The sequence below is a fragment of the Myxocyprinus asiaticus genome, chromosome 6 (genome assembly GCF_019703515.2).
Source record: "Myxocyprinus asiaticus isolate MX2 ecotype Aquarium Trade chromosome 6, UBuf_Myxa_2, whole genome shotgun sequence".
NCBI classification, from domain to species: Eukaryota; Metazoa; Chordata; class Actinopteri; order Cypriniformes; family Catostomidae; genus Myxocyprinus; species Myxocyprinus asiaticus.
Window position 1 is genome coordinate 15,385,051 of NC_059349.1, and position 72,089 is coordinate 15,457,139.

General features: G+C 36.4%; 2 protein-coding genes and 1 pseudogene across 2 annotated transcripts; 1 reads left to right on the forward strand and 2 right to left on the reverse strand.

Annotated features, from left to right (window-relative positions):
- Window positions 1-3,798: 3,798 nt before the first annotated feature.
- LOC127441897 (ephrin type-B receptor 3-like) lies at window positions 3,799-43,149 on the reverse strand. Its single transcript, XM_051699457.1, has 16 exons — window positions 42,798-43,149; window positions 37,251-37,315; window positions 34,841-35,125; window positions 33,492-33,879; window positions 28,108-28,263; window positions 24,267-24,602; window positions 22,996-23,120; window positions 22,449-22,605; window positions 21,936-22,044; window positions 18,301-18,353; window positions 17,827-17,949; window positions 16,602-16,849; window positions 13,380-13,595; window positions 10,612-10,761; window positions 8,216-8,409; window positions 3,799-5,081 (listed from the first exon to the last, which is right to left on the reverse strand). Exons 1-16 carry the CDS (start codon window positions 42,859-42,861, stop codon window positions 4,973-4,975), a joined length of 2,778 nt encoding a protein of 925 aa, XP_051555417.1. The 5' UTR covers window positions 42,862-43,149; the 3' UTR covers window positions 3,799-4,972.
- Window positions 43,150-53,409: 10,260 nt separating this feature from the next.
- On the forward strand, window positions 53,410-63,735 carry LOC127441905 (procollagen C-endopeptidase enhancer 2-like). The gene is made up of 9 exons (XM_051699467.1): window positions 53,410-53,484; window positions 53,914-54,022; window positions 54,359-54,614; window positions 54,976-55,100; window positions 56,827-56,963; window positions 57,219-57,385; window positions 57,738-57,821; window positions 60,443-60,610; window positions 62,970-63,735. The coding sequence occupies exons 1-9, from the start codon at window positions 53,414-53,416 to the stop codon at window positions 63,098-63,100; spliced, it is 1,248 nt and encodes a 415-aa protein (XP_051555427.1). The 5' UTR covers window positions 53,410-53,413; the 3' UTR covers window positions 63,101-63,735.
- Window positions 63,736-70,739: 7,004 nt separating this feature from the next.
- The window catches only part of LOC127441906 (plastin-1-like), a 16,588-nt pseudogene continuing 15,238 nt past the window's right edge, over window positions 70,740-72,089 (reverse strand).

The following is a 72,089-nucleotide window of genomic DNA, read 5'->3' on the forward strand; positions in this document are numbered from 1 at the left end:
TTAATTGGAAAGTTGGCTATTTTGAACTGAGACAGTGAGCAACTGCACATCAACATGCTAACAACCACTAATTTTAGGGTTATGGATTTGAACCCCTAACTTAGAGTATTGAACTTTGGTGCGCAACTCATCCCACACTCTTTATGCTATGTACCGTACATGAATGATACCTCAAATCGTGCTACTTGTTTATTTTTCTCCCCAGTTTGGAATGCCCAATTCCCACTACTTCGTAGGTCCTCGTGGTGGCGCGGTTACCTCAATCTGGGTGGCAGAGGACAAGTCCCAGTTGCCTACGCTTCTGAGACGTCAATCCGTGCATCTTATCACGTGGCTCATTGTGCATGACACCGTGGAGACTCCCAGCATGTGGAGGCTCATGCTACCCTCCGCAATCCACGCACAACATACCACGCACCCCATTGAGAGCGAGAACCACTAATCGCGACCACGAGGAGGTTACCCCATGTGACTCTACCCTCCCTAGCAACCGGGCCAATTTGGTTGCTTAGGAGACCTGGCTGGAGTCAATCAGCACACCCTGGATTCGAACTCGCGACTCCAGGGGTGGTAGTCAGTGCCAATACTCGCTGAGCTACCCAGGCCCCCAAATCGTGCCACTTGTTGAGAAGAGGTGTGCATTTAAATTTCTACTGTAAGTGATCAGATTATTTTTTGCTTGGCAGATGATAAAATGTGGGGAAAAAGGGTAGATTCCACCTATATCTAGAAACCAAATTATGGTCGAGACTTGGGAGTGGACTCTTTTGACTTGGGCCAGTAAGCAACCACCCAGAAAACCCTAACAAGCACCTAGCAATGTGCTAATAACTAGCAATAAACCAAAATATCGGTCAGGCCAACCGATATTTAGCCATTTTGACACTATCTGCATTGCCCAATAACCATATAACCATGGCGTTAACTCTCCCCAGTGTTAGTTCCAAAATCTTCCAATAACATAGTCAATGGATAATGCACAATATCTGTTTCGCAGTATTTCTAGTAAATTTCAAGTAAATAACTTCAAGAAAATAAAAAAATACTTTATATAATGTTAATATATACAGCTTTTAATTTTAAATACTGTATATATTTGCATATCTTTAACCAAGATTTATAATGCTGTAAAAGTACTGTTCATTGTTTATTCATTTTAACAAATTCAGGTATTGTAAAGAGTTACAAAAATATTTGTTTCATTTTAGCATATAATCTTTTTGTTTTTTAAGTTATATTTATTTTTCACACATTATACATTTGCACATATACAGTGAAATTCTTTTTTCCACATATCCCAGCTAAGCTGGGGTCAGAGTGCAGGATCAGCCATGATACAGCACCCCTGGAGCAGATAGGGTCAAGGGCCTTGCTCAAGGGCCCAACAGTGGTATCTTGGTGGTGCTGGGGCTTGAACTCCTGACCTTCTAATCAGTAACCCAGAGCCTTAACCACTGAGCCACCACTGCCCCAAGTCTATGTTGCATTTAAACTGCATTTGCCTGTATCAAATATATAACTGTATTTATATCAGGGGCCATATCAGTCCATATCAGTCAACTACTACTAACAACTACAAAAACAACTTGGCAACTGTAAGCAACACCCTAGGAGCCATCCAGAACATTCTAGCATTACAATGTCAAGTTTCACACAACAAGAAGCACTCACATTTTCTTGCCAAAATGTACAAATCTAGTGCTTATCATTGTAAATACTATGCAGGCCAGAACATTACCAATATTACCTGCATCTGGAGCAGTACAGTAAGCTGTTTTCCATGCAGTATACACGGTGAATCTGCCATGTCCATCTAATTGGAATTTCAAGTCTGAGCCGACAGTCAACAAGCACGTCTTGACAGCATCCACTTACACAAGTGCCAAGAGTATGTTAGTTATACGTTTGACGCAACTTCTGCAGCACACCGTGCTGTCTTTCTGACAACCCCCCGAGTCTTCGGCGGGCAGTTACACACAATTCATTCTCTTCTGCTGTTTCTCCCTCTTGCACATACAACACAGATGCAAAAACTCTCATTCCTTCTGTCTCTGTTTGTTTTCACTCACACAAATGCACACACTCAGTACATGAACATTAAAAGTTCTAGTCAGACTAAAACAGTAAATTGTCTTTTTAAAATATCATGTTAACACTTTAGTCCAATGGAAATCGTACCAATCCGATTGTTGCAAAGTTGGACTAACAAACCTACGTAGATTATGTGATTGTAGCTTGGCTTTGTCCCACATGTATAAATGTTAATCGGAACACAACTTGCCTCAGCGTTGTGCACATTATTTGAAGTATAATTTAAAACTTCCTCAGCTGACATCTTTCCTTCAAATATTTGACTACACAAAAACCCGCTGCAGCTTGATTATAACTGTGCATGTAAACGTACTGGCTGTGTCCCCACCTCCCACATCAACACCCTCTAATGAGGCTTCACGCTTTGTGATTATTACTGCACTTTTGGCCCAAACAGTCCTGTCTTCTGATGAGGCAGCAGCAAAGGCAGCTACAGTGGATCTCCAACCTCTGGGTGAAAAACTATGCCAATAAAAGAGCCTGATGTGCAACCAATTCTGCTGGCAAGCTGTTCTCTCCGATCTGCAGCCTTGCACAGAGTGGCCAGCATAATTGGAAAGATCAAACGTGCTTTTGTGCAGCGTGGGGAATGCAGGGCTGCGGCGGGTAGGGAGATCTGACTTGGGAAATCAGGGAGATACACAAGAGATTAAGGAGCTCTGATCACACTGACAAACTGCATTCCAAGTTTGCTCGTAAAGAAATAAGCGCTGGTGATTCTGGAGGATTACAGTATATTACTATATACCGGTGAAGTTAAAGATAATTGAATGTTGGACGCAGATGGGTGTCAAATGCAATGTTGGCAGTGTTGGGGAAGTTTGTACTTTTAAACTATAGCTTGCCAAGCTTCAGTCTATTCGTATTTTAAAGTAGTTTGAACAGTCAAGCTACGCCTTTGAAAAAGTAGTTAGCTACACTACAGACTACTAATTAAATGTGCACTCAGTATTTCTGTAACTGCTGATCTCCTGGGATTTTCACACACAACAGTCTCTAAAATTTACTCCGAATGGTGTCAAAAACAAAAAACATTCAGTAAGTGGCAGTTCAGTGGGTGGAAATGCCTTGTTGATGAGAGAGGTCAACAGATAATGGCCAGACTGGTTCGAACTGACAAAGTCTACAGTAACTCAGATAACCACTCTGTACAATTGTAGTGAGAAGAATATCATCATATCAGAATGCTGTTGTGAGATGCAGGTTGGCGCTGTTTTGTCGGCACAAAGGGGGACCTACACAATATTAGGCAGGTGGTTTTAATGTTGTGGCTGATCGGTGTATATTTTATTAGGGTGGCATTCTTTACAAAAATTAACCATAGTTTTACTACCGCAACCAGAGTTTAACCATGGTATTGGTAGTAAACCACTGTAACCACAAAATTAACCAAGGTTACTACTATGGTAAAACCATGGTTTCTGCCAAAATGTTTTCATAAGGATTAAACAAACAGGGTGACTACATTAAATTGAAAATAAATTTATACTTAATATACTAAATTTTATAATAAGAAATATAATAATTAAACTAGAAAATACCATATTTTATACAACTGAATCAAAATGTGGTAAACAGCAACAATTAACAAAATATTTTGCTTCAAAAAAGCGTCGCTACTTTTAGTTTGTTAATCCCCAACACTGTATGCTTGAACATTGTATGATGGTGCCTTGAGTTTCATAAATTACCATTAGAATCATCTTAATGACTCTTTAATTCTTAAGAGGCATATTTATTTACACAGTTATGCATATTTGAACAGATTGAATTCAAATAATTGGAATATTCATCAAACATCTGCTCTTGAGTCAACATGTCATTGTCTCACCTCTCTGATAGTCTTGAGTTTTGAATATAGCATGCATTTAAAGCTGTAGCACTCACTGACTCACTCAAGCACACTAGAGCATAATGTACACACACATACACACACAGAGAGCTGAATTCCCCCTCGAACACAGGAAGGGGAAATGACAATTTTTAAATCACAGTCTGATGTCCTCCACTGAGGAGAAGTCTCTCGACAGGGTTTCATGGAAGACCAAATACAACAGTGGTAAATAAAACAACTTTTGTTGAACTATAATCCCCATTTTAAAGTCAACTCATCCCATTAAAGGATCTTCTGTTCTTTTAAAAATGTTCTCTTCTGAGAGTCACGATTTCAAGTCTCTCTCCACTCTTTTTCTTCCCCTTTCTTCAATATGAAGAAAACATCAGAAGAAACAAGTCTTGGGGGAGAGCGGAAAAAGAGAGCGGTGGAAGTCCTCAAGCCAACATCAAACAGTCCCAGTTTACATTTATTTCATTTTTTAAACATTATTACAGTTAGCTTATAATTCTCGAGTCTGTCTCTTCGTTTGCGGCTTCGGTAAATAAGGACAGCAGAAGGGAAGGATGGAAGGTATTTGAATTATGGAAAAGAGATATTTTTTGGCCATTAGAAAAGCACATGCATACATGCAAACTGAACCTGAGAAGTAGAAATGTTGTCAATGTAATCCATGTAATGAAAATTCAGTGTAAACATGAGAAAGTCATGACAAAGGGGCAAAGAACAAAGACGACTGCCGGAGGCGCCATCGTATAGAATTCCAATTAACATGTGTTGTGTTATCCCAGTTCTCCCCAGGTGCCCGATACGCAGGGTGCCTGTCAAGCGAATACAGTTTTCCATTGGACACGCCATAGTTTCCACAGGCTCCTTGGGAGGGGGTGCGACATAGCTGTCCCAAATTGTACACAGGTTTACCATTGGCTCTTCAAGCAATGGTCGGCTCCAGTAATTTTCCATGGGCTTTCGATGGAATGTCCCAGTAAGGTTTCAAACGGGAATCTGTTGTTAGCCTGGAGGCTCAGCAGGTGTTTTTTTAATCAGTCAAACCCGTATAGGCAGAGTTTGGCTCATTTGTTGTTTCATGTCTTGTGCATCCTCTATACTCTTCCTTTTGTGGCCCTGCAGGGTCCCGCCGATTCGACAGAGATCCCTATAGAGTGGTAAATACAAATGAAAAATCATCAAATGCAGGGAATTATGATAGCATTGAAGGTAAATGAATACTTAACCAAATATGAAAATTCTGTTATTATTTACTCACTTTTATGTCATTTCAAACCTGTATGCTGTTGTTATTGTTTTCTGTGGAACCCAAAATATATTTCTTTAAGAATCTTCACAAAGCTCTTTACATACAACAGCAACACAAAGACCAAGTCTGAAAATTTTGAAAAAGACAAAAAACAACAAAAGGGCACTTATGATGGAAGTGAATGGGACCAATTTTTAGGTTTAAAGGCAGAAATGTGAAATTCATTATGTTATATAAGCACTTACATTAATTCTCCTGTTATAAGTCGTGTTTTATTTGAGCTGTAAAGTTGTTTATATCATCTTTTTTATGGCTGTTTTAGGGTTTATGGTGTTATGTCATCATCAAACTTTACAGAGAAAAGGTTAATAAGCGATTTTATTACACTAAAATTATGTTAACACACATACTGTTTACAGCTTGTAGCTATACCTTTGAAACAGTGAGTATTTTAATGTTTACAGATTGACCAATCACAACAATTGAAAGTGCCTCACTTGCAACACAGATTTTTGCTTTTTTTAAAGAAAAGGTGGGGCAAGTCGGAATAAATTTCTGTGGTAATAAACTTTATGCCACAAATGCTGTTGAATGAGCTTTACTTTGTTTTTAACCTGGAATATTCCTTTACGATTATTCAAACATTTCTACTTTTTGTGTTTCACAGAAAAAATAACAGCATATGGGTTTAGAACAACGTATGGCTGACATAATACACAATAAGATTAAATAATTATTTATTTTTGGGTGAACTACAGTATTCCTTTAACGTACAACAAAAGCAGGCCAGATGTGCACACTCTTATTCTAAGATGGATAGTAATCACACATACACACAGACAGAGATTGGAGATTGGATCACGGCATGTCAACAGCCCAGTCATGGCTGATGGTGCATACAGATGCAAACATAAATGAATCATACATAGGCCATCAGCATGCAGCGCCATACGAAGGCATGACGCACACATACGCGTACATACTCGACTGAGTCCTGCGTTGGGCACGGGGCTCCACTGCCGGCACATTAAAAAGCTCATTATCCAGCTAATTAAAGTCATTGCTCTCTTTTAGCATCTCCTCCATCTCCCTTATTACGTGCTCTCCGTCACCTCGGCAAGCTGTAGTCTGAGCAGAAGCAGCTTCCCCAGTGACCAGACGCAGCAGCCAGCCAAGAGGAAAGGGCACTGCTCTGTGTGTAAGTCAGCCATTACAACGCTCTCAAGATGGTGTGGTTCAAAGAGCTCTAGGCGAACGTTTACAAACGCAAGTCAAACTCAGCAGTGTTATGGACTGCATTTATTTTTGTCTGCTGGTGCTGGATAATTTATTCAGTTGAAACTGCTTTTCGTGAGAGTTGCAGTTGGGGAAAAAAGCCCTAGCCCTACACTGTAAACAATGATTTACATAGCGAGCCACTAAAGAGGGTTTAGCTAGCTGTTTTGTCACATACTTGTAATGTTCAGTTTAAAAATTTAGCAAGAGTTTTACTCGGAAAGTAAAATCACTCTTTAACATCTTAATAAGATTAAATGGAGAGCAAATTGAGACTTTGCTGAATTACTTGCAGTTTAGAGGGCACAGACAAAATGCTCTGACAAACTTGCATGTTAACATTCAGCTTAAGTGTGTTAAACAGTTCTAGGAGGTAACAGTGGCTAATCTTTTTGATGACCGGTTTCAGAACAACCATAGCAACATTTGAGATGCTTTGCGATTATATTGATGATATTATATGAGCAAATTATTCAGTCACATGGTCTGAGGCAAAGTACCATGACTTTCTTGATACACATCTATACTCCTATATAAATGCTATTGGAATATATTCTGTAAACATGTTTCTTTCATAGTTTATGCTCATGCCTTCTCATTGAATAAAAAAATATCCACCTCAAGCGAGCGTATACATTTTTTATGCACATTTCATTCACATCTTGGTGTTTCTATCCAACATTTTTTATGCGATGACCCAAAAAACCCAGATAATGTCACAAACTCCACTCAAATTTGCCAGTATCAATGGAAAATCTAAGATTTCATTATGATTTCAAACATTTCTTCTTAAATTCTTCCAAGAACAAATTATTAGAGCTGTGCTATCCACAGGGTTCCCAAAACTTTTGTGCAGCGAATTTACTTTATTTTTCCATTCATTTGTAAATGCTGGATAGAGATTTTTATAAATAACTTAACAGAGATTGCACCCTAAAAGAGCAATTTCTAGCCAGTTAAATATATTTTTGAGCCAAGTATATCACAATTTAAATATTTCCAAATATTTCCAGATATCCACATTTTATAGCTATGGACTCTTACTGTATGTCAAAAATGACTTTGTGTCTATTGGTTCTGCTCCGCTATGTGTACCAAGTTCATAAAATCAAATGGTAACACTTTACAAGAAGGTTCCATTTGGTAACATTAGTTAAAAACATTAGCTAACATGTACTAACAATGAAGAATACTTTTACGGCATTTAATAATCTTAGTTAATGTTGATTTCAATTTTTTGAGTTTAAAACCAAAAGTTGTGTTTGTTAACATTAGTTAATGCACTGTGAACTTACATGAACTAACAATGAACAATTGTATTTTATTAACTAACATTAACAAAGATTAATAAATGCTGTAAACAATATATTGTTAATTGTTTGTTCATGATACCTAATGCATTAACTAATGTTCACGAATGGACCCTTATTGTAAAGCGTTACCAATTAAATAAAATACAAATTCTCTAGGTAGTTACAGTTCTATTGTAATATTTTTACTATAGGAACTACATTTAAAACATTGCACTTTATAAAACTAACTTTAAGGTAGAGTTTGGCTCAGCATGCTGTCAATAATTACTGTAAATGTGACACAGTTCTGTGCTAAGCAGTGGAAATGGCAGTCATGATTGGGTGTTTTGCTGCATGCTCTGCCACTTGTGATTCCACAAACTATATTTCACTGGAAAGATCCATCATTTCCTACAACTCAAACCTATCATTGACCCGTGTCTTATTTGTCTGTTTTCTGCTCACCCTGAGTGTGTGCTGGTAAGCACTTTCAGGCTGGCGGCATTACGCAGGAGCTTGTCAAGTGTGCTGACGATCTGTCCGAAGCGCGGCCGCATGTTCCGCTCCTTCACCCAGCACTCCAACATGAGCTGGTGCAGCACTGCAGGGCAGTCCATGGGTGGAGGCAGTCTGTAGTCTTGCTCCACTGCGTTCATCACCTACAGAAACAACACACACAGCAATTACACTGTCCTTCTGCATTAGGACTAACTTGATAGTGTATAGAATTTTATTAGGTGTACAGTATACAACCGTAATGCATTTAGAAATATATTCAGTATATGTTACAATACTTAAATTATAATACAGGCTAACAGGGTTGAAATAAGTGGTTTATAAAAGCATCTCAGAGTAAGACATAGAATTGTGCTTGCGGCATGTGTTATAGATATAATTACAGTAGCTATATAGAGTAGATGTAATAACCACATAATACGCTATTTTAAAACTGAACAATGAGATAATAAAGTGGTATTTTAACATAATAATATTAGGTATGAAAGGGTCAATCTCACAAAACTTGTCAAGAAATATGTCAAGAAAAATTCAGATATTTTTTTTTGCATTTTGTGATCATTTCAATGACAACTGAGCACATTTCCACCCAAGTCTCATTATGATTGCCGTAATGCAAAGAGAAATCTCATTATTATTATCATAATGCATAAAAAATCTCATTCTCATTGCCATAATGCAAAAATAAATCTCACTCTTATTACCATACTGCAAAAAAGATTACATTTTCATTACTGTAATGCAAAAAATATCTCATTATCATTACCATAATGCAAAAATTAATCTCATTCTTATTACCATAATGCAAAAAAAATCTCATTCTTATTACCGTAATGCAAAAATATCTCATTCTTATTACCATAATGCAGAAAAATATCTCATTCTTATTACCGTAATGCAAAAAACAAATCTTATTAATATTACCGTAATGCAAAAAATCTCTCATTCTTTTACAATAATGCAAAAAAATATCTCATTCTCATTACTGTAATTCAAAAATAAATCTTAGTAATATTACTGTAATGCAAAAATATCTCATTCTCATTACTGTAATTCAAAAATAAATCTTAGTAATATTACTGTAATGCACAAATATCTCATTCTCATTACTGTAATGCAAAAATAAATCTCATTTATATTACCGTAATGAATAAAAAATCTAATTCTCACTACTGTAATGCAAAAATGAATTTCATTCTTATTACCGTAATGAAAAAAATAACTCATTCTCATTACCGCTATGCAAAAAAAAATCTCATTCTCATTACCTTAAAAATATCGTATCCTCATTACCGAATATGCAAAATTGTCTCATTCTTATTACCTTAATGCAAAAAAATCTTACTCTTATTACCTTAATGCATAAAAAATCTCATTCTCACATCTGTAATGCAAAAAATAATTTCATTCTTATTATCATAATGCAAAAATATCTGATTCTCATTACTGTAATGCAAAAATAAATCTTATTAATATTACCGTAATGCATAAAAAAAATCGAATTCTCACTACTGTAATGCAAATATAAATCTCAATCATATTACCGTAATGCATAAACAAATCTCATTCTCACTACTGTATTGCAAAAATAAATTTCATTCTTATTACTGTAATGCAAACATATCTCATTCTTACTACCTTAATGCAAAAAAAGAATATCTAATTCTCATTACCTTAATGCAAAAAACAAAACAAAACAAAAAAAAAAAATCACATTTGCATTACCTTAATGCAAGAAAAAAAATATCGAATTTTCATTACCATAACGCAAAAAAAAAAGATCATTCTTATTACCCTAATGCAAAAAAAAATAAAAAAAAATCTCATTCTCATTACCATAATGCAAAAAACAAAAAAAAACAAAAAACAAAAAAATTCATTTTCATTACTGTACTGCAAAAAGAAATCACATTCTTATTACCATAATGCATACAAAAATCTCATTCTCATTTCTGTAATGCAAAAAGAAATATTTCTTATTACCATAATGCCAAAAAACAATGATATATTATTTAAGTTGTGAAGTAATTATAAATCACATTAGTATTGGTTGTATTGTCTTTAACATACGCTAATTTAAATAATATTATTATAAAAAATTATACTGTAACAATAATAAAAAATAATTCTATTAGAGTATCTTTTACTGTTCATTACAGTAATGAGAATCATGATTGTGAATAATGGGAGTTATTAAACATCATTAATCATTAATATTAAACATCCAGAGGCAATACAGTAATGAGAAATTTGTCATGAACATTTTTATTTTAGGGTGAAATGTGACCTCAACATGTTTTTGTGAGATTTACACATAAAGTGATGTAAAGCTAAGGCTGACATACATCTTGATTGCTCATGTCCCAATATGGACGCTCTCCAAAGGACATAACCTCCCACATCACAATGCCGTAGCTCCACACATCACTGGCAGAGGTGAATTTTCTGAAGGCGATAGCCTCTGGGGCAGTCCATCGGATTGGGATCTTTCCCCCCTACACAAAAACACACACACATAAAGAGAGAAGCCATTAAACTCAAACACCAACTTTAAATCACCGACAGGGCTTGAGTATTCAGCAGCCTAATTAGAGCGAAGACTCAGCCACTAACTCACAGATTCTCCCCACAGGGTCTGCTCGCTGGCTTCATTAAAGCATGATGAAAAAACTGTAAAAAATAAAATGGCAGAAATCTGACTTTAAAGCCGCCGGTTTGATTTATCTCTGATTCTGACAACAAGAACAGGGTGATCGATACATTAATCCAAGGAAAGTACATCAAAACGAGCTAGCTAGCACTAAATCTTCACTTTCACGAGTATCGATTCTAGTACTAGCATGAACCTAATTTTTTAAAAGGAACAGTTCACCCAAAAATGCTAATTTGTGTGAACTACAGTATATCATTTAAGCAAAAAACAAAACAAACAAAAAAACAAAAACAACAACAACAAAAAAAGAAACAAGATAGGCAATGTAGATAAAGCTGCATAAACTGAGCCAATCCTAAAATCTTGAGAAGTTGAATAAAATGAAAGGAATTATATGGGATACTAGTCATTTAATTCCCTGTCCCGTAGCCCTATCATGTCGGACACACTGAATAAGCCATCACGTACTGACTACATCCATATGTTTCACACAGACAGAGAAAGAGACAGGCTTTTTCCACATATCAAGCATGCCATCTGTACTTCTCAATTCCGATAAGAAAGGCTGCACTTATCAATTCTTAATGCACACTGTAAATGTAATGAGATAACACTAAATTTCTATCTGCTGCCTGGACTTAGATAAACTGTTCTCTTCTCTTATGGTGACTCTTAAAGATCCCATGGTCTTTTTGGTTCTGTTGATGAATTTCCTATTATAACAGGAAGTTTCTTTTTTCTTTATTCTTTAATTATTAAATTCTTTTTCAAATCTTTAAATATTCAATCTTCTAATTCTAGCTTTAGTTTCTGTCACAGTCATGAACCATGATTTGCTACTTACAGTGAATGGGGGTAGTTAACAATAAGAAGCGACACTACTAACTTAACTAAATTTTTCAGTGGTGAGACAGTAGCTCAGCTATTTTCACAATATTGTACATTTTCCAGCGAGTAGCAGTGTAGCATCACAAAATGCTACATTAGCCACATTATTCTGAACGCAGTAATGAAGTCGAAGGAGAAATCAAACACACTCATCTAAACCGTCCTCTCTCTCTTGTATGTAATGCTGGGAAAACTAGATAATTTAAGAGAATCAGTTCTTTCTGACCGTTCATGTAAATGAACCAGTTAAAATAAACAATTTCTTTATATTTAGATGAAGTGTGGCACGTTTGTGCCACTTGTGTCACCAAACGGAATTGCAACATGTTTTTTCAAACAACACAGATGCTCAAACAAACAGCAATGTTGAAAGTGTCACAGAGCCACCATGACTTCATTTACATGGACACCAGAAAGCGGCTTATTGCAAGAAAGAAGCTTATTGAGAGAAAGCAGCATTCCCGTTTACACGCACTGTAAAAGTGGCATACTCTTTACTCCTGTATACATGTGACTCGGTCAGTAAACAGCTTTCTCCACAGCAATGCAATTTCCCCTTGATGCTTGTGTAAATAACAAACATGGTATCAGAGGAAGACTTCACTATTTTATTCTCTGTTGTTTCGCTTTATTTCCAGATATTCCAGAGTTGTTGCTGTGTTTTTTTCCTTAACTTTCTGTTGCAACCAGCAGTGGAATTGCGCTGCAATAGTGGGGTTTCCCTCTTACGTAAAACTCTGGGACTCCCCCAATGTATATACACAAATGTGAGGGACCGTCAATATTTTACAGTGGTGTTTATAAATGGGTATAGTTTGTAGTGTAGGAGCTTTTCCCAATGTACTCGTGTTGACTTGTTGTTAGGCTCCATCCAATGACATTTGTTATTCGGTCTGTTCACGCACATGCACACTCTTCAAAAACCTGTAAGACACATAAGCTGTGTTCTCTGGGAGAAACCTAGGTGTGTTTAACCGCTTTCTCTTAATCCTTTAAACGGTGTAAAGAAAGCTGCGTTCTCGTTTACATGACGTTTAAGAGCACCACTTTCTGCAAAAACCCTGGAATAAACAGTTTTCTTAAGTGCATGTAAACGTGGTCAGTGTTTACACTTTTTGGGGTACTCTATGTACAAATGGCTTACTTTTAAATTTTTTCTCTGATATTAAACTGGAATAGGATAGAACTATTTTAACCAACTGAGGCTCGTCTATACGGACATGTGTCCATATTATTCATCCATTTTAAAACATAGATCCATACTATAAACTGCCAATAATGTAATTTGTTAACCTCTAAATGTGTTCAAATTCTGTATTGTATTTAAAAGCCAGGCAGTGTATTTTTGGCCAGGCAGTGTACATTTCAACCTATAGCACTCAGAGCAAGAATCTACCCCCTCTATATCTGTGGTCATGTGCCGCTACTGATTTTAACATATAAAAAATTACATATATCACCTTTCAGGCATTAATGTCCAACAAATTACAAATAATTCACAATGTGTGCCATAAAACAGCAACATTCATCCTAGCACAATTAGAAAACATGGTAGACCATATCAGAACTCACCAGTGAGCTTGTGTAGGTGGGGTCCGATGAGTTATCGTCTAAAAAGCGAGAGAGGCCAAAATCAGATACTTTGCATACCAGATTGCTGTTGACGAGCACATTACGAGCAGCCAGGTCGCGATGGACATAGTTCATGTCGGACAGATACTTCATGCCGGCTGCGATCCCCCTCAACATGCCCACCAGCTGTGTGACGGTGAACCTGCCATCATTCAACTGAGCGGGAACAGTACAATAGAAATGAGAGTGACATTAACAGATGTAAACACGACACCACTCCCACTCTACTCATTCTAATCAGCCTGACTTTGACAGAGTTTGACTAATTCTACTTTCAGCAGTCTGTAATCTTCTTCAGGATGCCAAAGCTATGAAGAAGTGTCTCCACACAACTCCACAAAAGCTAATCTCCATGTAAGAATTTCCTTTTGCAATAGCACTGTACTTGAAAGCATAATTCAAATACATACTTCACATGTAACATCAAAGCCACGTGTTTTCTTTTTCATACTCTGAATAAAGGAACTAAAGTACAAGCATTAGTAACAGCACTAGGGCTGCACACTCTGGCCCAAGTACTGGTGCTCAAGAATCCTCTGAGGGGAAATTCACAAGTCTAGCGCTCACAAATAGCATGCGATTTATGGTTAAGCCTCTAAGCAAATAGGAACATCAACACATCAGTAGCCGTTCTCTCTTGGTACGTATCCAATGATGATAACCATTCTGGTACAAGATTTTGATGTTGATGCTGTTTTTGTTGTTTTTTAAGGTTTAAAGATGATTCATTCCAAAGACTGTGCTTATAGATATTTTTAGAAGTGTTTATGTGTGGAAATGAGTGTGCTTGTGTCCCTGAGTGAAATTTGTATTATTACAAGCCATGTCGTAGGAAGAAGAGGAGGTAGGGGGTGTGCTCTAGTTTGATTAATCTGTATGATGGTCAGAGAGCGAGACCTCACCACCTCTGGATGTCTAAAGTCTCAGTATTATGCATTCGATTATCTCCTAGTGCATAGATTGGTCAAGGTTCTGTGGTGCACACTGTTTACTGAGTTGCACCACAGAAGCTCAGCCGAGGGATTACACAAGATCTCAAAAGTATTTTCTGAGGATATCCTGGCATTTTAATGTTTTAGAAAAGCCACATGCTGACACGAGTTGAAGGTGAAGCAAGGTCCTCTCTAAACCATGAATAACTGTTTGCTGCCGACGGGTTATCAAGTTCCCCCGGCAGTTTGAGAGTTCTTCCTAGAGGCTTGCCACAGATTTATTCAAAGCAAGGGAAACTGAATTTTGTTAAACATTTAGACAGGTTTTTGCATACACAACAGGGCTCAACAATAAGAATGGCCAATGTGAGAGAGTTTTAGGCCAGTTGATGGATAAGACTAATCATGACGGATCATGGAGTGGGCCGGATTGTGGAGAAGGAGGAGAGAGAAATTTAAGAGCTTTGGGAGTTTTGGGTCTTGACTCTGAGACTTATTGTTATTGATAAAATAATTGTGAAAATGGCTTTTGATAATTTTGTAAGTATCAGTTAGAATGGGTTGATTAAATTATAAACAAATGATTAACAAAAAATATAAACAAATCATGTTTTGCACAGTATGGCAGCAAAATTGTGAATTAAAGGGATAGTTCACCCCAAAATAAAAAGTTTGCCATCCCAGATGTGTATGACTTTCTTTCTTCTGCTGAACACAAACTAAGATTTTTAGAAAAATATCTCAGCTCTGTAGGTCCACACAATGCAAGTGAATGTGTACCAAAATTTTGAAGCTCCAAAAAGCACATAAAGGCAGCATAAAATAATCCATAAGACACCAGTGGTAAAATCTATATCTTCAGAAGTGATATGATAGGTGTGGGTGAGAAAAAGGTCCATTTTTAAGTCCTTTTTTACTTTATATTCTCCTCCCTGCCCAGTACGTAGCGATATGCATGAAGAATGCGAATCGCCAAAAACAAAAGAAGAGGAATGTGAAAGTGGAGATTGATACGTTACACTTCGTGTCAGCTGCTGGCAGGAAGCACATTTTAAAAGTTAATAACATTTTAAGTATTGAGTTATTTTTTACACAAACATATCGATTTGCTTCAGAAGACATTCACTGATCAACTGGAGTCGTGTGGATTATTTTTATGCTGCCTAAATGTGACTTTTGGACCATCAAAGTGCTGTCACCTGTGTACTTTTATTATAAGGACCTGACAGAGCTCTATCTTCTTCTAAAAATCTTCATTTGTGTTCTGCTGAAGATAGACAGTCATACACATCTGATGGCATCAGGGTAAGTGAATAATGAGAGAATTTTCATTTTTGGGTGAACTATTCCTTTAAATATTGATCTTTTTCTCATCCACACCTATCATATCACTTCCGAAGATATAGATCTAGCCAGTGGAGTCTTTTGGATTACTTTTATGCTCCCTTTATGTACTTTTTGGACCTTCAAATTTCTGGTCACCATTCATTTGCATTGTATGGATCTACAGAGCTGAAATATTCTTTTAAAAATCTTTGTTTGTGTTCAGAAGACAGAAAGTCATACACATCTGGGATTGCATGATGGTGAGTAAATGATGAGAAAATTTTCATTTTTGTGTGAACTATTCCTTTAATAGTTATAATGGCGCTAAATTTCCAGCTGTTACTGCAAAATAAACAACTAATTAACTATTTTTTGTATTCTTTTATTGTAAAGAAAACGCTGATGAAAACAATAGATAGATTTTTCAGGAACACATAAAAATGTGTCACTAATTTTATTTACTCATTTATATTAATTAATTAATTTATTGTGATAATGAACTTTATTAATTTTGGAAGCATTAGTTAGAATGGGATGATTAAATTATAAGCAAATTATTAACAAAAATTATAAACAAATCATGCCTTGCTCCGTATGACAGCAAATTATTAATTAATAATAACGATCATGGAGTTGTATTCCAGCTGTCTGATTTTCAGTTGTAATTGCAAATTAAACACCTAATAAATTATTTGTTGTATTTTTTTTAGGTAAATAAAAAAACGATATACATTTTTCTGAAACACATAAAAATGTGTTCCTAAATGTATTTATTTATTTATAAAAAAAATAATAATAATAATCTTGCGGTGAAGCCAGTGAAAACAGTTTTTGTTGTTCAGTCGTGAATTTTTTGCACAATGCAATAAATCTGTATTGTTATCAAAGATGATCTCAATCTTACTCTGAGGAAGGAGTCCAGCGCTCCATTCTCCATAAACTCTGTGACAATAAGGACCGGGCAACTCCTGGTCAGAACTCCCTCCAAGTGAATCACATTGGGATGGTCAAACTGGCCCATGATACTGGCTTCGCTCAGGAAGTCCCGCCTTTGGCGCTCTGTGTAGCCCGCCTTCAGCGTCTTAATTGCCACTGTTACCTCCTTTCTGCCAGGCTGCTTCAGTCTCCCTCGACACACCTCCCCAAACTCTCCTGAATGAACATAACAGAGAGGAATACGGGGAGAGGAAGTGGGGGGTGAGGAAGGAGAGTGAGGTAGAGGGAGGATTATTGGTTTAAGTTTAGGATAAAACAAATCATTTGAGGGGAGAAGAGATGTCCCACAAAGGAATAAGGAAAGTGCTTAAGAATGGATGGTAACCATTTATAGTTTGAAAAGACAGGGTACGGATGGAGAGAGAGGACGAGAGAGGAGTTTAGGGGCGGACTGTGGAGAGGGAGGAGAGAGAAATTTAAGGGCTTTGGGAGTTTGGGGTCTTGACTCTGATGAAGAGGATGTTAATGTTTAAAAAGAGGTGGAGAGAATTGATAGAGATCGTGAAATAAGGGAGTGACCAAGCACAGGGATAAAAGAATAAAAGAAACATAGGTAAAGGCAGCAAGCAGCATGCATATGGTTAGTTATAGGAAGAACTTCTCCCATGAGTGTAGTTTATAATAAACACATTGTTTTGCTATTTATATAAATGCTATGATTATACATATCTTAAAATGTTTCCTTGAAAGGAGGCTGGGAAACACAATTATCCAATTCCAAAGATTCCCTCATGTGTTATAGATTTGTGAAATTAGATATAACGTTTTAGGGTAACACATTACAATAAGGCTGTATTTGTTAACATTAGTAAATGCATTAGATATCATGAACTAACAATTAATAATATATTATAAGAGCATTTAGTCATCTTCGTTAATTGTTTATTATAAGTTCAGGTTAGTTCATAATGCATTGCTAATGTGTGTTGAATGTTGAATGTGTTGAAATTAACATCAACCAAGATTAATAAATGCTGTAAAAGTATTGTTCATTGCTAGTTCATGTTAACTAATGTAGTTAACTAATGTTAATGAATACAACTTTATGGTAAAGTGTTACGGGTTTTAGTACATTGTTCATAAAGTTCAATGATCTGTACTCAACGATCTTAATATTGAATCACATGATTTACCTGCTCCAATAACTTCCTCTATCTTCACACATGAGATGTCAATCTCTCGGGCAAACTCATGAACCGCCTCATTCGGGTCTTCATATGTAAAAGGGTCGATGTAAACTTTTACACCTGGAGACACTTAAAATGAAAAGAAATGTATATGGTTTTCAATGTAGAGAAAATGTATATGGTTAAAAATGTATCATTTTATTTGAATAATTTAATTGTTGCTAATTATTTTATGGGCTTATTTGCCTTTAATGGGATTGTGAAATAACCCCATCTGGATTCAGAATCACCCACACGATTCAACACCTGTACTACTATCCTTAGCTTTATAATTAAATTTGAATAATAATAATAAAAAAAAAGCACAATCAATGTAATAGCTATCATTGCAACATTCGGTTTATAAAGAGAGAAATATCATTCCTGCTGTTCTGATGATGGCTTTATGTATTTTTTAAAATATAATGCAGTTACACTCACCATACTGCTGCAGTTTCTCAGTATACTCCAGCTCTGAGCCACTGTGCTGCCGTCTGTAACCAGATAATACTCATATTGAGAGTCTGGCTTAAGACTGGATTTACACTGAGTGCAGGCAAAAAGCTTGTGTAAGAGAATATAGAACATTTGAGTGGTTGAGGAATTTCATATGCTTCAATCATCAATTATGTCCTTCAAATTGCACAAAACTTTTTTTCATATAAATCTAGAATGTATGATTCACTCCCAAAATGCCTAACATCACACCCTAAGAGCAATTTTTCAGCATTTACTGCTCATTGAAGTATGGTACATGGCACTTTTCATAAATAAGGTATAAAATAGGGCCTAAAACCAGTAGCAGTGTTAACCACCACGCAAACCACACAATTGTGTGGGGCCCCGGATGTCTGGGGGGGCCCCGGAGGAAAAGCTGAGCAAAACGCTTAAGGGGTGACAGGAGACGCGTTGTTTTCAGCAGTCTAGGAGCGATTTACATGCATTGTGAAGGGAAAGTGCTGCAGGTTCACAAAGCAATTCCAAACATTTGAACCCACTTAAAGTTATTATACAAAACGAAAAATGCAACACAGTATCACAGAAATGTAGGAGGTGACAGGGTTTGTAATGAGGAAGATTGTAAACTGTCAAATACAGTTTGACACTGCAGTGCACTATCAACATTCCATCAAAATAAAAGTTCCAGGTGAAGGTGAAGTAAATTCGACAAAACTATATTACTATAGTATAAAAAAAAATCCTTAAATTATAATAATTCAGTATCATATTATAATAAAAACTTGACTGAACATGAATGAATAATATTCATCTGAGGTTCCAAAATATAAGTGAGTGAAGTTGTAGTTTTTGCACACCCTATTAATTTACAGAAAATATTTTCTAAAACATTTGTAGGTAAATATTGCTTTTTTATTACTGTATTGGTGCATATAAATTATATTTATTATATTATAAATTAAATACCATTCTTCCTTGTGTTCATTTAGAGGAAAAACTGTAGAAAACATGGGTTCATTATCTTTATCTACATTCTTATTTCATAAACATTTTGAATGTACTTGGCTACAATGGCTGTTAGAAATTATTTTAAAATTATGATATAAAATCACTTTTATGTAATTTCCCCCAGTTGTATGCCGAAAGGTGGACCCCGACTGGATAATTGCTTGGGGCTTTGGAAATTGTAACCCCGCCCCTGCCTAAAACTCTCAAAAATTATAAATATTTCTCAATAAATGATCAGTGACAGCAGGCGCTTAACCTTGTTGATCACCAACTTGAGATCAAACTTAATATTACATAAGATGCTTAATTTTCTATTTATTTATTTATTTATTTATTTATTTATACGAGGTTTGCAATTTTTGCAAACTTGTTACCAAACTTTGGGTGTCTACATTCAGTTTTTGTGATTTTTGAACAAAAAATGTGAGAAAAAAAAAATTAAGAAAAATATATAAAATGTATAAATTTTTTTTATCAAAATAGGTTCTACTTTTCATGCTGGGTTAATTTCATCTTTGCCTATACTGCTTTAAAACGTCACAAGACACCACAGTGTACTTCATGGAAAGTGCCTCCTAAGTGAAATATGATACATACAGGATTTAAAGGGTCAGTCACCACAACAAGCATGAACGATCAAGTGTCAAGTATGTCTTGTCGTCATCTCTAACCAGAAACACTCCATTATAACTGTCAGTCAAAAAACACCAAATCACAGCTGAATCATTAAGAAGAGAACAACTAACCAGCCACAGAACATACATGCTAATCAGCGCTCGCTTCATGCTAGTATCATGTATCTGGAGACAGTAAACGGTGTATTTAAATCCCAGCCTTCTCATTAATGTCTCTTTGTTTCGCTAACTCTGCATAAGTAGTGCGTTTGAAAGGAAACAGGGGCCAAAGGGGCCTATTGGAATTCACCTTCTATGGATTCCTTTTGTCTCATGACCTGTGCTAACAATGACGCCTGCTGCTAATTAGCATCTCATCTCCAATTTAAATGTCAGAGGGAAAAGAATGAAGCGTCAGCACACACACAATGATCACATTAGTATACTAGCGTAGTGAGCATGAATGAAAGAGAAGAAAGAGGCTGAAGCAGAGGGGAGGGGATGCTTGGCACAACAAGGCAGTCACAGTCAAGAAGAATGTGTCAAATAGACACAGTGGCAGTCTGCCGTCTCTGGAGTGATTGGCAATGTCCCAGTCTCGACTCTGATGTGAGGGCGAACTGGCCTCAAATGAGCATCTTGTGACACTCTCATAAATATCCAGATTTTGAAGTCTTTTTTGCGAGTCCTATTTGATCTAATTTTGTTGTTGTCCCATTGAGCTTGACTGACAATTAAGCGTTAAAATGACAAACTTAAGTACTTAAGTGTTGAAATGACAAACAATACAAATTGCTATTTGCTATTCTAATGTTAAAGGTGCAGTGTTTAATTTCTACAGCACTAGGGCTATATCCATACTAATCCGTTTTCGTTTGAGAACTCCTACATGCTAACTGAAAATGTAATAGTGTGGTCGTAGCCAAAGTCTTTCTAGCAAGTCAGTCCACTCGGTAGCCATCTTTGGAACACTCTCGGGCAGCTATTTTTCTATGTAAACAAGCGGCATACAAGAGCAGCTCCTGTATGCTTGAATGGAGAAAAACCGAAATCTACAAAACGGTTGGTCAAAATTATGATCAAAGAACATATTTCAAATCAGCAGCAAAATCTGACAACACTGGAATCATAAATTGTGATTCTGTATTTCAGATTGCGCTAAAAATGCAATCTTCCCGGCTTGTAAAGCTAATGCGCTTGCACGTTCTCAAGTTGATTGACAGGCGATGTCTGTATCAAAAAGGTGATCTGCTCTTTTACCTGTAAGGCGGGACATCCTTTCAACATCCATTGACCATTCCAATTTCTCCCAATCATTTTAATAGAAGTGGCCCGTCTATGCTAAATAGTCTCTGACATAGCCCAGCAGCACCAAATAGAACTGCACCAAACAGAATTTTTAAACACGTTTCCCGAACATTCCGACAGTGTTCCACTGGTCGACAAACAAATTGTCCCACCCACTCTCATGCATGTATCCTATTTAGTTTCTTAATGTATGTTATTCTGTTATTAGCATGCACCAATATGGAATTTCTTGGCTGATACTGATAACCTATAATTCACAGCTCAATGTCCGCCAGTACTGATAACCAATATTTTACTTTTTGTGATTTAAACCCTTAACTGCTGACAGAAATGTGAATATATATCAAAGATGTACGCTGATGAGACTTAAAAGAGAAATAAATGACCACAATCGGCGCAACACAATATTTGGATTTAGGATTATCTGCCAATAATATATTCTTTTTCAGCTGAAATTACAAATCTCAGTCTTTTTTAACCACTCCCTTCCAACCGCCTGGCTCGATTCTGGTATGTAATGCCCACTTTTCAATCAGTTCCTGATTAATAAAATCAAGTCTCGCCCTACATTTTTTGTTGAATATTCTGTTTCTCTTAAAATATGTTACATTGCAAAAATGGGTAACATATGAGTTGCGAACAGTGTTTTGTCCATGTACGGATACTATGTTCATCGATCATATTTACCTGAGGCAGACGACAGCGATTACCACCATGGCGAGGATGACCACAAATCCAGCTGAGGCTGAACCCACAATGAGAGGCAGCAGATCCTGTACTGACCGCTCTGGATCATCTGTCACACAAAACACATTAATTGCAAACAACAGCATAACAATAAGAAAAAAATATACAAAGCACATATAGAGGGATGTTCCAGAATCAATGCAAGTTAAGCTCTAGCGACAACATTTGAGGTGTGATGTCCATTACCACAGAAAATAAAGTCGACACATCCCTCAAAAATTACGGTTACAGTAAGGCTCTTACAATGGAAGTAAATGAGATCATGCGCTTTAAGGGTTTAAAAAGCAGAAATGTGAAGCCTGTTGTTTTGTTACAGCAATGAACCCAGAGCATTCCTTTTAGATCTGTTAGTTAGGTATACTGTATATATAAAATTTTGCCCTATAAAAATGTGCTTGGCCACGAAGTATCTTTGTAACAGATATAAAAGGAACATAATGTGTATGTCTTTACCATAGAGACTTGTACTGAAGTCCACCGGGCTGCTGTAGCGCCCATAACCAGCTACCGTTCGCGCACGAATTTGCATCACATATACTGTGCCAGCCTTTAAACCCTCCACCTTGGCAGAAGTGTGTTGGGCAGTGACAGTGTGAGAGAACGACTCTCCCTAAGGAAAAACAAGCACGTACACACTTAATTCCCAAGACACTTCCAATGCTTATGCAATGCTTGAAGTGAGTCTTTAGTTTACAGTTTTCACTGCAATTAATGGATCAAAGGCATGTAAAAAAGACAAGCCTGGAATAAAACACGTTAATCCAACACATGGCCGTAAGTAAATCCTATAGGCGAATTAAGCCCAACTCTTTTTAGCATTAGCCATTGGGTTTTGACCAGAAGCCATCTGTTCTGCCATTGTCTTCCACTTTAAGTAGAATCAGGGCTACTTTGAGCTCAAGCCAGTTAAAACCATGCTGGGTGCCTGGTGTAATGTCATCTTGCTCGGGCTCAAGAGTTCTTCTGTCAGTGTTGAATTAGATGCACAGCAGTTCCTCACCCTCTCCTGGTACTTGATCTCATAATCCAGGATCACGCCGTTGGGCCGTTCTGGGGGCAGCCAGGAGAGGCTGAGAGTGCCAGCTGTGGCCCGCATTAAGTGTACGGTGGGGACTGCAGACGGGGCTGGAAGTTTTAAAGAGATAGACAGAGAAAACATTATTAACCTTATTATAATAAGGTTAGATTTTTTAAAGATCCCATTAAATGGCTTGACGAGGACAGTTTCATTTCCTGTGCTAAAATATTACCTGTTGAAACAGGATGTTTGGGCGGGCCATACAAAAATAGCCAATAGCCTTTAGTTTACATCACAAAGTCATAAACCATGATTGGCTAATTGCTTATTTTAATCTGTGACAGGTTAGGTTATTAGGGGGAGGGACATTCTTATTCTAAGGAGCAACTGGTTGGACAGGCCCCTGAGTGTGAGATGAGTCAATCAATATTATTCTTCTGTTGTCCAGGAAGAGAATGTTCATTTTAAATGTGTATATATCTGGTAAAAGTACATTTTGTTAACTTTTAGAAGTATGCTAGCTAATATCCATGGACTGAAAACCACAAAACTCCCATTTTGATTTCATGGGGTCTTTAGGGTTCAGTATCATGTGAGGGTGCAAACAGAAATCAAGAGACCAAAAATCATATGGACATTTCTGTGGGGTCCAGAAAAGTTGGCATGTTATGCAGAGATACTGTATATGCAAATATCAATGATTGAATGATCAACAAACAAGATGATCATGCTATTAAAGAGGTATAGCCAGAAATAAAGAAAATTTATTGATGCTTGCCCATGCAAAACTTACTGCCACTATGCTGTGGTTGCCAGGGCATTGCTATGTGGTTGCTGATTTGTTCTGAGTGGCTCTTAGCACATTGCTATGCAGTTACTAGGGTGTTGCTAGGCTGTTCTGGGTGGTTTCTAGGTGGTAGCTTACTGACCCAAGTCAAAAGAGCCACCTCCGAGTCTCTATGATATTTTGGTCTCTAGATATGGCTGGAGTCCCTCCTTCAATGTAAGTCTATGGGATTTTTCCACCTATTTTATCGTCTGCCAGGCAAAATCATTATTGGATTGCTTAGAAAAGTAATAGCGCACCTCTCCTCAACAAGCCATATGATTTGAGGTAGTATTCATGTTTGTAGCACAAACGAGTTATGCATATAAGTTTAAAATGTAGGGATAGGAGTTTGTTCATTCCTAATCCTATATATGAGCAATAGTAATAGTGATGCTTGCCCTATCAAACACAACTAATCTCTCACCTGCTTGATTGGTGGTGATATTGACTGTGGTGTAGTGTGGCGTGGATGGATTCTTGGAGGAAACTCCATTGACAGCCTGGATCTCAAAGCTGTAATGCGTGTGTGCCTGTAGATTCCTCACCGCCGCCTGCATCTCAGCCAGACCTAGTCGCCTTGGCAACACCTCCACGTTATCGTCACATCGGGCGCAGGACCCACCATCATGCATGCACTTTTTACACACCACATTATACACCACGTCACCTCGCCCGCCCAGATCCCGTGGCTCGGACCACTCAAGTGACACTGAAGTCTCGTTCACGCTGGAGATCACGTTTAAAGGAGCTGAGGGAACAGCTAAGAGGACAATGGTAAAGTGTTACTTATGGACAAACTGAATAGCATATGGGTAGTTAACATGAAATACTTTTGGAAAGTTGGAATATCCTGTGGTATGACATGATATACTCCATCAAAACTGTTTGAAGTAGAATTTAGCTAATTCCTTTATAGTTATTATGCATGCAGCATTTATTATCTCATATTATTTGAGTGACTAAATGGAATACTGTAATTATCTCTTAAAAAATTTATTTGTCACACCATATGCCCATTTAAAATGAACTTGTGAAGGTAAAAAAGGTTTAAAAATTTTAAAAAGCTCAAAAGAAATGGTGAGCAGTTACAGGACTTCAATTATATACTTTCTCTTATACTTTCATAATGTTGATAAAAAATCCATGGACACATCAGCATCAACAATCCAAATAAAATAATTTGGTAATGCTTTACAATAAGACCACATTTATTAACATTAGTAAATGCATTTGGTATCATAAACTAACAATGAAAAATATATCTTTGCAGCATTTATAAATCTTGGTTAATGTTGTTGGGGCTTCATTCAGGAGTGGGTTTGGTTATTAGCAATAATTAATAATTATCAAAGATAATTATTAGTTATTAAAATCAACAGAATATTGATTATAATCAACATTAGCTTATTAATCCTTCAAATCAACAATCATCAAAGATAATTATTAATTATTAAAATCAATAGAACATTGATTAGAATCAACATTAGCTTATTAATCCTTCAAATCAACAACAATCAAAGATAACTATAAATTATCAAAATCAATAGAATATTAATAAGGATTAATATTGCTGGGGCACCACCCTGGAATCAGGGACTAATAACCAGACAGTAAAGCAGTCTCAATATAGGACTGTTCTCTTAGGGAAGTCGACGTCCAGAGAACATCGACATTCAAAAGGTAAACAATGAAGGCTTGAATCCGAGCACTGACAACCCCTGCCAGTCCTTTGCACAGGTGCATGCAGAACAATACCAAAACACTTCTCTTTAAAGTATAACAAAGTTTCTTGATGCAGTAATATAAATTAATAATCAATACAATGCAGTCGATAAACTTCCGACTTCCAACTACAAACTAAACAGTAACATGAGTATATATGGTAACCAATAAGCCTATAATACACGAGAGGAGGGTAGGTGTGTGTGTGTGTGTGTGTGTGTGTGTGTGAGTGTGTGTGTAAGGAGAGAAGGAGTGCACAAAATGGTGGGCATGGCTCTCGTGGAGAGTACGTCATGCGAGGTTTCGGGCCAGAGAATGTGGCCGTGAATGTGGGCGGAGAGTCTGGTTAATGGCGTCTGCCTGTTTAACGCGTGTCTCCTCTGATACGATAACTTAGGGACAAAGCTGTGCTCTATTGCCAAGTTATCTGTTCACCAAATGTGTGTGCTGTATGTTTGTGAGGGGTCATGTGTGTGTGCGGATAGTACGAGAGAGAGAGAACAGGGTGACCGCACTGAAGCTGGTTTAGCGACGGCAACCGTTATTTTCATCATTCAGAGACAAGGTGAACGGCTCGTAATCCGTCCACTGCGGTCATTGGTTCTTTATTAGGTAAACTCAGCGTGCCAGTCTCACCCGCGATGGCGGAAATGCACAAACAGCCCAACATGGTTGGACGACAACACAACAAATCTCATTCGTGGTAACAGTGAGTTACAGTAATACCTTGGGTATTATTAGCAGCAATGAGTGGACTCAGCGATCTGTAAACTGTACAAGCAATAAACTTGATACACAAGAATAACATCCTATAATAATCTATCTCTGCCCAGACGTAAACTTCTTACTTGAGTCATGTGAGGACATGGGTAGAATGTGTGTTCGTCCGTTGTTTGACTCCGACTCGGTTCCTCGAATCTCGGGTGATGATGGGAGGCCGTTTCCTCGCTTTATCGCCGGGTGGTACGGCGGCTGATTCTCGGCGGAATCTTCTTTCTTCACTTCTGCAGGCAAAAGGGTGGGACGCGGATTGCTCGGCGGTCTCCTTCGGATCCGTTAGCGTGCTCGGTGGAACACGGAGAATCTCGGCTCGTCCAGCGAGATGGAGATTGTATGGCCAAAGTTCAGGTACGTACGTTACTTCCTTGGCAAGGAGGCTACACCTGGGAGCAGCAGGGCTGCAACTAGACGTGGTGCATACTGTCGCTGGAAGCAAGGCTTAGAAGGAGTTTTATACTCTCGATGACATCATGGTTGAGGGGTGCGTTCTGTCGTGCGTTTCATCCAATAGGAGTTGAGAGTTCGATCCTTCAGAATCTCACACCTAGGTGTCTGTTTGGACTATCTTTGTTTGATTTTGGCGCTGTTATCATGTTATCAGGCTTGAGTGTTCCTATAGGCCTCAGTCAGGCTTTATGATGGTGTGTAGGCCTGCCTTTGTCTCCTATCTGAGCACATAAGGCCCAACAAAGTTCATTTATAAAAATACATTTATTCATTGTTAGTTCATTAAGAATTAGCTAATGTTAACTTTATACAACTTTTCATTTTAAAAATGTATTAACATATGTTGAAATTGACATTAAGCAAGATTAATAAGTGCTAAAACATTTTTGTTAGTTAACTAATATTACTGAATACAAGCTTATTGTAAAGTGTTACCAAAAATTTAATAGGACAAATAGGATGTCCTGCAGCAAAAAACGTATATTATTCCTAGTGACATGTATTCAAGCATTTATCCTGCAGTATACTGTAATGCATATTTGATCATGAATAATAAATCCACTAGACTCCCTTTCTTTCTTAAACATCACAGTTTTATATATTCCTACACTGTAATCTGACACTAATTAAGAAATCAGGAGGCTTAAAAAATTCAGGCTGTCATTGGTAAATTATCTCATTATTCTTGCATATTTGTTTCAAAAATGTCTCTTGGGGAACGCAAGTACAAAGTGTTAACTTGTCAGGATCATATTTCAAACCAATGAATCTTGTATCAGTGAATCATGATGTAAACTAATTAAAACCAGAGGCTGAAGTTTTAAAGCTCAACTGCCTAAGGAATTGAAAGCTTTGGTTACAATTATTAAAAAGTAAAAAACAAAAAAAGAAAGAAATTTCCTTTTAACCTCCAGCACAATTTACTTTTTTTTTAAATGATGAAAAATATTCAGACTTCTCATAAATTTGTAACAAAAGACCACCATTTCAAAAACACTCTCCAATCAAGGGCTTGTGCAACACATTACATTCATGTGTGAATTCATATGATAGTTCCAATTATACCCATGTACCTAGATTCAAAAGCCCTGAAGCTAACTAGTTGTAATCGTGTGTTCTATGTGTTAGATGCACACAACCCGCAAGCACTGGTGATGATGACCTTTTTATCTACGTGTTTTTCCGTGTTATCAGTCAAGTTCACCAAGGGGTAAATTCACAAAACAGATCTTTTCACCATATAATTAGCACAATGTGGTTCTATAACATACTTCCTGTCCTAATTTAACATGTGTCACTGATGATACATCACTTACTAGTGCAGGCATTGTCAGGCGAGTCACTGTCAGCACGGTAGTAGCCGTTTTGACAAGGGCACACACTGGACGCCCTAGAGCTGGCCCGGCTGTTGGGAGGGCACGGCATACATGAACCATCACCCTGTTTGGATTTGAAGGTCCCCAGGGTGCATGCTAAAGGTTGATGTAGAAAAAAAAAGTTGATGTAAGTATAACAATGGTTCTAAACTGATTTTGCTTCAGGAAAGTTTTTTACATTGGAAATGAAGTGGAGACAACACATTACCAAAATTGTTAATTGGACAAATGTAAACAAAAATGTCCTTAAAATCAAACATTGAAATGTTTTAATATTACCACAAACTACATAGGACCAACGATATGCTAAATTATTAACATGATATGCCTGCTGCTGTATACCGGCAAAAGTGGCACAAAAGCAGTTGTTTAACAGCAAAAGAGGGACTGAAGTGGCTGTCATAATGAAGCAGATGCTCAAATAGTTTTTCACAATATCATTATTTTTATGTTACAAACATACAAACAATCACTAAATAAAAGTTAAGCGATGCGGCCATGTTTTCTGACGTCAAACAAAGAATATACAAACTAGTCAATCCACTCGAGCCTTCTCCCATTCTGTCCAAGTATAGGTCTCTGAAGAACAGTTATGGGTGTCAAATCTGTGGGCGTTTTCAAACCGGGATGGGCGTTTCTAAACTATCCAATGAAAGTAGGGAATCTCAGTGTACAAATCAGTGGGCATTTCCAAACAGGATGGGCGTTTCTAAACTAACCAATGAAAGTAGGGAATCTCAATGGTTTGAAAACGCCCACTGATTGGGAAAAGCCCATTTTTGTTCTGCAGAGATATAAGTCTCATTCCGTCTATCAATCATTCTAACCACCTCCGGTGCTGGAAAAGTGGAAGGGCTGGGCTTTTAGAACCTTATATGCTTCTAATACGAACTCCGAATCCCATGTTGCATTGCATGTAAACAATATGGTGGTGTGCATAGCCAGCAAGCGCGATCGCGATTGCATCTTATCTATCATAAGCAGTCATTATAAACATCTAAACATCACATATGTTTGATAATATATAATCTGATATCCAGTGCACCAGCTGTGATATAATCTGTCCTTCAGTGCATCTGCTGTGAAGTGTATGGTAAGATTTTTTTTTTTTTTAATTACAGCACGCATTAAAGAACTCACGCTGGAGGGTCTGTCCGTCAGTACAGGAGAAACTCACGTGCAAAACGGTTAATGCCTTCGGCAGCCAATAATTTACGCAGAAAAGAAATCTACATGTTTATCTTCACTGCTAGTGAACACGTCCACTACCTTGCATAGTTTTGTTCATGGTTATCGAGATTGAGAGCACGTAACCCGTCCATGTTAGCATCTGCCTATTTTGCTAGCTTCTACTAAGTGACAGATTAATTTGCAGCAAAATACCATAGAGTTTGTTTGGATTCACAGTGTCATCAACAACAAAAGACAGTATGGAAAAACTTTTCTCTTCCCTTAATGTTAGCATTAGCATTTAGCTTGCTTTTCTCTGCTGTCCATGACCACAACAGATTTTTAGGCCACAATCCACAGGCTGAGAATCATAAAAAAACAAGAACGAATCATCGAAGCTCAGATAAAGTTAGCTTGCTAACCACACCAGTGGGGCCAAGCTGTGTTATAATACTGCATTAAAGTGAGTCAGTTTCTGTCTGAAGAAAATGGCTGATGTAACAGTCTGGCTGACAAATCTGCTGCTTTCACAAAGCCCTGCTGTTTTTCTCCCTGTAAACAATCCACCACACCCGTATCTCCACATAAAATGCTGCGAATGGTGGAGCAACTAATGAGGTCCATAGTGATAGACCCCCCCCCCCACCCCCCATATCAATGCTACATATAACACCACAGATAAATTATAACAAGTAGAGAAAAAAAAAATCTTCAATATTCCTCCCATGACACATATTACTTCACAACTAAAATGGAAAGCGAGTGTAATAAGACAGTGGAAAATCCGTGTGAGTGGCCCCTGCTCCCAGACTTAACACCCGTGGCGTTCCACATTGAGACGGAGGGAGAAAAGAGACTGGAAGAACTTCAAAACACAGAGAGAGAAAGTCAGAACATGACCAACCAGACAGATAAATGTTTACTGGAAGGGCTGAAAAATTAGGATGTACGTGATGGTCCGGGACTAGTGTGAGAGAGTTTTGGGCCACTGCTGTGTTTTAAAAAATCTTTTATTTGTTTATCTTGTGCGTGTAATGTATGCCTTGCAAACTTACAAATTTGGTTTCAGGTGATGTATTGAATGTTGTTGTTGCGAATTCTGCTGATTTACATTAAATGGCCACCAAGTAATGTTATCTGGCTAACGTATGTATATTATAGTCTCATATCAACTTGTAATAATTTGTACAGTACAAGATGGTGAAATCGTAAGATATCGTATGACCTGGCTCGTAAAAAATATAAGACTTTTATTCTCGTACAGACCAACCAATCAACAATAACATTTTAGCTAGTGTCCTATCCAATACTGTATTTAAAAAAGGAAATGTCTATGAACAAATTTGGGTACTCATTTCATATTTATTTTTGCAATATCAATAATAGATTCACTCGTCTAGTTTCAAAACCTGCTGTTTTCTTGCTTCCATAGTACACAACAGCAATTTTCATATTAAAATCACGGTTAGGTTTAGGGTTGTTTCATTTATGTATCTCTAAAGGATTAAAAGCCATTATTTTTGGTACAAATTGTTACAACCCACTGCACTAATTATGACTTGTCATGAGCACAGGTTTATATATACATAAAATTTATAATAAACATAAAACATTAAATTAAGGCACATATAAAAATATTGCTAAGAATATATATATATATATATATATATATATATATATTTATTTTTTGGTGGTGGGCCAGCGAAAATGTTGGCCAGGCATGTACAAATATGAACAAGTGGCCCCACAGGGCCAGCAGAAAAAAATCCTTATTTCTGAGCCCTGAAATGGGCTTGGCTGTATCCTGGTGTGTGTGTGTCAGTGGCCTACGGAATACAGCTGGAAGGTGATAAAGGAAATTAGACGCTCTCTCCATTGGCCACGGTGCATCTTGCGGCTGTAGTGCCGCCCGGGAGAGTCGTTTATCAGTCCTTTAAGGCAGACTCTTAACCTTGAACAACCAGATGGAAACAAATGAGCCGCCACATACTGGTACTCTCAAAGGAAGTTTCCACTCTGTCCACTAGTTCCTTCACAGTGAACAGTCCAGGAGGCCTGTCCAATTCACATTTTATTACTGTGAGTCCACCTCATCATTTGTTCACACTCCCTTCCCTCCTCCCCCGTTCTCTGTAGTATGTCTTTTAATTTTCCCCATTACTCTCCCCTCCGTGTTTGTGAATTCGTCTCGCCTTCCGCAGCACCATCCATCTCTGGTATATCGCTCTGTTAGGACCCTATCAGATGTGTCAGTGAAAGCTGTGGGCTTCCGCTGTTGGCAGCTTTGTTCTCTGACACCACTGCAGTCCTCCACCCATTACTAAGGCTCTCTCGCTCCTCTGTGCTGAGCCAAGATAAGGTCGGCGGGGAGACTGTGGATCAGCACGGGTGAATCCGCACATTGTTCAGACTGTATAATGCTCAAGACTCCAGATTCTGCAAACTGTTTAGCAATACTAGTCTTGCTGAGCCCGAAATCAGGGCCTTTTTATATTCACCTAAAAAAGTGTTTATCCTCTTAGGCATTTTAACCCCAAAACTCATTGCTAACTTCAACCCTAGAATACATATGGACTACAGTTAGATGCATATTCTTTATAACACTGCTTATTTGGTCAATTAAAATTCATTTTAATCATAATTTAGTGTGTGCATGAACCAACCAAATATCCTCACAAGGATAGTAAAACCTGAAAGCTCTGACATTGGAAAACAGCTAAATAAACATACTAAATAATGTTTTAATGACAATATAAAAATGCAAAAAGGTTCTGTGAGGGATAGTTTTGGGGGTTGAGGTAGGGTTAAGGGATAGAAAATATCATCAGTTCAATACAAAAACGGAAGTCTATGGAGAGTCCCCACCATGATAGAAAAACAAACATGAGTGTGTGTGTGTGTGTGTGTGTGTGTGTGTGTGTTTATGTGGGTCAGGTTTTCCCTACATTGTGGGGACCAAATGTCCTATAGGGTTGTAAAATCTGAAATCACCTACATTGTGGGGACCAGCAAATGGTTCCAACAAGGAAAACAGCTTAATAAACATACTAAATAATGCAGTTTTAGTATACTACTATAAGGTTACTAAATACTTCAGTTCAGTATTCCTCCCTTTTAGTATTCCTACTATATCAGACACATGTTTTTCATGGTATTTTGGCCCACATTTGAAAACTTGGAGTACAGATATCTAGAATTGTCTTTTAATAAAAAAATTAAAATATAGAGCCTCAAATTTATTTGATTTAAAAATACATAAAGTTTCAGCCACCTTCTGAGCCTTTTTCAGACAGCCAACATCATATATTTTTTGGAGCTGTCAAAATTAACACGTTAACGCATGCGGTCAATTAAAAATGTTTAACGCGTTGATTTTTCTTAATCATGATTAACGTATTTACTGTTAATACAGCATTAACTGGCATAAACACTGGTTGGAAGAGCAGAACCTTTGCGATGTGTCCGCCTGGAGTAATTACACTGACGCACACACATGAATCATGAACGCGACTTCACGATTGCTGTAACAAAGCGGAGAGCCACAGTCTGCTGGCTGATTAATATCATAGAGGAGGAGAGTTTAAGAGATGTAATGCCCATTGCAATGAATATGCAACCTATGTGGGGACTAGTTCTTTCAATTAGTCAACCTCCCACTTAGACTTTAGGAAACGTTTAATGTTTAACATTTAATGGTGCTATTTTAGTGTATTTCTATCTTTATATTGTGCTTTGTTCGGAAAATGTTAATAAAGCATTATATTGTTACATATTTTTTTTATTTCTTTCCTAAGAAGGAAATAAATGTATTTTGACAGGAAAAAAAGTATGTTAAGAGTCAAATTTCAGAACTTTTAAAATGTACAAATAATTGCGATTACTCCGAAAAATAATGTAATTAATCTGACAGCACAATTATTTTTTAATTAAATAAAGCTGAGGCTCTTTTTTGTATATAGAGTGAGCATTGCATATGGTTTAAAATTAGCATTGCTGTTGACTGCATAAAATAACATAATAAAACCTCTTTGATCTGCAAGTAACCTCTGCCCCTCTTTCATACAGATTTTATAATCCGCATTGTGGCCTCTGCCAGCAAACACTCAAAAGCATTAGCGAGAATCCGCTTTAGATTTTAAAAGCCAAACACTCACCCTGGCACTGTGTGTCTTTCTTGGCTGGCTCAAAGCCTGGCATGCAGGTGCATGCTCCCACGGGGACCATCCATTCTCCATCTCCATTACAGTATAGCTTTAAAGGGACCGATTCTTCCATGGCATTTGGCACGCAGGCTCCGGCGGCGATGACTAGTGAAGTGGCCTCGGCACCTGTGGCCGTCTCAGGGAAGACTGCGAAGTTGGCGATGGTGGTGGAGCACTTTTTAAAGAAGACCCTGGCGGAGATGAGGGACATGCAGGCGCCCAGGTCCTGGAAGGCCAGGTAGAAACCAGCTTTTGAAAGAGGCCCGAAGCTTCGTACCTTGGTGTTGACGATCCCTGACTCCAGCAATGAGAAGCTCTCGTCAGGGGCTACAGTGTCCACCTGGGACAGAGGACAAGAAGACAGAGTATAAGGAAAACAAGAAGATAAAGAAAATTGGTTCCTTTTTCATAGCTAAAGAGAAATAATGGAGGTTTCAGTTATATTTAATTGAAGTGTCAACATTCTGAGATGATTCTCCTAAAATTCCAATATCTCCTAAAAGACTTCAGATTGTTAAAATCACTTCTGAAACTTTACTTTTCAGATGAAAAATCGGAAAACTAAGAAACTTCTGCAAAAGTCTCCATGTACTTTCCCTATAATCTCATCGCTGTCTAGGAGAATCAATTGAGATATTGAAGCTGAAGTGTGTATTTTTTTATGTTAAAATACTTTATCCTATCCCAGCCTAATATGCAGACAACTGTAAGCCATTTGTAGGTTGATTTTCCCGAAAAGTGTAAATCACTGGCCCACTGGCTGTTTGACCAATTGGTTGACTCAACCAATGGTGTACTTTTGGGGTGTGACTCTCTGTTTTTTTTGAACAATAGCAAACAGCAGATTCATTTTTTATGCCATCATTATTGTCGCAATTCTGTTTGGTGACCAGTGGCACAGAAATTACACATTTTAGTTTAAAAGCATCGCTTTTGTGTTTTTCTTTCCAATGGGTAAACATTTGGGTCAGAAACTGTTTTAAGAATTCTTTCACACTGAAATGCTTGACTTGGGGTTTGTAATTCCTTGATTCTATAGATAAATCTAGTATATATATAGTATATCGTATACAGTATAGTGTATATAGTATACAGTATACAGAATATATATATATATATATATATATATATATATATATATATATATATATATATATATATATATATATACATACATACTATAAATTATAATATTAATTATATCCCAGATCAATAGTGAAAATACCACCATTCACCTTAATGTAGTAAAAACCATCTCTATGCAAAGTCATCATTTAAAAGGAGAACTCATTCTAGCTGACCTTTACGTAGGGGTTCTCCCTCCAAGGCGGGCTGCTTTCTGTGGCTGTGTCTCCATCCGATTCATAGTAAAACAGATTAAAGGTCTCCTTACAGGACCCAGGGATATTAGGGATACTTCCACAGTCCCGGACAGAAAACTTGAGCTCCACGTAGACTCGAAGGACTCCTCGGCGAGGGATGAAGTCTGTCCGAAGCCAGTTGTTCTGATTGGGCTCCCGCACGTTACAGACCTGGTAAGTCCTGATGGGGCTCAAGTGGTCATCATATCCACTCACTTCCTCCCACTGAGAACATGATAAATGACTGTCACTGACTGTACAATGGACTGTCTTTACAAGGGCAATGTAACTGTATTGTTCTGCTTGTAACAGTATCCAACAAAGAAACAGAATATTTAAGACGTTGTATTAAGAGTAATTCATCATTCAATGTTGTGGCAGTAATGACCAATATATTGGCTAGGTTGGTTAATTAACTGATATTTGACCATTTCTAAATTATCGGCATTTGCCTATTATCGTGTCTGCTTGAATAATTAACACAGGTGTTACATCCTCCATCTATCAGCTCCCTTTACAATAGATGAACAATTTTCTTTTCTTTTTTTTCTTCTTTCTGTTTTCAATGTTTTGTAGACAATTTGTAGTCAATATAGTTTAATATTAGGGCTGTCGATTAAACGTGTTAATTCAATGCGAATAATTATCAAAAAATAATGTGTTAACAAAATTAACACAATAAATTATGTCCCGGGTCGTAATAAGGAATATTCCAACCATCTAAACAATTCAGCTTTGGAGTACCACCTGTTTTCTCCAGGGGCAGTAAGCCCTTTTAATAAATCTGTCTCGGACAGATTAACAAATTCAGCTGTAAAATTAATTGCTGTGGACTGTAGGCCAATGATAGGCTTATGTTCAATAAAATAGAAATAAACAGTTTATTGCATTTAAAGCCAGTTTTTGTATTGTCTTATCAAAGCTTTACTCATCTGCCACAATTATGTAATGCATTTTAATTATCTGAATTATAATTTTTTATAATATTTATATTTTATTCATTATTATTTAAATATAAATATTTATAATTATTTAATCATTATATATTGAATTATTGTTATTTGAGGGGCTTTCTCAGCAAATATTTACATATGCGATTCATTGCAATTAATTCGATTAATTAATCAGCATACCATGTCATTAATTCTATTAAAAATATTTGCCTTAAAGGGATAGTTCACCTAAAAATCATTCATCATTTACTAACCCTCATGTTTTTCAAAACCTTTATAACTTTCTTTCTCCCATGGAACACAAAAGGAGACATTAGGCAGAATGTTAGTCTCATTCAATTTCATTATTATCTTTTTTTTTTTATTCTTCCATACAATGAAAGTGAATGGTGACTGAGGCTCACATTCTGCTTAAAATCTGCTTTTGTTTTCAACAGAAGAAAGAAAGACATGTAGTTTGGAACAACATAAGGGTGAGTAAATGGTACAGAATTTTCATTTTTGGGTGACCTATCCCTTTTACTATCTATTTTTTAAAGCAAAGTTTTGCATATCAGGTAAATTTATATTGTTTTAAGGATGTTTAGATATTATACTGGAAAACAGGACAAAGATTCAGGGAATATGATTAATTGCAGTGTGGTCTACAGATATTGGCCATGGCATTGGCCATTAAAAAAAACATATTAGTCGACCACAAGACCAAAATGCAAAGAAAAAAAAAACGAACCCACAAATGGCATTACTTGTTACCCTCCTCATTCGCATGAGTGTTCTAAAGCCCTTCCCTGTACAGTATTTTGTTTTCAAGTTGAGTGTAACACAATTCCTGTAATATAGCAATAACATAAAATCTAGATTTACTAATCGTTAAAAAGACGACAACACCTTCAATTTGTGCCCCAAAGTAGCACTAAATGGAAGTGGGAATAATGAACAGCTTAAAATTGAGCAGCTAAATTAAATTCATGTCAAGGGTTTGGGTAAATAGAAATCTTTCTCAAAGGTGACATTTGGGTTCCCTGAACTTCTCACAACACAATTAAGAGGCATCACTGCAAGGGGTAGCATGTGTTTATCTCCAGGTGTGAAGGAACACATAACTTAAGATGATGCATTGCTTTTGAGATGCCAAACATCGAGCACCAGCCTGCGGAAAGGGCTGAGCTGGTTAAGATTGTTGCCATGGCAACCCATCATTTCCATTGACTGATTTCGCATGCACATTCACTTTTATTGCATCTTTTTCCATACTTTGTGCTCAACGGAAGAAAGAAAGCCTTACAAGTTTGAAACAACATGAGAGTAAATAAATGATGACAGAATATTCAATGCATTTGTTAATAAATTCTCACCCTTATGGAAAATTACAGAGAGGAAAAAACTAATACGCTCACCCCGCTTTCTGGATAGGTGGTCCATGCCAGCTCTGTAGTAGCCCACCTGCTGTCCATAAGAGTCTCTGCAAAATAGACAATCAGTGAGGCTCTAGACAACAGCAGTCTCGATTGCAAACACAACAGAGCATCACTGCGCTAAAAACTGTAATTTAAAGCTTTGCGTATCAAAGCACTTCACTCATTTGTATTCCCTGCATAGTCTGTGGAAGGCCTAATCACTGTTTTCATTCTGCACACTAATATTGCAATCCACATTTATCTACCCACTACAGCACTGTCCTGTGGCTGATCTAAGAACAGATCCTGTTGTGTACTGCAGGGATGCTCTCAGTGCAGTGACATTCTTCATCAGGCACTCACTATTCTCTAAATACACTTCAATCAGTGGAGCAAAACTGCAAGAGCCAGCTTCTGCAAATTAACTGCACATGCAAATGTTTTATTCACTTTGTATGTCGGTGTTCGATGAAGCCAAGCGCTCGCTTCAAATGAATGTGACACACACATCTGCAAGCAAATCCGTGGAATATTTAGAGCATAACATCAACTTAGCTGATTAAGACCCCGGCAAATAGGCATATGTAGCGTGCAATAGCGAACATACACATAGCATTTATGTGTATTGTGCACCTCCCCTTTTATAGTGCTGTAAATCATAGAGAGAGCTAATTGTGTGGTGAAATTGCTGAAAGGGCATATTGCTGTTTGAAATATTCATAAAATTAAAGAAGTTCTTTTGATGCTTTGATCAATTCCTTATGACTGCATTCAGTCATGTTCCTTAAGGCTCTTTGCATCTGTGAATTTGGCTGCATAGAGGAACACAGTGACATGATTCTTTAATTTTTACACAAAGCAGCTTATTGCAGTGTATTTCATGGAAATGAGTGCACAGGATGTTCTTTAAAAAAATGTTATTGTACAGTCAGCAGACGAACAAAACTGTTTTTGAGATCTTTTTGTAACTTAGCCAAGCTTCCAAAATTTAAGCTTATGAAGAAAAATCAGCTGTAAGGAGACAGTGTAAGAAGGATAATTACAATCTTACTAACATATAATAACACTGTAATAACAAAAACAGAAAAACATCACCCAGCTTAAGACCACAGTGACAAAACCACTAACAAGCCTAAAACACAACTCATTTATTCTATATTTAGACATGACAGTGCCTGGGAGGCTGTAGATAGATGGACTGAACACAAGTAGGCCTGTCGTGATTATTAATAACCGGCTGATCGCAGATCTTTGTTCTGACCGTGGTTATTTGAAATAACCACGATTATTGGGCATTCAAATTCCAATCACATTTTAATACCCAAATAAGGGAATTGTAAGCGAATATATTGTATAAATGTCATGAACGCCGCATTTGTGTGTCATTCAGTTGAATTCAGAGCGTCACTGAGCTGCACCACGGATCTCAACCAGAGCAGCTCCTGTCCGGAAGAGTGCATGAAGAGCCTATCAAGCGCTCTGATGCGTGTGCTGTCAGCAGAGGCTGGTGCCAAACTCCTGCAAAAATATAAACAAACAACTTTGATAGAGAATGCAAAGCACCCAGGCTTCACTTTAAACGATCGTGAAATGACAAATTATCTTGGCCATATCAGGTTAATACACGCAGTTTTAATGACACGCAGTGACACAGAGGTGGAGACGCACGTTTACTCTATTTCTGTGGAGTGATAAAATGATGAAACAAAATCTCAAAGGTTTTGCTTCATGACAAATAAGGGCTTGTGGGTTTATTCAAAGCATTAAAATTACATGTGAAAGTGAAGAAATTAGGAAAGAAATATTTTACTATTGCATAATATAATAAAATATAAGTATAATTACATATATATATATATATATATATATATATATATATATATATATATATATATATATATATATATATATATATATATAGTTATTTTTCATAAATACATTATATAATCGAAAATATATTCAAAACAGTTAAAAAAAACAACACTGTAAACGTAAAATTGAACAAAACTAAAGATGACCACAAAGAGAGACATATTTTAAGTATTTTGAAATATTTTGATATTTAAAACATTATTTTTCATGTCATTCATTAAGTTTTTAAAGCCTTAAAAGGAAATCACATACCCCTATTTTATTATTTGATTTATATATTTGAAGTTAAATACGTAAAAATGACTTCTTAAGGTGCATGAAGCACACATGCAGAAAAAAGCACACCTTAAGAAATATGACAATTTATATGACAATTAATCGTCATAATCGAACAAACTCACCGACAACCCTTAAACAGACAATTAATCATCATAATCGCAATTATTTGTTTGACAATTAATGGTCAGCCAAATTTCATAATCGTGACAGCCCCAGACACTCTTTTCCACTTGTCATGAGGTGCTTGGGCCCACTTAACCTCCATTGGAAGTGTAACAAATATAGTCTGTTTAGAAACCAGCTTGGAAACTTGGGCCTATGAGTCACACACCTAGTCTCTCTCTCTCTCTCTCTCTCTCACACACACACACACACACACACATACACACAATGTATCGATTAAGATCCTGACAGTGAAACTGATGAAGAATCGAGGTAGTCATGGCCAAGGTGAAGGATTATCTGGCTGCACTGTAGTTAAGAATTCCTGGGACACAACTGAGCTGCATAATAATGCCAGCTATGCATGTATGCACACTAAAAAATACCAAGTTAAGATGCTGAATAAAATCCTGCCTTGAGACCGTTGTTTTGAAACAAGGAGCAGCCTTGTTTTTGCCAAGCAGGAATTTGTTTGAATATGAAATTAATATTTGTCAAGCATTAAATTGCAAGGAAAATGGGAGACTAATTGCTTGTATGCATTTTTTTGTGTGTGTGCCAAATATGCAAACTACAGGTTTCTAACGCCCTCAGTAACTGAAAGGCAATTAAAAATTATGATGGAGACACAAACCTGTTCACAGGGTTGGGGAGTAACAGAACACATGTAACAGGATTATGTATTTAAAATACAAAATATTAGTAACTGTATTTCATTACAGTTACAATTTAAATCATTGGTAATTAGAATAAAGTTACATTCAAAAAGTATTTTGATTACTGAAGAGATTACTTTGCATTTTATTGTTATTTGTTTCATTTAATATTTAGTCCTTTCAGATGGAAAACATTTATACATATAAATGATGCGATCCAAAGTGCATTTGAACAGCGGTGAAACACTTTCTTATGATGTGTTACATTCATACGAGCAGACAGAGAAGTAAGTTTGAAGTAAGTTTGGAGCTGAAGAAATAGAAATAAACCTTGTGTAAATTGTCAGCTTTACGCTAAGCTAAAATGTTATTTCTAGCCATTTTACGTGCACATGTTACCAGGCACGATCATATTTGTTTATCAAGAAAATCCACGTTAGATCATCATTTTTTAAAGACCTTTAATATTATTCTTGATGGTAATTTTGCATTGTTTTTCTGTAAAACATTTCTAAAAATCCTTAAAACAAGATCAGTTTGCTTAATCTTGTTTTAAAAGCAACACCGCACAAGATATTTAGGTTTTTCAGAACATGTATTTTTAACATGTGTATTTTGTCTTACTGTACTGGCAGAGTTTTTATAGTCAAAACAAGTGAAAAAATCTACCAGTGCTGAAGAAGTAATCCAAAGTATTTACAATTCGTTACTGACCTTGAGTAATCTAACGAAATACGTTACAAATTACATTTTACAGCATGTATTCTGTAATCTGTAGTGGAATACATTTCAAAAGTAACCCTCACAACCCTGCCTGTTCACAAGAATTCTACAACTCCCAGGATCAGAATGAGCTTTATTGTTAAGTGTTCTCACGTACACAAGGATTTTTTTTTTTTTGGGTGATAGGAGAAACAAGTGCACACAGAACATTACAGTTAGACACAGAATATGAAACAAGGTAAGAGTATAAATAGACATACAAATAATAGGACATATAACAGAATGGCATATGTACATGTGCAAGTGGTAATGTATGTGCAAGGTAGGGGTATGTACAGTCATTGAATTAAATATGTGAATTTACATATGTACATGAGATATGTATTTACATTATTGCACTGTGGGGGAGTCCTGAGGCAGTTTAATTGTTCATGAGGAAAATGGCCTGAGGGTAAAAACTGTTCTTGAGCCTGGATGTCCTGGTGCCTTAGTGCTCTGTAGCGCCGGCAAGAGGGACTCTACACTGTAAAGAGTGAAAATGTGCAGCTATTTCTACCTGATCTGTCCCTTAAAAAAATACTTTTGTTGGTGTAACCTAATGTAGTCAGGTAGCCTAGATTGAACCATATTAAAGATTTTTTACGACTTGAATAAAACCATTTAATTTAGAAGTGACCACATGAAGGACATTTTTAGGTTGTCTGACACATTTTCTTTTACAGTGTAACAGCTTGTAGCCTAAAAAATCTCAAAGGTATCAATAGCTTTTCAAAACCACACCTCGGCTCAATTTGGCATGTTTCACCTGGCCACTGCTTTCAAAATAGCAACTGTTTTCAAAAATTCATTTCAAAATGCATTGTCACTTTGATGTTACTCCTTTTCCTCACCTAGTACAGTCATTTGAACAGCTGTGATCACACAAGCCAATTAACATGTGTGGCAATTACACTGATGTGATGCTGCTATCATCACTATCTAGGTGACTTAAAAGGCTTTGAGGGGAAATCTGTCACACCAGGGCAGCAGGGGGCTTTCAGCAGTCCTAAAAACCATGTGTCACAAGCACAACTGGCATTTTTAATAAAGCATTGACCAAAGCAGAACATCAAGACACCACACTTCCAAGAAAATTATTAAAGAGATGTTTGGATGCATCAAGAACATTTTTTTTTCTTTTTTTTTTTCTGAGAATTTATTCAACACAACAATTGCTAATAGAACTGATTTTCTCTCATGTTTGGGTGTTTGTTGCTATAACAAAGGCAAAGAGCATGTGGAGAACCAGCATCATGTGTGTCAATACATGGACATGCCATTGCACACATCTTATCACAGCACTGTGAGACATTTATGTACACTAGGCAAAATCACATCACAAAATCAGACCTCTGAAAATCAATATTCTTTAGAATAATGTCAAAATGCAATAATATGTTCTAGCTGAAATATTAACACGAAAAGGGAAAAAACATACAGCCCTGGTATTTCAATGAAGAGTCCAATATGACGATAAACCGGACGGTATCGCTTCTTCCCTTATACCTTATTTTAAATGTAAACGCGCAGCAATATCTAGCACATTTGTCGCTATTTAACTACATCACTCAGCAAAGAATCACAGCAAATTCGCATTAAAACCTTTAAGTTTTCGTCAAATACGAAGTTTATGAGCCAGCGAACAGTCCGTACGGTACGCACAACCCAACTAGCAAAGCAAACACAGGTACAAGGTTATGTTTGTTTGTTATTATTATATTTTTCAATTGCTTTCATAAAGGGAACAGCCAACGGATGATGATACAAGCGGCTCGGAAACAAGTGTAGCCCCGTAACAAAGAGCGTTCGCACTTACCCTCAACAGCGAGAATAACGGGAACCCAAAGGCTGTATAAGAACAGCGAATAATCCATTGTCATAAAGCTTGAGGTTGCAACATGAATAGCGGTTTGCCAATATGCCGTCAGGAAGCGAAGTCTCGTTAAATCTCAGCGTACACGTACTGAAGTGGCAAATTCATGCCTTGCCCGAGTATCAGTTTCAGCCTGGAAAAAAAAAATGCTCAGCTCCTGTTGGTATGGATGCCTTCACATATTTCATTCAGAACTGCTCACGGAAGATCTCTGTCTCTCATGCTGCTATTCTACATGTGTGGCATCATCCTCGGTGTGAAAGAAGCTGTTGATTCTCTGCGACTACGCGGAGGAATGTCAATCGCGAGCAACGGGGGGGGGCAAAGCTCTATAGGTCCTAAGGCACACCCCTGCGGGACACCGCTGATAACTTACACACTAACTACTGCCTCATGTTCTTTTATTTATGCATTTAATTGGGGTTTTAGAGAAGCATTAAAATGACGTGTAACTCTTTTTGTTGCATACACCATTATGAAGACAAATAGCACCTGAGACCCCAGAATCCGAATTGTGGGGATTTATTTAGGCTATGCATATGCATGGTTATTCTTTGATGCACAGCGCCACTCACTGTTTGTTTACTGCACGAATTGATGTAGAACTAAGGGAGTGACTTGGCAAGTGGCCACTAGTAAGATATTCGTGTAACAGTCATTCACAGCCAGTAATAAAATAACCATCCAGCTTTCTGCTGATTAAATAATGGGATGCATGTTGACACAAAGGCAATTGGATACTGTAAACAGCCTTCATAAGTGTAAATCAATGCTATCATGCATTACATTTCAAGTCATCACAATCACTTGACCAATTCATATAGGATGATTTAATGTCTGGCATGTTTAGAAGAGCTGCACCCCTATAAATTAATCATTGCATCATGGTTCCTGAGAAATCATGGGAGGTTATCCAAAGATTTGTGGTGAACAAAAGAGGGGAACAGCTTCAGTCTTCTGGTAAGACAGTCTTTGAGGATGCAAAATCTGCATATCAATGTCCTTTGCTGAGGTGTTTTAGGAAACGGAAAATCAAGGCTCAGTTTTCAGTATTGTAGTGATGTAGCTACAGGAGGGTGGAAGAGATGATATATGTACAGTAAATGTGTTGTGGCTGATTATTATAAGTTATATAATTATTATATAATAGTTAGAATTCATTAGAATTGATTTATCGATAAATTGTCTCTTGTCTGTATATTGAATTTTTTAGCAAGGTTGCAGAAATGTTCTGAGAAATAAGAGGTTAAGGGAACGTTGGGGGAACCATAATGTAGGGTCAATATGGATGAAGAGGGATGGTTAAGCTTGATCTCCATATATCCATGTTATAATGGTTTAAATCTTGGTTAAAATGGTTAAAATCATTACTGAAAAATTCTTTGGGAATTAAACAATGAGCTTTTTCAAAATAATACTATATTCAAATACTGAACTGTTTATCTTTTTTCAGAGAGATAGTGTTTTACACTAATATTTAAAACAATAAAAATGTTTAATCTTTTAAAGGAGAATTTTAAGTCAAAATGTTTGGTTAAGTTGATTTATCAGGTGGATATTTTAATCTGTAAGCCTAGGTTGCAAACAAAATAAATACTTTCAATAAACTATATTCAAGGACAGCCCCCTTTCTAGCTTGTTTAAAGGGATAGTTCACCCAGAAATGAAAATTATCCTATCATTTAATCAACCTCATGCCATCCCAGATGTGTATGACTTTCTTTCTTCTGCAGAACACAAATGAAGATTTTTAGAAGAATATCACAGCTCTGTAGGTCCATACAATGCATGTGAATGGTGTCCAGAATTAAAGTTAAAAAAGCACATAAAGGCAGCATTAATGTAATCCATACAACTCCAGTGGTTAAATGCATATCTTCAGAAGCAATATGATAGGTGTGGGTGAGAAACTGATCAATATTTAAGTTCTTTTTTTATTTACTATTTACTACTGTCACTTTCACATTCTTCTTCTTTTGTTTTTGCTGATTTACATTCTTTGCGCATATCGCAACCTATTGGGCAGGGAGGAGAATTTATAGTAAGAAAGTATTTTAATAATACTGATCTGTTTCTCAACCATACCAATCATATCGCTTCTGAAGACAATCCGTTTTGTTGACCATACACGTGCACTGTATGGACATACAGAGCGGAGATATTCATCTACAAATCTTCATTTGTGTTCTGCAGAAGAAAGAAAGACATACACATCAGAAATAGCATAAAGGTGAGTAAATGATGAGAGAATTTTCATTTTTGGGTGAACTAACCCTTTAAGTATGACAACTGGGTATTTCAGTCTGTACAAAACTGCTCATAGATTTGATCATGTCTGTTCATCTGATATAGTAATGATTTCACCAGCAGTTACTGAAAGACTTCGATCAAGCTCGTAACGCAGACTTAATTCCCTCAGCTATCCTCACATCTGTTTCAAGCAGCGGATGTGAACAGGGGCTTGTTTTTTAATGTATGTACAGTTAGCCACTGGCAGAGTTTGGCAGGGAACATAAGATGGGAAGAAGAGAGTATGCGAAGGATGAGGAAGAACAGAGGATGGATGCTGGTGGTCCAGGTGTTGAGTCAATACAGTAAGCTGACAGAGGTGGATAAAGCACTCTCCCTGTGTGGCTTGCTTTTGCTGTTGAAATAAAGAGACACTCGGGCTGCATGGGTGCAATAGATTGGCGTGGCGATGAAAACAGCTTTCACTTTGTCACCGCTGAGCCTGAGAATCACAGGAATATCGAGCTCTCTCAGAAACCAAGAGTAGAGCTGGTAAATGCAATCACAAAGGTCACTGCTCTCTTCTCTTTGTCATGGGGTACTTCTGAACTTGGCAAACTATGGCTAGACAATGGATATTTATTCTTAGTCAGTAGTTTAAGAGCATTAGGCCATTGCAGAAGCAATGGACCATATAGCTGTGACCTACTTCCCCGCTACGTTCAAAATACTTTATCATAGACTTTGTTTTTCTTTTTTGTAGAGATCATCAAGGCCTCAATGACCTCAATTATGATATAAGGGCTAGCCACTGACAAGAAGCAAATGTTGACCTGGTAATCTGAATGGGTAGAGAGAATAATGGACATGCTGGAGATTCTTTTACTAAAATTTTGATGCATTTCAGTTCCCTGACCACAGGGCAAGAATATAATAACTGGTCTTTAATGTAAAAGGACCCTAAATATAATAACCTTTGGGCCGAAGCATACTAAAGGCCCTTATTGTAATAATTCTTCTTACTAACACAAATGAAACATTTACCAGAACAAATTAAGTTTCCCTTATTATATTTAGGACTAAAATGTATTACATGGTCTAAAGCAACACAATTCTAGAAAATTTTGTCATGACTTGATTTCATTGCATTCTATTCATTTAAATTTGTAAAATGGAAGTTTACTGAATCCATTTGAGTTGGGACTACATGAATACTTTTTGTGGTGTTAATGGAGCATTGATGAAACAGGAGATTTCCATTTCCAGTATGCTTTTCATGGGACTCTATAGGGAGAGTAAATGTTCAAATTAAATGTTAGTTCATGTATTTTTGTGCAAGATAAATATAAAGGGGTAACTTGTTAGTGTTCTTGCTTCATTGAGCAATTTCTGTGTTAACCATAGCATAGCTACAATATTTATGTGTTTATCCAAAGCAACTAGTGCATTCCATGTACACAATTTATCAGTTTGTGTTTTCCCTGGGAACTGAACCCATGACCTTGGTGTTGCTTGCACCATACGCTACCAATTGAGCTACAGGAACCTTTTGAAACTGCACTCTGTAGTTCCAACCAGCATGTATTTAGCATGCTAATGTGACACTCCTGTTCTACCCACTCCGTACGGGACTCGAACCAGCATCTCCGGCATGGGAGGCAGGTACACTAACAAGGAGGCTAAAGGCTTCAGCCTCTAGCGTCAGTCGCTAGTGCACCTCTTGAGGTCAGGAGAGTGAGGTTTATACACATTGCACAGCTATCTATCAGCTGGCCACCGTTACACTCACCCCCCTAAACCTCACTCCCATCCAGGTCACGGCACCATTGTGATGCTCCTGTTCTACCCGCTCTGTATGGGACTCGAACTGGTGTCTCTGGTATGGGAGGTGGGTGCACTAACAAGGAGGCTAAAGGCTACAGCCTCTAGCGTCAGTTGCTAGTGCACCTCTTGAGGTCAGGAGAGTGAGGTTTATACACATTGCACAGCTATCTATCAGCTGGCCACCATTACACTCAACCCCCTAAACCTCACTCCCATCCGGGTCACAGCACGATTGTGATGCTCCTGTTCTACCCGCTCCGTACAGAACTCAAACCAGCGTCTCCGGCATGGGAGGCGGGTGCACTACCTAAAGAAATAAAAGAGATTTGTTTGAGTTAAACTGATACTTCTAATTTAGTTGGGTTTACCCAATTCAAGGTTCTTTCTACACAAAGTGTTTGAGTTGAGATTACATAGTAATTTTAAGTTAAGAAAACTCATTTCAAACATGTGGAACCACTGTCTATGATTGAATTAAGTTTAGCCAAAGAGCTATTTTTTTGAGTGATGGTCTATGTAGGACAATTTTTAACCTTTTCATAAATGTACTTCTATTGTAAATTATTATTAATAATAATTATATCCACTAATTTTTATTCAGGATTAGGTTTCATCCCTGTCAAGCTTGATGGGTAACACTGATGGACAGGATAATTATAATTATATCTTGAATTAGGATGGGACTCTGACCAAACTTCATCAGAGCAAGGATATTTTTGTTGCCTATCCGCTATTTTGTAACTATTCACAGAAGTGTGTGTTCCCTCGTTCAAGAGTTTTGCAAATCAAAATTAAAAGTTGTATAATTATAGTATGCACATTTTTATGACTGTATTAGTTATACACATCATGGCCAAACAGATGTGGACACCTTTTACTATTTAACATGTTTGGCTATTTCAACTACACCCATTACTGAAAAGTGTATGAAATGAAGCATACAGCAGTGCAATCTCCTTAGACAAACATTTTTAGTAGAATGGTGTGTACCTTTTCTGTTCCAGTATGACAATGTTCCTGTGAAAATTGTATGGTGTGGAAGAACTTAACTAGCCTGCACAAAGCCCAGACTTGAACTCAGTTGAGCACCTGTGAAAGTGTGCCAGATCCCATTGCCCAACATCATCGCCTGACCTCAATGATGCTCTTGTTTCTGAATGGGAGCAAATCCCAGCAGTCATGTTCTACTATTTAATGGAAAGCCTTCCCAGAAGAGTGGAAGCTGTTGTAGCAGCAAAATGAAGACCAACTCAGTATTAATGCCCGTGGTTTTAAAATTAAAATTTTAACAAGCATATATGGGTGTGTTGTTTAGCCACTGTCCATTTAGTGTGTTCACTGGGAAGTCATTAGGTTGTTTTTTCTAAAAGAAAAATTAGGACATTTAAATTTAAATTAAGATTCATTCATTAAACAAACATTTACTCATACCTGTGGTTTAAGAATACCAGAACAGTCTCTGTCATCTTTGCTTAGAGCACTCTCACAAGATGCTGCATACCTATAAACAATTGCTAGGTTTCAGGGCTAATCTTGGATTAGTTTTGGTCTGAGATTTGGCGGATATCTTAGGTCAGCACTTTTACTTTGAGACACTTTATACAAATGAGTCCAGATTATATGAATTGAAATTTCCCCATTGCCTTCATCACCCAATTTTCTACCTCAGGCAAGGGTTCCTTAACTCGGAAACAAAAATTAACCAAACATATTTCCATTAAGAGGTTGTTCCAGCTGTACTTTTTCATTGGGAGACAATCTCAATAAGGAATACTGATGATTCGGCATATTTTTTCCCGCTGTTTTTGCTTCATGGTCTTCCTCCATTATTCATTTGCTGCCCGTTTTTAATCTCCAGTGGGCTGACTCAGAATTCATTTTCATGGAGAGTATTCCTCCTGTCTGCACTTGTCTGTAGTATTGATTAAGTAGGCCCTGGTGGAGAGGAAATTATGTTTGGATTGTATTTTAACACCTTTTACACTGTATTTTCACTAATCTACCCTGCCTGGCAATTCGAATAAAGTTTTGGCTAGTACAAAATGAGATTATAGATTGAGTTACTTTTTTGTGATTTCCTGTGGTTTTTCATAGCAGTCTTCACCTTTAAATTAAATGTGTTAGAATTAACAGCATTTGTGTAAAACTGCCAATATACAGTATGCTGTCTAAAGAACACATCTGTAGTTAAAAGACACTGTAGGATAATTTAATATAAAATATTCTTTGGAGCAATTACTAGAATGGAAGCAACTGAATCTTTGTTGACATTTAAAAGCAGTTTCATGCTTATTCTGTTTATTGAAATGCATATGGCACATAGCCATTTGCTTTTTGGATATTGATTAGTTTTTCCCATTGAGTAAAATATCATCTTTTTACATTATGCTATAACAAAATGATAAATTAACCAACCAATATATTTCTAAGCTAAAAGAATTGTCCCTAAGACTGATAAGTTTTTCTCTTTTGTCATAAACAGTAATACATAATAAGACAGCATTTTTCCTGAAAGGAACAGTTCACCCAAAAATGAAAATTCTCTCATCATTTACTCACCCTCATGCATCCCATATTTTAATGACTTTCTTTCTTCTGCTGAACACACACACACATACACACACACACACACACACACACAAATAAAATAAAAAAATTGAAGAATATTTCAGCTCTGTAACTCCATACAATGCAACTGAATGGTGACCAGACCTTTCAAGCTCCAAAAAGCATATAAAGGTAGCATAGAAGTAATCCATACAACTCCAGTGGTTAAATCCATACCTTCAGAAGCAATATGATATTTAAGTCCTTTTTTATTTTATAAATCTCAATTTTCACTTTCACATTCTGAAAGTGAAAGTGGAGATTTACAGTAAAAAAATGTTATCTGTTTCTCACCCACAACTATCATATCGCTTCAGAAGACATGGATTAAACCACCGGAGTCATATGGATTACTTCTATGCTACCTTTATATGCTTTTTGGAGCTTGAAAGGTCTGGTCACCATTCAGTTGCATTGTATGGAGTTACAGAGCTGAAATATTCTTCTCAAAATCTTCGATTGTGTTCAGCAGAAGAAGAAATTCATACACATATGAGATGGCATGAGGGTGAGTAACTTATTAGATAATTTTCATTTTTGAGTAAAATATCCCTTTAAATAGTAAACTATTTATTTGAGACTTTGTTCACTGGTCTAGCTCATATAACTCTTCCTCCTAATGCTGAACTGAAAGATCATCAAGAACTCTTTTCTTTGTTTGTGATGCATTCACATTTACTTTTTTATTTCAATACAACTCTAAATGTAATTTTTACAAGAGATTCCATTATCACTAAATCCCCCAGCAGTAGTTTTTTAAAAAATTTTTTAATTATTATTACTATTATTATTTTACATACAGTGAGTTTATTAAACTTAATCCCAAGACTGAACAGGTGCAACTCAATAACAAGGCAGGTTGGTTCTGAGCATGAGATGTGATTCGGCTATCGATCAATTTCCTGCCCTTTGAGTTGAGTATATTCATACAATTTGGCATTTATTCAGTATGACACTGCATTGTTTCAAGACATTTTGCCGAACTGATGACAGCTGGTATCAAGACAAAAATGATCCAAATCCGTGTCTTATATTATCCTTGAACCCAGTCTAACTTTGCTTTTCCTAGCCTCCCTCAAAGGCACCATCATAGTTTTCAATGAATTAAAGCTGTGGATCAAACCTAAGCAGGGTCTGGCATCGCTTGACTCTCCGTCTTTTGGGAGTGGGCTCAGATAACATCGTGAATGAAAACCAGCTTACTGGGGGGTTGGGCACAGGAATATTTACTAAGGCTGTTAAATATGACTGCTATACCGACAGGCTCTCACATACTGTCCAGGGAAATAAAACCAGGCCTCACCATGACACAGACTCAAACAGAAACTGATATACGATATTTGGACCCTTGCATACAAAAACAAACCATGTAATGGTCTTCATGACTTCCATGTGCATATTTGAAACTCTAGTCCACTCAACAGGGGGGGAAGTGCACCTTCAATTTGCCTGTAATTGTTTATGTGAAAATTATTTAGGGAGGTTGAAGAGTTGCTTTAATAGATGTATTTCATGTGTATGTTGACGTATTTTAATATATAGAATAAATGGACAAAATATATCAAGGTAATATATCTTTAAAATGGATTTATATAAATGTGTTTTGAATATATTTTGTTATTTTTGTTTCCTGATAAAATGTTTGGCATTTTTTTGTAAAATCAAAGGATCGAAACTATATTTTAAAAATACATTTAACAAAAAATTTCGTTGGTTTTTAGCACCGTTTTTACATTTTGTATAATGTCAACACATTTACACATTGCATTTATTTATTTATTTGGCAGATGCTGGTGTTTTTTGTCAGTTTGGAAAATGTTTTTCTTTCAGCCATGCTGTTTACAATCAGTGTTGGTTGTAATATGATTACAACGTGATTAGTTACTGTAATCTAATTACTTTTAAATTCAAACGGTAGTGTAACACATTACATTTTAATTGTCAAAAGTGTTTAGAAAGTAACTTCAAAGTAAAGATTAGTCAAATAAATAAATAAATACAAAAATCAGTAAGTAATCCGATTGCAATTTAGTGAAGTAATTCATAATTTTGCAGGGGATCATTTTTGGAGTAACTTAGATGCTAAAGCAACGTACAGTGCAATAAAGCTGTACATTATATCAGTATGTGTGCCCCTTGGGAATCAAACCCATGACCTTGGTGTTGCTAATTTTCTTGCCCTTGAAGTACATTTTGTAATATAGTTTTATTTTGAAATTTGAGGGTTTAAACCAAATATATTGTCAATATGGAAAATACATTTCTTTCAACTGTGCTGTTTACAACATACATTACAAATTTCTAACATATTTTGGCAAGACAAACTATACATTTTTGCCATATGTGAAGTCAGACTATCATTGATACTAAGGCTGCCAGTGGACTTTGGAAGGACCCACATCTGGCTAAAACTTCCCCCCCAAAAATCCTGAAATCTGATCTTCTTTCAAAGGTTGAGAGCATGGCAAAATAAACTACCTGGTTCCAACACTGTCTCCCCTTTACACGTAATACCTGTAGATGAGTCATTAGATGCTAATTTACATTTGAGTAAATGTTTCTGGGTCACTGCTTTCCCTTGTGCCAACAGTTTGAACTAATTAATAATATGTCAGACACTTTGCTGTATGGCCAGATCTCGTTCAACTAGTCCTAATATTAATTCACAGAATGGCTACAGGCTAAATGGAAACCCTTGTCTTTAATGCCAGAGACCGACTCAAAGGCAGTGCCAAGGCACAGAAACAAGCACAATAAATAAGACCTTGTCAGTACTTCATAAAAATTATCCTCATTTTGCGGTGGGCCAAGGTATGCTGGAGGCCAATCAGCAAACATTTGGTCAGCAGGAAATTGTTCATATCTGTATGTAATATTCAGTTCAAAGTGATGGTGAATCAAGACAGTAATGGAAGAATTTATCCCACACGTTGCTCTCCGATAAGGGTTGTTTTCTTTTGGAGAGGGATGCATTCTGCTGTTCAGAACCAGAAGAAAAGTTTCATTGGAAAAACATAACAACATGTTTTTCAATCTTAGTCTCTTCAATGCTTGTTAAGGAACACTTTGCCCCTGCTACATGTTTTTCTTCATCAGAGAAATGGGAAACAAACCCACGTTAGGTTTGCTTCATATATGATACATGTTGCGCAAATGTCAACAAGCAATACCTGATATGATAATCAGGGTAAAAAAAATAAATAAAATAAATAAATTTAAAAAAAAAAACTGCCAACATAAATTAGACACAGCATATGAAACAAAGAGTGGTTTTAATGTCTAAGATCTGAATGTCTAAATTGAAAGGCGAGGTGTTTACAATATGATATGTTGTTGTTGTGCTACTATTATTACTAATATTATTATGAAATATGATGGCAGAATTACAATAACACGTATGTATTAAGCCATCAATTTCGATAAAATGTTGTGCAAGGTAGACATCTAGTGGTGTTTTATCAAGTGTTAAACTAGTTTGATTCGAATCTGCGCGTGAGATGAAATGAGGTAAATCAGAGGATTTAATGCAAAACTCTCTGTTGTATAAATGATCTTTTACAATTAATTTACAATAGGTTGTAATGCATACGTAAGAAGAAAAGATGCTAGGTGCACGTAGTGGAGTCACGGAAAATTTTAAAAACGCTAAACTTAATCCCAGTTCAGTTACATCAATAATTGCATATCTAAACGCAAGCTTTTATCGCATTTGCCCCACAAAAACGGCCGTTTTAATACTTCACACTTTATGTTACAGTCTTCATTTACAGGGCTGTGGAGAAAAGTTCCCTTCCCCGACCTCCAGCAGAAAAAAAGCACATTCAAAATAGGATGAATCTCTGGAGATTTCACTTCTCTTTCTCTCTGAATGTCACATTTGTTTAAAAGCGCCTCATACAATGAGGGTTATATTCTGGAGTATTGCAGGCGCGTTCCTGTTCAACTTCATTTTCGGTCAACGACATCGAAGGTATGTAAAAAAAAATGCCTCAAAAATATTTCAGTAACCACATATTTCTCAGTAACCTAACGTATTCGAAAAATGTAGCGTTTAATTCTCACCGTCTACTTCAGTTTGTTGTTTTTAAGAAGTGCGGAGGGATAAAATCCTGTTGCAGATTCGCATATAGCTATAACTGTGGTTGGAAACATGTTACATTACAGTACCCATGTTGTAGGCTATAAATTGTGTGTTAATATCATTAATAACAATATGTGCAGTGCAACTTAATTACATATTAAGTAGGCTGTAGTTCATTAATATTACTCGGTAGTTAACTCACTGTTTATAGGCTATACTACATGAGCAATGTAATGTGAAGTGTGAGTTGTCCTTTAGATGAATAACAACATGTGCTTTCTCCACTTAAATATCCCCTTTTTTTTGCCCCCATTGAAGACCAGTTTTCACATGTGGCGGGAACTTTACTGGAAACACAGGATTGATTGGGAGTCAGGGGTATCCCGGTGTCTACCCATCCAACAGCAAATGTGTGTGGAGAATTACAGTAAGGGACAGATGTATGGGTGATCTCAGTCTTTAATGCATGTCCTTTCTGTTAAAGATAATATTTCCACAAATATTTCTTATCTCTTCCAATCAAAACATAAAAGTAATAGCACACCTCTCCTCAACAAGCTATATGACTTCAGGTATCATTCAGGTCCATAGCACAAACATGTCGGACCGGTTTTACGCCTTAGTAAGCACCACTAAGGAATTAGAAATGTATTTTTAATGTCCATTTCCTGATCATGACTCTTAATTGAAGAACCCAAGTAGTGACTTTCATGCTAATACTTTTTCCATTCTTTACTCCTCTGAATCACCCAAATGTCTTCAGGTTCCTCAGGGGCGAGTGGTCTCCCTCTTGTTCCGAGTCCTGGATCTTGAGAATGATGGTCTTTGCAGATATGACTTTGTTGACATATACGATGGCCACATCAATGGGCAGCGTCTCGGCCGCTTCTGCGGTACCACCAGACCCGGAGCTCTGGTCACCAATGGAAACAAGATGCAAGTGGTCATGGTGTCAGATGCCAACACAGCTGGGAGTGGTTTCCTTGCTATGTACTCTGCAAATCGCCCAAATGAAAGAGGTAAAGAGACTACCAACTCATTACCATCCAAATATAGAAAGTTGCCCTTCCCTGTTATTTAAATGCAGTTTGAGTGTGGTTTGTTTTGCTCATCAGGCTGTTGGAATCTTCTCTCCTTTTTTGACAAATGTAGACCTTTAAAATAGAACGCAACATATGTTTACTGCATTTTAAGCGCATGACATACGTATTACATAATATATACATAGCATATTACAATATCTTATTAAAGGAGAATTGTGTAATTTCTGTGCCACATTGAAAAAAAAAATCACATTACTTAAGTACAGCACTATTTTTCAGATACATCTGTGTGTGTTTCCATGCCATTACAGTAATATTTAATGGTTGTCAATGGCAGGGGACCGGTATTGTGGGGGTCTTTTGGACAAACCCTCTGGGACGATCAAGACCCCTAACTGGCCAGATAGGGACTACCCTGCAGGTGTAACATGTTCCTGGCATATTGTTGCCCCTCCAGACCAGGTGACTGAACACGAAAGACAATTCAACTTTCTCTGTGCCTTCAATGTATGTTTTATTACAACAAGACTGATGTGTGACTAATGATGGATCACTGGCAGCACCTCAACAGATTAAAGTTAACATGAAACTGGCTGCGCAACTAATTTTTCTTCTAATGTGATTTTTTGATTGATTCCATAATTTATTTGATTGTGAAAAGTTGTCTCTATATGACATGTGGTCGGAAGGGAGGGTATGAAAAATGAGAAGGCTTGGTAACGTCAGCTGAAAAGGAAAGTCGTTTCAGAGGCGGAGCAAGCTGTTACATTTTAATGAAAGATTACCAAGACAAGCATTTGGGCAGTTGACATGATTTTTTTTTTTTTTTTCCTGGGTTATGATATGCTCAACTCCGACAGCATTTGTTTATTCTTTTATAATTATTATGCATGCAGCTTTTATGATCTCATAATAATTGAGAAACTACATGGAAGATTTGTACTTTTAAACTTAAACTTTATTTATTTATTTTTTGGCATGTAAAAAAACGGTGACAAGTTACAGTACACATTTATATACATTTGAATCCAAAATCTTTATGTTGATCCTACAGCGTAGCCTCTAGAGGTCCTGACCCGAAACCTGACCCATACCCATGTGATCCGACATGAACGATACCATCAGATTTTAACAATTTAAGCTCGGATGGGCCAACTGGTGGGCCCCGTAAGAAAAAAAGGTCCTATCAAAATATTTATAAGTACTGTCTTGACCAACACAAAATAGGTATTGTTTATAAAGCTTAGAAGCTGTACTTTTCAATGCATATAGGCAATGTTCCGTTTTGATGATTTAGAAATAATTTCTTAGAGCACGTATTACTGTAATCAGTAAAAACATCAGTCTTCTGTTTCGGCATTGGTGCAGGGGGGTGTCAGAAGTTTCAGTTGGGGCACAAAGAAAATCTAACTAAATTCAGACAATAAACCAACAAAACATTTAATGTTGATCAAACGAAAATTCAACAATAATAATATTCAACCCTCTACCGCAACACCATTCCATATCCCAACCCTCCGCAATGCCACCTACAGACTAGTAGAGGAAACACAAACAGCAAAACACGAACACAACACAGATATGTGCAAAAGCACGTAAGAATATATTATAAACATATTTTGGAGTACTTTAACACTCCGCAATGAAGTGAAACCCCATCAAATGAATTAAAAACTACTCGACTGACCAACACAAAATGGGTGTTGTTTCAAAGCGTAGAAGCTGGACTTTACAGTGCATATAGGCTATATAACCAACTCTTAACATGTGCTTTTTAATTAGCTGACAAATTAGAAGTGTTCCATTTTCATAACTTATGAAATACGATTATTGATTGTATAAGCATAAATCGGCCTTTACCTCAAAGACCTATTTCTAATTGATGCAATCTGTAAAAAAATATTTTCTTTGTGTAATCTAACTTGTAAGTTAAATTTAGTAGGGTTAAATTATATTTTGACATGAATAAAGGCAGTTAATTTAGATGTTACCAAATGAACCAGATTTTTTAGATTACCTGAATATTTTTTTTTTACAGTGTAAGACAGCTTGCTTGATGACATGAGTTTCAAATGATCATACATCCGCTGTGAAAGAAAAGTGTGTGAAAGAAAATAAAACAGCAAAAAGCTGTCAATGTTATCTCAGTTCACTTATATTCAGATTGTAATAACTGTCCTCTTCTCAGATCATTGAGCTGAAGTTTGAGAAGTTTGATGTGGAAAGGGACAGTTACTGCCGCTATGACCATGTGGCAGTGTTTAATGGGGGAGAAATGAATGAGTCACGGAAGATCGGCAAGTTCTGTGGAGACAGCCCACCCGTGTAAGACCCTCAGATCATCACAGATGTTTCAATGCACCATTTACCACCCGCTCATAGTTGTTTATCCATTTATTTAAATGTAGAAGCTTGTTTGAGAGAGTAATAGGGGTAGGTTTAATGTCAATGCAGTTGAATCTTAATGGTTTACTCACAAACCAGTTTATGATTAAAGGCATTTATGTCTGCATAGTCAGGATAATTAAACATTATTTTAGAGAGGTATTTTTAAGGTATCTGCCAAATTTTGTCTTGTAGGCCAGTATATTCTGATGGCAGTCACCTACTGGTCATGTTTCTGTCTGATCTGAGTCTAACTGCAGATGGATTCATCGGCCATTACCGGTTTAAATCCAAGAGCCTGACAACAGGGAGTGCCCCTCTCACCCCCATCAGCACCATCCCACCCACCACACAGCCTGTAGGTGAGTCCACAGCCCACTCTCCTGACGGTTTCATTTCAAATGAAAAATGCAAGTAGCAGCACGTTGTTAAACTGCTGTACATTATATGAATATATGTATACTGTAGGTAATGACATTGGAATGTATGAAGATTTATTATGTTTGGTTCATATGGAATGCATTAGGCCGGTTACATGGGATGACTAATGCACTCCCATTCTGTTGCTAAAGTGCTTTAACAGAAATAAATGTATGTGACTTGTAGTGTGTTTTTTTACTGTATTTTAGTGCATTATTTTGAAGAACACTATAGTTGGTCATCACTTTATCATACTGCATTAAAATTGATCTTTGCACTCTCTTTTTCAAAAAGCGCTTACATATTCAGATGATCTTTGCAAGCAGAAATGCAAAAGAACTGGAACAATTGAAAGTCATTACTGCTCCAGCAACTTTGGTAAGTTGGTGTCATCTGATTTTAATGTGTTTTTGATTTCTGCAAACCAAATAACAGCAGGAATCCTGGGGATTTTCTCATATTTGATATTCCTGCTCCTGGCATCAGTGCTCAACACATTTTCTTTTTTCTTTTTTTCTTTTTTTTTCTTTTTTCTCTTTTTTTTTTCTTTTTTTTCTTTTTTTTCACACATTTAGGGCTTTTACAAAGGTGTTAAACAAATTACTTGTTTAGTCTAGAAATTAAGTCTCAGATTCTTAACAAAAATGCAGCATCATTGTAAATACATCTTTTTAACAACTTTCTTTCACTCAACATGAATTAAAAAATTACCTTTAAATGATCCTATTTACTTTCTTAATACACATTCCTGGTCTTATGCACAATTCATCAGGGCACATAATTCCAAAGAAAAAAGTGTTTGTGTTCGTAATTTTTCATCAAAATTTAATAACTTGCTTCGCCTCTGCAATGACTTCAATTTTTGGCTTAGTTCATAAATAATGTAAAAAAATAAAAATAAAAAAAATATTGCCAAATAGCTATTTAGACACTCTTTTAGGCTACTGTTGTATGTAATGCAGCCTTTTTGAAATTTTTGCCAATAGTTAACACAGTAATTTAATGTTGCTTAATGTGAATTTTTTTTTTTTAAATGTATTTGACAAACTAGCATTACCTTTAGGATATGTCAAGATGCTCTACAGTCAAAAAAACTCCTCAAAAGTGTCTGCCGGCTGTCTTTCAGAAGGGCAATATTTTTCCACAATTGATAATCGCAAACTCACATTCATGCCTGACTCCATTCTGGTATGTATAGGCCACTTTTCACAATCCAACTAATTTCTGATGAATAAAAGTTCCCCCTCATATGTTTTTTGTTAAATATTCGGTTTCAATAAGTCACATTACAGCAGTAAAATGGGTTCTGAATGAAGCCATTAACAATCAATACAGAGCTTAAAGGAATAGTTCATGTGAAAACATAAATTCTCTCATCATTTTCTTACCCTCATGCCATCCCAGTCTCTTGTGACTTTATATTTTCTGCTGAACACAAACGAAGATATTTTGATGGAGATATGAGGTGTTTTTGTCCATACAATGCAAGTCAATGGGGTCCAAAACTTTTAAAACAGACCAAAATTTAGGTCCTAATTCACTTTAAAGTCGCACTGAAGTGCCTTGACGAGCGGTGTTCGAGTGACTGTTTTGACGTATTTCCTACTGAAACAGGAATTGGGGGCGGAACATGTCAAACGACTTGTCTCGATTTTAAAAATAGCCAATAGGATTTAGTTTACAGCCACACACTTACACACACACACACTCACGCACACCTTTCCACCATGCTGCTCATGTCAGAGTCGCTTACCGGGGAAACTTGAGAAGGCAAACCATTTAAAAAATGTACGTGCATGAATAAATCGTTTATAATAAAAACAGCAGCATTAGGGCTGGGCGGTATGGCTATATACGTCGTGGCAATATATATCACTTTCCATCAAAATGTGGAGGCTATATCGTCATATATATCATTATCACCAAAATATTTCAAGAATATCGTTATCGCTATAATTTTTTGCTTATATTATTGGCCCCGTCACATGGTAATTTAATATATAAATCCTTTTTGTTGATTTTCCAGAAAGAAAAAAATACTAACTATAATGTGATACGAATATACCATTACCATGATAAAAAATGACTCATACTGTGATATAGAATTTTGGTCATATCGCCCACCGCTTGTGTAAATCTTTACATCTGCGGTCTCCTTGGCACGTTCATGAGAGAAGCTTTTTTCACACAGTTCCTTGCACTTGTGCAGCCCAGACACAGTGTTGCCAGGTTAATGGTTTTCACGACCAGTTATTGAAAAGGCAGACGCAAGTTAAAATGATAGTCGTGGGTTGAGTTTTGTGAGATATGTTTAAATGTACCGTGGTCACCAAAAGGGAACACTAGAAAATGAAAATGCTTATTGTACAATCGTAGCTCTTCAGAAGATGTGGATTAAACCACTCAAATTGTATGGATTACCTTTATGCTGCCTTTATGTCCTTTTTGGAGTTTGGAAGTTTTTGACCTCATTGACTTGCATTGTATGGACAAAAACAAACTAAAAAAAAAAAATTCATACATCCTTCAAATATCTTCATTTGTGTTCTGCAGAAGAAATTTGGGATGGCACGATGGTGAGTAAATAATGAGAGAATTGTAATTTTTGTGTGAACTAATCCTGTAATATATCAATTGTTCATATACATTAAAAATAAATGAAAATATATAAATAAAAATGTAATGATGTGCATGTCTGGAAAAGTGATGCAAACCTAATAAGCCAACAGAAATAATGCGTTGGTTGGTTTTGAAAGTTAACTAAACCTCTCCACCACTGTTTTTATAATGCTTAGAGATGGAAAATGTGCTCTGGACAATACTGAGACTCAGCTCTTTTTTTTAATTGCAGTGGCCATAAAGCTGCTGAGTGCAGTAAAAATGACAGCATGCATAGCAAAACTATACGTACTTTATACATTGCCATGCAAACACATTTATGCATTTGTTCAAAGAAGAAACCATGATTAAGTGAATATACACAAGTCTTTTTTTCACAGTGTTTACCGCCACTCTTATCTCAGCGGCCATGAGGGACCAGAGCATCCTTGCTACCTTCTCTATCATGCATCTTTATAAGGAAGGAAGTTTAGCCATCCAACAGGCCGGAAAAACCATGAGCACCAAAGTCCTGGTCCTCTGTAAAAAATGTCCTCTGGTCAGAAGAGGTGAGCATCCTTACACAAACAGATTTAGCCAATGTTTCTGTGACAGACTGATGGGTAAATTATAGCTGTCTCTGCATATTAAGATGGAATAGGAGAAAGTATTTTAACATCAGAAATGACACACTTCATCTTTAATCATGTTAATTGAAACCATCACAATCTCCGATAACACACTGTGAGTCATGCAGATGTTTAGAGTTGATTTAGCTGGACTTTGGAAGGTAAAAGTTTGCAAATTTAGAGCCTCACCAAGGTCCTCTGGCACCATTTGTGGTGTTGAGATATTTCAGGCAGGAAATGCCATTTTCAGCGTCACGGTGTGTAACTTAAAGCTCACTCAGGAGAGGGTCTCTGTTGGTTTGCTCGACTCATAGGCAGCTAGAATAATAATTCTTTGTAACCACATGGATGGTATGTGACTTTACTGTGCCATGCTTTACCTCACCTCACTTAGTGTAGAAATATTAAGCCACTACTTGGAAACTCTGAGAAGTGAATGTTTTGTTTGGAAGTAAATTTCTAGAAATGTGCCATAGAAGAATGTGCTTTTGGAGGAGTTTTTAGAGGCAGTTCAGAGGAACCATTTAACATGCATTATTTGCTGTGGAATTTTCATTGTTAGAACAACAAAAAGCAAGGGGAAAAAAGAAGAGAATTTTTGGTTTTGCTTGCATTATATTATTCATAACGTTTTTTTATTTAGCATATTGTTTAGAAATTCTTTTCAATCTGGTCTCATAGAATCATGTTACTATACCTACATTTTATAAAATTATTTTTACGTGGCTCGTTTGTATGTATTGCAGCACTTTACTGGTGACATGAACACTAGACATGCTACAACAACAACTTCTATTCACTTTCACACAAATCACGAATAAAATGACAGATTATTCAGTACACTATTATTCAGATTATTCTTTTCACCCTGTTCCTCACACAACATCGAAACTTAATTTATTCAAATAAAATTGCACTGTACATATTTCAATCAGTAAAAACATCAAACTGATCAAATTACCATGTGTCATATGTTGTAATAAAGCTGTCAAAGAGCAGAATACAACCAACCTATTTGTTTTACTCAGACCAAAAACAGAGAGTAATAGCTAAGTATATTTCTTTGACAATTACATTGGTGTTGCTTATATGCTGCTTTTTCGCTTATAATTTAAAATAAAAAAATAAAATAAACGGAACATAAAATATCACATATCATTACTTAGAGGAGGTGATTATCTTTCAAACGAGCCCACACTCAAGGTGATGGTGCCAAGTAAATTACACAAACTGAATGATGCAGGATTTTTGGCTCAATTTTTGTTTTTGTTTTTTTGTAATTTTTCTGCAGTTTCTTATGCTGAGAGTCTCAGAATGTATCATAATCTATATCATTAAAAAATGTGAAAAGTTTTCTTTACAATGATACCAAACATTTCACCCTCCTTTTTTGTCGAGTTATAAGCCTTTAATTTTAGGCATGCCACTGAAACCTTCAGAGTTTAAAGGGTTAAACACTATAGGTAAGGTTTAAGGTTTAAGGTAGGGAGGTCATTTTGTTGATTTAAAACTTAATAGAGGCTTAAAAGCCTCATCTGTTCAGGAGAAAATTTGATTTTGCTTTCAGTGGCATACAGTGGACATTTAACCTGGGAACTGCTGCGATTCTTGCATTTTGAATTTTTTTTTTCCAAAATATGTAATTTTCATGAGATCAGGCTGTTCCTTTTCCTATACACTCACTTAGCAATTTATTAGGAAGACCTGTATACGTACTTATTTGTGCAATTATCTAGTCAGCCAATCGTGTGGCAGCAGTGTGATGCATAAAATCATGCAGATACGGGTCAGGAGCTTCAGGTAATGTTCACATCAACCATCAGAATGGGGAAAAATGTGCTTTAAGTGATTTCGACTGATGCATGATTGTTGGTGTTAGACGGGCTGGTTTGAGTATTTCTGTAACTGCTGATCTCCTGGGATTTTCACACACAACAGTCTCTAGAATTTACTCAGAATGGTGTAAAAAACAAAAAACATCCAGTGAGTGGCAGTTCTGAGGATGGAAACGTCTTGTTGATGAGAGAGGTCAACGGAGAATGGCCAGAATGGTTCAAGCTGTCAAAAAGGCTGCAGTAACTCAGATAACCCCTCTGTACAATTGTAGTGAGCAGAATAGCATCTTAGAATGCACAACACATCGAAACTTGAGGTGGATGGGCTACAACAGCAGAAGACCACGTCGGGCACTTTATTAGGACCATAGTGTTCCTAATAAAGTGTTCAGTGAGTGTATTTTTTATGTACTTATCGCAACAGCTTGACTGAGAGTATTTTCCTGTTTGTTTTGGTTCCTCAGGGCTGAACTACATTGTCACGGGACAGACAGATGAACAGGGACAAGGTATCGTTTCCCCCCTTAACTTTGTGATGGCCTTCAAAACCAAGAAGAAAAGGGACCTGGGACTGTTGAAAAATATACACTGCTAATATGCACAAGGCATCTCTAGTATTAACTTCCTTTGTGTCTGGATACGCCAAAATATATTTCCATCTGCATTTTGACATCGATCAAATAACAGTGATTTATGGTTGTTTTGAGAAAATATTTGTCACTGGGGGGTTACTTTCTTTAGAACTTTGTTTTCACATAATACTTAGATTTAGATGCTTGATGTGATCCATTTCCTTAATTGTTTATAAGCACAAAGAGGATACATACAGTAAATATAATTTTACCTGATTACCTAGTTTTAGCCAGTGTGACACATTTTATAAAAAATAAAAAAAACAAAACAAATGTGGACTCTTAATATCTCAATTGCTTCTCCTGCCTGGTTTCATCACAAGTTGTAATAATAGTATGAGATGGCAAAGTCGTAAGAAATCGTACAAGTTGGCTTGTACAAAAACATACAACTTTTTCTCCTATATAGAAAAATAAATGAATGAACGATGTTATTACGATTTGTCCCCCTAAAGTTTAACCCCAAACCTAAATCTAAGCTTAATTTTAATAGGTAAATCACTGTTGTGTACCACGAAAGAAAGAGAAGTATCAGGGTTTGGAGACAAGTGAAGTGATGTTTCTCTAGATGTTTCTTCTTCTGTTTGTGCACTGTTAATATCTTGCAATATTATTTATTTTTCGTCATATGTTCATCAACAGTATGTTTGAATTAAAATTGTTTAATTATTGTCATGATGCATCTTTTCATTATTGTTGACGAAATATCTTCGTTCATTTTGTCAATAATTCAGAGATTAACACTGGTATTGCATAAATATACAGTATATGAAATGATTAACCAAATTTGTCACAGATGTATCCTTTTTAAATAAAATTGGCTAATTAAAATTTTATACTTGTGTTGTATCGATTTGAAATTCTGTATGTTGATTGGTTGGTGTCTATGGGAGTAAAAGTCATACCTTTTCATAGGAGCCAAGTTGTACGATATCTTACGATTTCACCATCTCATACATATTATTAAGAGTTGTCATGAAACTACCTGTATGTTGGCTTCTCCCAGACAGAAATGAGAATAAATGGAGAGCAAATTGAGATTTTCTCCTCAGAAATAAACCATAGTAATCTCATAATTTCAAAAGAGATCTCAACAAGAGACCTCAGATTTGCTAAGAACCCAAAGTCTTCAATCAAAGTCAGAGATTTGGATATAAACTTTTTAAACATTGAACACATTTTGAATGAATCATTTGTCTTCCAAGACCAAATTATCTGGGCTATGCTATCCACATTAATCTAATAGTTCAATAATTTTACTGTATGTCAACAGTTGTCTCATTTGTGTCTATTTTAATTTCTCCTAAGGAATTTTTTGGAGAAATGTTTGAGACCAAGTTGATACTTAATAAAACATAACTGAGAATTCATCCTCAGGGATGGCATACTGGGATCAGTTAAATAGACTAAAACTGTTACTTACAGTAGATAATTGAACTGCTTATTTTAAGATTGAATTTTCTTTTGCGTTACCAGCCCAGATCTTTAATCGTTAGGCCTCAACCACTTCGCTCTTGGAAGAATGTGACTTTAAACTATTGTTTATATGTATTCATACATATTTTATCATATTTGCAAATTACTGTAAATTAAGGGAAGAATCATACATATTAAGCTGTTTAGTATTTGAGTGTTTTGGATATTTCAGGCACTCAATCTTTAGCCTAATAGAACATTTAAAGTGTTTATAAAAAATCTGCATATTTATTCAAGGTTAAGCTTGAACTTACAACCTTGGCATGCTTCATATGTTCTGCTATATCTACAATGGTGGCCAAAAGTTTGGAATAATGTACAGATTTTGGTGTTTCGGAAGGAAATCGTACTTTAATTCACAAAAGTGGCATTCAACTGATCACAAAGTATAGTCAGGACATTACTAATGTAAAAAAACGCACCATCACTATTTGAAAAATGTCATTTTTGATCAAATCTAGACAGGCCCCATTTCCAGCAGACATCACTCCAACACCTTATCCTTGAGTAATCATGCTAAATTGCTAATTTGATACTAGAAAATCACTTGCCATTATTTCAAACACAGCTGAAAGCTATTTGGTTCATTAAATGAAGCTTAACATTGTCTTTGTGTTTGTTTTTGAGTTGCCACAGTATGCAATAGACTGGCATGTCTTAAAGTCAATATTAGGTCAAAAATGGCAAAAAAGAAATAGTTTTCTCTAGAAACTCATCAGTCAATCATTGTTTTGAGGAAAGAAGGCTAAACAATGCTTGAAATTGCCAAAAAACTGAAGATTTCATACAAAGATGTACACTACAGTCTTCAAAGACAAAGGACAACTGGCTCTAACAAGGACAGAAAGAAAAACAAAAAGAAAAGGTTAGAGTGGGCAAAGAAACAGACATTGGACAACAGATAATTGGAAAAGAGTGTTATGTATCTTAACCCCATTGAGCTTTTGTGGGATCAGCTAGACTGTAAGGTGTGTGAGAAGTGCCCGACAAGACAGCCACATCTATGACAAATGCTACAGGAAGTGTGGGGTGAAATGTCACCTGAGTATCTGGACAAACTGACAGCTAGAATGCCAAGGATCTGCAAAGCTGTCATTGGTGCACGTGGAGGATTTTTGATGAGAACTCTTTTCAAATTGTAATAGTAATTTTCCACATTATTAATGTCCTGACTATACATTGTGATCAGTTGAATGCCACTTTGGTGAATAAAAGTAACAATTTTTTCCATTACAGCAAAATCTGTACATTATTCCAAACTTCTGGCCACCAGTGTAAGTACCATGTGTTGGCTGATTGCACCACAGGGGTATGATAATGTGTTGTCTGCAGTATTAAATCAGTATGTAAACAATATTACCTTTTATTTTAAAGGCTCTCATTTTACTTGTTGAAAAGAAAGAAAGAAAGAAAGAACTATTGTTCCTGTTGTTCCTTTAACTTTGAGGAAGATGTTTGACTTTTGAAGATCTTCAATGGGTTTTAAATAGCTTTGACTACATCCATGAATCCATAATTCCCTCAGATTTGGACATTACATTGCCCACAACAAGATATTTACTTTATTCTTGTTTTACTTTATACTTTTGAGCAACAACTCCAATAAAAAGTGCAGGCAACATAAACTGTCATTTGCAGTAGCTTGGGGATGACATTTATCTAGCAAGAGATGTTGGCCTTTTAATCTGAGAATTATTTAATATATCTAGTGCAGTGAAGAGTGAACATAGATTGAAGATGACAAAATGAAATGTTGAAGTTAAGTGCAGTGTAAAATTGGTCATATGTTAGCTGAGGTCACTACAGAAAGGCCCAGGTTCATTCCTGTTATGCAGTACTTTTGAACTCAGTAACATTTGAAAACATGAATAGAGTTGTGTTGTAATTGGAAGACTATCAGAAATATGCTCAGGCCAAGCTCAGATGCTGAACATCATAACTTGATTATTAAAACAATGTTAAGAAAATTAACAATATGCCTAACAGGATGGAAATAATGAGCTAAAGTTAGCCATTGCTCAGCGATTGAGAGTTACCTTACGAACCAACTGATACCACAAAACATCACTAAGTCTATTGCAAATACTTACTGATGTTTGTGCTGATTTTTTCCACCAAAACATGTATGCACTCTGGAGGATGATGTCATTAGGGAACTGTCTTTTGTTAAAGGGATATTACCAAAGACTAACAGGATAGAAAGTGATATTGAGGACATAGGAGAAAAGAAAAACTATACATAAAACAACATTCCCAAGAAAAGTTGCTTTGTTTGAAATGTTTCTAAATAAATTTCAGTTTTTATAAGTTACTGTAGTGCTTATTAAGGACATGACAAAAATGGCAAAATCTGCTCAAACCAAAGTAGTGAAATCATTTAAAATGCACTGCATGTTCGCTTTCTGATTATTGTGATCAAGAAAACTAGCTAATATAATTTCCATCTTTCAAAATTGTGAGTTTAATATTTTATCCAATAAATTGGAACATATGATGGAGACATAAAAATATATTGTATACAATGGCGGAACTACCGACAGTGCCCGTGAGAACCGGAGCCTCCCTCAAAAATGCGCAATCATTAATAGGATAGGTTTAGCAATCCCCATGAGTTTAATGCTTAAGAGGGAGACCTCATCAAGTGTTTTTGCACTGGTATCCTGAGACCATCTGACTGCATTGTAGGAATGACCATCATTGTCAGAATACTTTTTTGTGTGAAGATGGTTGTGAGACTTGCTCTGCAAAGAAAAAGTTGCAAAGAAATCAGTTTAAAGGTGCTATATGTAAAATTGACAACCAGTGTTTGAAATGGGTACTGCAGTCCAAATTCAAAATATTGGAGAGTTGTCTGCCCCACCCCAGACTCGAAGCTCACGTGGGTTGCCAGAATGGTGACACGCAAATTAACCAACTCAGCATCTGTTTTAAAGGATTTCTGGGCTTGCCTGCAAACTTGTTCAAATCTGGCAACCCGCTGGTGTCGAAATACTATTGGTGAGTGGGCAGTGGGTGGGATCACACAGGCCAAAACATAAACAGACATTCCTGCCCGGAATGGAAACTTCCAAGTAGAATATACCGGCTGTAGCATTGTTATCGGAGAAGCCAGTATTTCAACTTAACATGTTTCCTAATTCTCTAATGACATATTATGGTCATTTTATGATTTAGTACAGTAAATATATTACATATAGCACCTTTAAATATCTGGTAATGCTTTCAGTAGTGGGAATGAGACGAATTGTTAAGTGGCTTCTATGCACCAAGATCCACAGCACCTAGAGGGACAGTTCCTGGGCACTCAATATCCTCTTGGGTGAATCTTGGGCGATTGTCAAAGAAGAATGCTCAGCTGAAATTGTCCCAGAAACCAACACTTCTAGAATTTCACACTCACACCAAGAGAAACTCCCTTTAGAGCTGTGCTGGGCAGACTCACTAAACAATGGCAGAGATGAATGTAAATAGAAGCCAGAGCTCAGAGAAAATGTTTGTTTTTCATAAACATATTTCTGGCCACTGTTAAATTATGTGGGTTCTGGTTAAATTATTACTTCTGTCTTTTTGGAAAGCTGAAATGGCTTGAGAAAATTAACATTTTGGCATATTTTTTTCTGCTTTCACTATATAACATCCTCCTCTGCGGTATCATGTGCTTTACTGGATGAACAAACACTGTTTAGACTGAAACCCAAAATTAAAAGAATGCATCACCAGTCAGATTGTAAGCCAGAGCAGGTTGCCAGCTGCATCTAAGCCTGATTAAATAAACCAAATGAATGTGCAGATTTAAATGGCTCAACTATTTCTTGTGGCCGCCTTTATTTATGTATCATTAAAACATTTCAACTATTTACATTCTGGCTCCAATTGATAGAATCACTTTAATGAGTCACTAGAAATGAAAAACATTTACTGTACAAGGATTCACAATTATTAAGGCAATAACGAATGTCTTTAAACAATCTTACATTTCCATGCAGCATCTTAGATATAAATTAAATGATCAGTGTATGTTAGCGTATGTTCTCCTGCAATCATCGTGCCATTGATAGAACGCTCAAATTAAAGACCCCGTGAAATCAATATTGAAATTTTGTGGCTTTTAGTCCATGTTTGTTAACTTTGAGGCCATCTATATGCAGTGCACACTTAAAATCTGATTTGAAAATTTTGCAGATGAACGCATTTATAATTTACTCTCTCTTCTGGATAAACAGACCAAAATATTGATGGGTCTTCTTCCAATTAGGGACGTATCCAAATATTTGTCTGACAAAATGATTTTTAGGATGAGAATATTGCAATAGAGCACAACAGTCTGGATTTGGATGTAAAAAAATCTGTTCAGTTTTTCCATAGGGGAACTGATTTTTAACAATAACTTACAAACCTTTAAAGATAGACCTACTGTTAGTATAAAAATGTTTTTATACTTTTTTAGATAGTTTTTTATTCACTTACTTATTCGTAGTGTTTAACGGGATTGTAGCTCATCCCTTAATGAAAGACAGTAAGTACACAGTGATGTACCTTTGTCTTTTATCCGATGTTTAAATATTTTTAGCTTTAAATCAAAAATTTTAATGTTTTGATTCACATCAGAGCTTGTTGGTTTGGTTTCTTGGCTTAGAGCTCTTTTATTAAGTACTTTATGAAATCCCTATGGAGAAAATTTGTTAGAAAAATACTTCCAGAACAAAGATGGCTGAAAAAGTGGACTATTGGCTATTAAAAATGGATGATCACTTCAATATGTCCTACCAAAACTGAAGTGTTACCAACTTGCCCAACTGACCAATTGACATGCCCCCAACTCGGAAAGTCGGGGCTCAAACAAAATCCAGAGTTTCCCCATTGGTAATTAGGACTTTGTGGTGCTGCTCATATGCACTAAACTCGTAAATATGATCATTCTGACATGACTTGAATGCACCATAAACAATGGATTTTATGAATTCTGTGATTTTTTTTATTTAAGTCTCACTCTAAAACATTCCATCCTGTTTGATGCAATATACAGAATTTTGTATGGTAATATCAATATTTCCAAAGAAAACTATCAATATTAACTTCAAGTGACACCCTCATGTAAACTAACTCTCAATCCCTCATTATTAGCAATGGCTAACTTTAGCTCTTCATTTCCAACCTGTTAATGTTTTGGCATTGTGTGAATAATCAGTTTATAATTAATAAAGGGTCTGAGCTTGATCATAGTCTCACTTTATTTTACAGTGTAATTACATAATTAATTACTGAGTAATAATAATGAACTACATGTACTTGCTATGTAATTATTTTATAGAGTTTCTTGTACATCCATATTGTTATTGTTATTACTAAATTAGTTAGTAATTGTAACATGTAATACAGTATGTGTAACATAGAGATTGTAAAATAAAGTGTTATGGAGCATATTTCTGAAAGTCTGGTACACCTTTTAAAGAAATACTTCCTTAAAGGAATATTCCGGGTTCAATACAAGTTAAGCTCAATCGACAGCATTTGTGGCATAATGTTGATTACCACAAAAATTAATTTCGACTCGTTCCTCCTTTTCTTTAAAAAAAGCAAATAATCAAGGTTACACTGAGGCACTTACAATGGAAGTGAATGGGGGCAATTTTTGGAGTGTTTAAAGGCAGAAATGTGAAGCTTATAAAAGCACTTACATTAATTCTTCTGTTAATTATTTGAGCTGTAAAGTTGTTTAAATAATAATTTTTACAGTCGTTTAGGGTTTTAGTGTTTGTTGACTACATTGTAATGGCAACAAATTGTAAAATTGCTATAACTTTACACAGAAAAGGTTAGTAAGTGATTTTCATATTAAGACTCATATTGTTTATGTCTTGTGGACATAACTATACTTTTGAAACAGTAAGTATTTTAACATTTACAGATTGGCTCCCATTCACTTCCATTGTAAGTGACTTACTGTAACCTAAGGGACAAGACAACATTTTTGTGGTAATCAGTATTATTACACAAATGCTGTCAATTGAGCTTAACTTGTATTGAACCCAGAATATTTCTTTAAATTTCAATACAAGGATATTCATTTTTTTTAAAGTTACAGAGAAGGTACTGCATAACAGGAAAGACCCAATTCTTCATAGTTTAGATGGAGTACCTTCTCATAAGTTGCCAGGCCAGTGCCAGCGTGCGCATGGGACTTCCTTCATTGATATTCTCACCACCAATTCCCACTAATGAAAACTTTGCTTCCTTTTTACCCAGTGCAACTGCATAATTACAGTTCTCAAGCTACAAAACAAACATATGTCAGACAAAATAACATTACATGTATAATTCAACCCCAAACTACAGCAGTACTTCATACATAAATATAATTTTCGACAAATACAGTGTACATTTTGAATTCTGAGCTAGCTAGTGCCCTGAGGCAGCTCTGTGTGAATCATTTCAGCTGGAATAGAAATTCATCATGTTTTAGTACAGGGCTACTAAATTTACTGTCAGAAACAAACATATATTTGACTGACAGCTAATGTGATGTAGAAAACATTTTTATTCAATGGTAACCCAGTTCTTTCATCTCAGGTATTAACTGAAACATGCTTTCACAATATTTAAACTCAAAGCTGAGCTTGTATAAACCTTCTTCATGTTGGAGCCCAGTATTGGATATGGGGGTTTATTGACTTTGGCCCAGTCCACAGGTACCTGGATCCTCTCATACAACTGAAGAATGATCAAACCATCATGCAGATCACTGGAGAGAAATATTTTTAATAATGATTACATTTGCTCTGTCTGTTATTATGTTTAATAATGTGCCCATGTAAAAGGAATCAGCGTTTAGCACACATGGTCTGACATGTTAAAAACCCCATAAAATTGCTTGATGAGTGCAGTTTTCTTCTCAGTGTTGACATATTTCCTACTGAAACAGTAAGTTTGGGAGGGACATATGAAAGGGCTTGTCACTTTTATTTTACATACAGATATTCTCTCCTAAACAAGCCGCAGGACTTGAGATATCATTATGAAGGTAAACCAGTAGCAAAACTCGAGAGCTTGCATATTTGGATTTGAGAACTTGTACAATAAATATTTGTACTCATAAGTTGAAATTTACACTTACAGCACCGATGTGAAAACTTGTAAAATAAAAATTCACAGGGTAACATCTGGTTTCCCATGTTAACGTGGGACATGGGAACTGACAATTACACTTGTCAGATCAGTAAATCGCAAGTGGAATTATTTTTTTACAACATTAAAGCATTATTGGCTGATATGTGTCAATAATATACTTTCAGTTGACTTTATTTCTTTATAATGAATAATAACTTGATTAACAAAGTGACATGTCAAATAGAGCTGGTCCAGTGGTTAATCCTACTGGCAGTACATTCAGTGACTCAGGTTCAAATCCAGGTCAGACAGGATGCATTTGTAGCTTTGCTGCAAATTTTGCTGTATTTTTAACAGATATAATGAAAA

Coding starts and splice junctions, on each gene's coding strand:
- LOC127441897 (XM_051699457.1), bottom strand. CDS start 42,861: ATGACAATGGATTATTCGCTGTTCTTATACAGCCTTTGGGTTCCCGTT. Junction 24,603..28,107: donor GCCTGACAATGCCTGCACTA/GTAAGTGATGTA, acceptor TTGTCCTCTTAG/CTGTTCCCTCAGCTCCTTTA. Junction 18,354..21,935: donor ATCGCTGTCGTCTGCCTCAG/GTAAATATGATC, acceptor ATCTGGTTACAG/ACGGCAGCACAGTGGCTCAG.
- LOC127441905 (XM_051699467.1), top strand. CDS start 53,414: ATGAGGGTTATATTCTGGAGTATTGCAGGCGCGTTCCTGTTCAACTTC. Junction 55,101..56,826: donor TTGTTGCCCCTCCAGACCAG/GTGACTGAACAC, acceptor TCCTCTTCTCAG/ATCATTGAGCTGAAGTTTGA. Junction 57,386..57,737: donor ACCCACCACACAGCCTGTAG/GTGAGTCCACAG, acceptor TTTTTCAAAAAG/CGCTTACATATTCAGATGAT.